The 72,089-nt window shown below is 36.1% G+C and overlaps 1 protein-coding gene across 2 annotated transcripts; it reads right to left on the reverse strand.

Moving 5' to 3' along the window:
- Positions 1–12,564: 12,564 nt before the first annotated feature.
- On the reverse strand, positions 12,565–55,491 carry RBM46 (RNA binding motif protein 46; the record flags this gene model as incomplete). Of its 2 annotated transcripts, none has more annotated exons than XM_080697939.1 (4): positions 12,565–12,764; positions 52,487–53,269; positions 53,974–54,441; positions 55,341–55,491. In XM_080697939.1, 4 exons carry the CDS (start codon positions 55,489–55,491, stop codon positions 12,565–12,567), a joined length of 1,602 nt encoding a protein of 533 aa, XP_080554065.1. The 2 variants fall into 2 exon arrangements, with proteins under 2 accessions (XP_080554065.1, XP_080554066.1); XM_080697940.1 differs by lacking the exon at positions 12,565–12,764 and adding an exon at positions 23,158–23,213.
- Between the last annotated feature and the right edge of the window lie 16,598 nt (positions 55,492–72,089).

The raw sequence follows: 72,089 nt of genomic DNA on the forward strand, positions 1-72,089 counted from the left end.
CTACACATTCTGCCCATGTCTCCAGGAGTGTTTCAAGTCTAGCTCTTCTTTCACCTGTGCAGCCTCTGCATCCCTGTGCCTGTAAGTATTTGTGTGTTGTTAGAAATTCAGGCATATGCTTAGCCTTGCCACCGGCCAGCTTGAGGCCACAAGCTACCCCAACACAGATCATAGAAACCTGCTTTGCCACCTACTTTTTGTAGTAGGGACGGAAATCAGAGCTGTTCTATGTCTGAGTTACATCCCAACCATTTTTATTTTTTACTCTGAAACAAGGTCTTGCCAGGTTGCTTAGAGTCTTGCTAAGTTATCGAGGGCCTCGAATCTGTGATCCTCTTATCTCAGCTTCCCAACTACTGGGATTACAGGCATGTGCCATCTCATCCAGCTCCTGGTCTACTATCTTGATATCCCATTTTCGATGCTTTAACACATGCTTATTGTTTATTTATTTATTTATTTTTGGTACTGAGGATGGACATATTCTATATTTAAAAGGTACTTAATAAATATTTATTTGTACTTATAAAACCATAAGTTGTTATATAATGAATTGAACATAAATACATATATTTATACTTTTTTTTTTTTTGGTGGTACTGGGGTTCCTGGAAACCCTCCTACCTCTGGGCTACACTCCCAGACCTGTTTTTATATTTTCATTTGGAAACAGGGTCTCTTAACCCAGCGCGACTGGCTTTGAACAAGCACGATCCTCCTGTCTCTGCCTCCCAAGCGTGGGGATTACAAGTGTGTGCCACCACGCCCGGCATATATTTATACTTTTAAAAATATTTATTTTTATAAATATCTGTTTACTTCAATTGATATGGTGAAGTTACTAAATAAACTCTTCCTTTTCAAATCATTTTCCAGACCACAATAGGTGTCATTGGATGATGTTGCAATCCCGGGAGAAACTTTCCTTTTGCTCCCCAATGTCCTGAGGTTCTGGCCCAAACTTATTAACCTTGTTCATATACCCCCTAGTAGTTTCCCCAGCTTAACTCCCCTGCTTTATTATCACATAGAGTGTGATGATATTCCTATCACACTCTATGCTTCAGCTAGAGTTCCTCAAACCATATCGTTTATTTTAGGCTCTTTCTTATACTCTCAGAGATTGTTCACATTGTCTGAAATCTAGCACCAAACCTTCTCCCATTCTCTCAGTACATACATACATACATAGAGAGAATACGGGGGCCAGTTTTTGAATCCTCATATCCTCATTTTCATATGAGTTGATTAAGGAAAAGGAGGCGAGAGAATGTGATTTTCATGACAACTTTGGATGCTCAGATCTGGATTCCTACTAGGATATCTTCTGTTTGAACAGGCCCACAGGGAAGTTACTCTTGAAGAAACACCCGATAAGCAAGCTCCAAGTACATTTAAATTGCTTCTACCACATTCAGATAAAGGAAGGATGAGATTTCCCAAAGCTAGCTCTTCCAAACTTAATGTCTTGGGTGAAGGAGCTGGATGACCAGCATCTCTGGGGGCATGGAGAAGTCTGTAGCGATGGCTGAGAACAGTAACAACAATGCAGCCACCAGGCTGGAAAACCCAAGGGCCTCACTAAGTAGCTGAGGCTTTCCTTGAACTGCGATTCTCCTGCCTCAGCCTCCAAAATGCTGGGATTCCAAGTGCGCGCCACCATGCCTGGTGAATTTCAAATGTTTTAGTGCATTGTGCTTATACATCATAATGGGGTTCAGAGTTTTAGGAACATGTGCTCACACACCTGGTGTGTATTTGTCTCCACATCCTACCCTGCTCCCTCCATCTTCCTACATACAACATTGAAATTGGTGTCAATATCTTCATATATGAAGAATTATCTGAATCCCTTCAGCCTCACTGTTCTCTCCTAGGGGCCATTCTCATGGTGAATCCTGTCTCTGGGATCCTTAACAGGTGTTAAATCTTGTATCATTGAAGAGTACTCACAAATTAATCTACTCAATCCTAGTCAGTTATGATAGTCTCCTCAATCAAGCACCTTTAAAACTGCTCTGTCCACAGCCCAGTTGTGCTAGGACAGTGGGATAGGTTGCCATGAGAACAAACACAACCCCAGAGATGGGATGTGAGACATAAAGCCTATTGAAAAGTACTTCTGGGGGAGGATCCAGTGGCAGCAGGCTGGACAGGTGCTTTGCCAGGAAGTCCAGAGGGGACAGGCACTACAGGTGTACCTCCATTTCGCAGGTACTTCACCAGAACATAGCACCTCTGCTCCTCATGACGCTGCCTGGTGATGGCCCACGGGGTGAGGCCTCTTTTCTCCATGGTTCTGCACCTGTTACTACAGGGAGGCGGTGGGTTATAAGTTGGGTTACTGGATAGTAACATCACTAGCTTAGCTTGCTTTGTGCCATTTCACGACTAGCAGCTCAAGGAACAAGGAACGTGGACTGCAAGCAAGAAAGCTCCTTCCTACAGATAGCACCAACTTTCCCTAATTCCCAGCATACATGAGAAAATGTCAGTGTCCTTTGAGACCATGTTTATCTGAATATTTTGCCCAGACTCATTCTCATTGCTCGTTAGCTTGGCTATGCTATCAGGACCAGAAGGGGGCACTTCAAGGACATGGCGTTTTACTGTCCTTCTTTGCTTCAAGGACAAAACAAGGATCCGGTGCACTCATCCTCTCTCAACTCCTACTAGGACATGCCAAGCCTTCCAGCCCTCCCCAGGCAGGTGACATGGAGACTTAATCCAGCTCTGGGCATCAAGACCAGGACAGGAGGTGGGGAAAGGTCTTTAGGGGAATGAGGGTCATGCTGTCTTTCGGGAGAGGGGTGTGTTTTGTTTCCAGCCAAGGGAAAGGCCTGGCTTTGTGTTTGGTTTGGTTTGGTGCTGGGAAATGAACCCAAGAGCTTCTACTTCTGATCTTCATTCCCAGTTCTTTTTATTCTCATTTAATTTATTGGTACTAGAGATTGAACCCAGGGGCCTTCTACCTTCAAGCTACACTCCCAGACCTTTTTTATTTTTTTATTTTGAAACAGGGTCTTGCTAAATTTCTGAGGATCTCCCTAAGTTGCTGAGACTTGCCTTGAACCTTGAGCTTCCTTTCTCAGCCTCCCAATTAATGGGGTAACAGGTGGGTGTGCCCCCCTGCCTGGAAAGGCTGGTTACTAATTCCTCTGAGATGCCATCAGTTTCTGTATCAGAGTCTCAATCTTTCTAAGCCTCCACTCTAAAACTTTGTACAGTCACCCTGGTGGATGGGAGTTTTTTTGTTTTGGTTCGTTTATGGTTCGAGGTATCAAACAAAGGTCCTCACTGGCCACACTACCAGCTCCTGGGTATAAGTGTACCTTTCTAAGCTGAGCTACTCTGATGACTAAGTGCTGAGAATGCCCACAGATTTATCTGATTTCCTGCTTCAGAAGATGAGGACCTTTTTGTAAGGTACCTATGCCATCCAGTTTTCACACTTGGTCTTTAATGCCTATCAAATGCTCTCAGCCTTTAATTATCATTTTTAGAGCATCCATCAACCTACCTACCATCATCAAGTATCATTTTTCTTAAAGTTACTATTTCCCTCTCCTTTTCCTTTTTTATGATTAGGGGATTGAAACCAAGAACCCTGCACATCTCTCTACATTTCAAACACCTGATACACTACACCAACCAAGCGCACTGCTTTCCATTTACATATCATCCAGACTCATAGCTTCTGTAAGTTTGAATGACTACAACCCTGCAGGTCCCAGGATCTATCTGCACTGCACATGAAGGAGCTGCAGGTCCCCGAAGCTCCTGCACTGCTCCCAGAGATGCGGACTTAGGGGCCAGTGGCACACAGTGATCCAGCTCTGAATTGCCACCTTTACATGTGCATTCTCTGCAGACTTTTGCCACCAACAGTCACAGCTAGGATTCTCTGGACAGCAGACTCACAATACCAGGTGGAGTTCAGTGTTGGAAACATTTACTAAGGAGTACCCCTGGACCCACACCTAGGGGAGGGAAGGGACCCACAGGAACCACGGGCACCAATGGCCCTTTGGCATCCTCTGTCCTTGTGCTGAAATGGCTGTGCCTTCTGGCCTTGTTTGTCTCGAGATCTCAGCCCTGCCTTATTCAATTAACTTTTGCAATGTTGCCCCCGCCATGCAGAGCATGGCCCTTCACTTACTTCTCTTTGTCCCTTTTTCTTTATTCTACTTACCTGAATGTGTATTTTTATGATTGTTAATTATATCTTAGTTCAAGCTCTAGGGAGTATTAGCAGCCGGTGGAGTAGAAATAAAGAGAATGGTAATAAAGAGGAAAAGAAAATGGAAATAAAGAGGGAAGTATTTGGAAGTAAAATGGGGGGCTTTACAAGTTGCTGTGTGACTGATGAGAGTAAGAAAATCAGGATATAGACCCATAATGGCCCGAAAAATGGAGGGCATGCTGATATAAAAGGCTGGGAATTGCTAGCTTAAAAGAAAACTCAGGTTAACTGGGCTATCGATATATTGAATTTCAGGCACTAATGAGACATCTAGAAGGTCCTACAATGAGAAAGATCTAAATAATAATAATAATAATAATAATAATAATAATAATGATAATGCCAGGCATGGTGATACACACCTGTAATCCCAGTATTTGGGAGGCTGAGCCAGGAGGATTGCCAGGATTGCTGGTTGGAGGCCAGCCTCAGCAACTTAGTGAGACCCTGTTTAAAAAAAAAATCTGAACTAAAAAGGGCTTGAGGTGTAGCTCAGAAGTAGAATGCCACTGGGTCCAATCCCCAGTAAAAATAATAATGAAAACATAAAACCTTTGGTAACACATTTAAGTGTGGAGAGAAAGACGAGAACCTTTATCATTTCACATGATTTCACTAAAGCTCAGCTTTACTAAACTGCTATTATTAGAGGGTATGAACATAGTAAATGTGAGATCACCTTGTAAAATTTTTTTTGAGGTACTGGGGGTGGAGCCCAGGGGCTTTTCTACCTCTAGGCTATACTCCCAGACCTATTTTATACTTTATTTGGAGACAGGGTCTCACCAAGTTGCTGAGAGCTTCACTCAGTAGCTGAGGCTGGCTTCAAACTTGTTATATGATCCTCCTGTCTCAGCCTCCCAAGCGATGGGATTACAAGTGTGCGCCACCACGCCTGGCCCACCTTGTGGACATATGCAAAGCCCTGTGCTTCATGACATTTAACAGAAATCCAGAGGCAAAGGCCTCTAGATGTGGCCACCAGGCAGTTGAGGCAGTTGAGAGCAAATGTCAGGAAGAGAGTAAAAGTGCCCTCTCTAGTCTCAAAGGTAACATGAGAAGACAAAACTGTCTTCCACTTATCTTTCTGAAAAATAAATGCTTTAAATTTCGATTGAAACTTTTTAAATGTTTTATGGTGGAACATTAATTTTTTTTCACTTGGAGTTCAAAGTCAAAAACTTCATGCACTCTCTTCTTCTATCCCCAGCACCCAGCATGGAAAGGTGCCTCACTGCCGGGCGTGGTGGCGCACTCTTGTAATCCCCGCGCTTGGGAGGCAGATACAGGAGGATCGCGCAGGTTCGAAGCCAGCCGCGCTGGTGTAAGAGACCCTGTTTCAAAAATATAAAATAGGTCTGGGAGTGTAGCCTGGAGGTAGAAGGGCTTCCAGGAACCCCAGTACCACCACCAAAAAAAAAAAAAAAAAAAAAAAAGTGCCTCACTTGTGGAATGCAGTTTGCAAATTTGGACTGATGGAATTCCTGAAGGAACAGGCAACCCCCATTCTATTCTTTTCTGAATAGCTCACCTATTTCTGTAGCCATTACCTGTTATTCTAGTAGTTCTTTCTGGCTCTACAGATACACCAACAAATCATACTGAGAGCTAACAAAAACTGTTAGCCAGGCATGGTGGAGCATGCCTGTAATCCCAGTACTTGAGTACTTGGGAAGCTGAGTCAGGAGGGTAGTAGATCCAAGACACACCTTAGCAACTTATAGAGCCTCTGTTTCAATTTTTTTAAAAGTGAGTGTGGGGAGAGACTAGCTCGGAGGTAAAAAGTCCCTAGGCTCCATCCTAAGTCACACACACACACACACACACACACACACACACACACACACACACGTTGTGTGTACAATTAATAGGCCAACTAGGGGTTGCCAAAGATGACAAATATTCTTTCAGAGTCCATTTTATTAAAAAAAAATCTTCCCTCAGAAGAGGAATTAAACACATCCATATTGTAACTTTTGTTTTTAAAGAGCTCAGTTCTTATTAAGGCAAATTGCTGATATGCATGGTGTAATATACCAAAGAATGCTTCCGCTATAGTAGAGGAAGTCTCCCCCTACAGGAATACTTAGGTAATTTCATAAGCTGTTATAGAAATACTTTAAAAAGTCATTTATTGTTGCTGGGGGAGGGAGACTGGTCTCATCTCCACCTAAAGTTTTGGAGAGAAAGCAGTTTCGGGGAAGTGGCCACCAGAGTGCATTGTTTTGATACATTTTGGCAAATCTAGGTGAGAAGGATATATTCATTGTTTTTTTCCTCCTCATGTACTTTAAACCAAAAGAGATTTCCTCTTTGTCGTCAGCCCTCGGAACAGACATGAATTCGCTCACTGTATACACTTAGGAGTTTCAGGGTGGGACCAAGTAAGGAGATGTTTCGGATGGCAGGCTAGTTTATGGCTGTTTCCCGTAGTCCTTTGCCAATTCAAGGTTCATTTTTTTTTTCTTTTTTGGTGGTACTGGGGTTCCTGGAAGCCCTTCTACCTCCGGGCTACACTCCCAGACCTATTTTTACATTTTTATTTGGAAACAGGGTCTCCTAAGCCAGCGCACGCGGCTGGCTTCGAACCTGCGCGATCCTCCTGTCTCTGCCTCCCAAGTGTGGGGATTACAAGCGTGCGCCACCACGCCCGGCTACAAGGTTCATTTTTTGTCCAAGATTATTCTCCGACTCAGAGCACTCATGTTTATGTACTCAGTCTTTAACATTTTATGTATTAATCCACCTAGGTTTTTTGTTTGAATCATGCAAAATAAGGATCTAATGATGTTTATTTTGTTTGGGTGAATCATGCAAGGTAAGGATCTAATGGTATTTATTTTCTAAACTTTTAAGGATTTTTCCCAATATGCCTGACATTTCACTTACATAGACCCACGCAGGTTTCAGTCTTTCAGATTACTACTCCAAAAATATTAAAAGATTAACATTTCAGATACACAGCAAGGGGTGAGCACGACCAACTAAAAAAGGCTGCCCTACCGCAGAGGCTGGTATCAGAGCCTGCCTTGAAGCTAGGCCGGTGCTGAGGCCAGCGAGGCTGGGATCCGAGCCAGCTGAGGGGTTAGGCTGGTGTCTGGGCTAGCGAGACCAGAATCGGGGCCTCCCGTGAGGCAAAGCCGATGCTTGAGCCAGCGAGGTCTGGATCAGTCCACCGGGTAGCCAGCCCACTACTGGGGCCGTCAAGAGTGGGATCGGTACTTGCAACGCAGCATGCACAAATATCGCAGAAAATAAAAACCAGATGCTTCCCCTAATCAGCAATAACTAGGAGGAAAGGGGCAACAGGAAGAGGTCGAGCTATAGAAAGGGCCCTATAGTGAAGCAATTAAGATGACCAATCAGAGGGTATGGAATAGAGGAGGATGGAGCCTCTTTAAAACGCAGGAGGTACATAAACAAATGTATCCAAGTTAATCACCAAACAAGCATGGGATGGAGGGAGGGGGAGGGAATGGGATGGGGGCTGGATGAGGGCTAACTGGATGATGTGTGCTTGTATATCCTCTCAAGTCTTGTATTCCAATGTGATATATGATTACAATGCACCAATAAAAAAGAAAAAAAGAAAAAAAAAAGGCTGCCCTATATCCAAGAGAGTAAGGGATGAGCTTCCCAACACTGTCAGTCATGTCTCACACCCAAAGCTGGTGGCAAGCCACTAGAAAATGGCCTCTAGCTCTGAAGTAACACACATCTACCTAACTGGTCTCGCCAGCAAGTCCAGCACAGGAATATGGTCCCTACTCCAACTCCAAACTTCAAAGCGCATGTGAGCACATCTCATTTGCAGAACCTAAATCAAATCTATAACAGATTTAAAGGGATCTGGAAAACACTGCTTTTAGTTTTCCAATCTTTACAATATGGGAGCAAATAAAGAAGAAACAAAGCTAATTGTGAGAAGTGACTGCTCCTGTCCTTTCAGAAAATTACTCCTATTGCTTAGTCTGGAATTTTCAGCATTGTGATATGAAAATCATGACTAGTTTCAATATGGAGAGAGGCTTAGTTTATATAAGCATTTTTTAAAATCTTATTTATCATCTACCCATTGGACATACTGGGTAATATAAGCACCATAAAGTTTTCTGTGAAGCTGGACAAAACATATCTGTTTTCAAAAGTCTTGTCTTAGCCTGTCATTGTAGCACTTGCCTATAATCCCAGTATTCAGGAGGCTCAGAAAGGAGGATTGGAGGTTCATGGGCAGCCTCATCAACTAAGCAAGACCCTGTTTCAAAAAAAAATTAAAATAAAAAGGCCTGGGGACACAACTCAAAAACAGAATGAGTTTAATCCCCAGCAACCTCCCTACTCCCCATTCTCCCCCCACCCAAAAGTCGTATCTTTAAAGTCCTGCTTTCTTCTTGGTGGTCAAGTTTGATAGTATTGTTACACGTTCGGCTTTATGAATTTGGTAAAGGCTATTGACACCTTTACTGAATTTTTCAATTGAGATAATTTTTGTTCCAAAATTTGTTTTGTTCCTCCTCATAATTTGATTTTTCATTCTGTTCAGTTTTCTGATTTAATTTTGCTATTCTCACTTTTAATTCATTGAGTATCCTTATAGTGGTAATTTTAAATTGCCCAATAATTCATATTTCCCTGTCTTTGAAGGTTCATTTCCGAGCATTTTATTTTGTCCCTTTAAATGTGTTCTGTTTCTGTTTCTTTGAATTTGGAAACAAAGGCGTACTACTAACAATCAGCTACCTCTTCCACACTTGTTATCTGACTTCATACAGAAAGAACTTGTCATTCACCCCAGCTATTCTGGAGACCTCCCAAGCTTTCCTGAGGAAGATACTTCTCGTGTGTGTGTGTGTGTGTGTGTGTGTGTGTGTGTGTGTGTGTGTGTGTATGAGGACTGCATCCAGTGGCTCTCTACTACTAAGCTATTTCCCCAGCTCTTTGTATTTTTTGAGACAGGACCCAAGATGCCATCTTAGCCTCCCATGTTCTAGGATTACAGGTCAGCCACATGGTGCCTTGAGAGCTTTCTTATTTTTTACATTTTAATACTTTGATTGATGCATTGTAGTCTCAGGTCATAATGCAGTCCACAGGGATGGTGACACAACCACAGGGCACTTGGTGAGCTTTCCCTGGCTCCCTTCCCACTCCTCCCCTTCCAGATACATGATTTTGGTATTGGCATTCTCACATATGTACAAAACATCAATGGAAGTGTTTCCTTCTAAAACTACTTTTTATTGGTGCAGAGAAATCATGCATCTTGATGCAGTTCAGGGTGACAAAGGCATAGAGGCACACAACACTCCTAGAGTCTTCCCCCAGTTCTCACCCCCTCCCTCTCCCTTACCTGCCGTGCTCAGCAGTGATTGGCTTTGCCAAGTTTGTGTGTATACATGATGTCCATTGATGGGTTTCCCTCTTCCTGCCTTCTTCCAACTCCCATCTCTGTAAAGTCCTCTCCTTCACTACACTGTTTTTCCTCTATCTAGAGTAGCTCTCATGTCCCAATTTCTCCCAAGCTTTTGCATATGAGGAAGAACATACGACTGTTCACCTTCTGCGGCTGTATTTGTCTTGTGTGTGAAGTATCTAAGTAGGGCACTGCCTTCTCTCCGGGGCCTTGGCAGGGAAGTCCAGGAGCGCCACCTAGTGTCTCTAGGTGGTACCTTAGATTTTGAGGCTGATTGATACACAGTTGAGAGACCCACAAACCAGAGCCTGTCAGTGTTTGGATTCAAGCAAAGATAAAAAGTGGCTCCCTTGGCAAACTTCTCTAAAAGTCTGAATGTTGGTCCTTACATTTACAGCCAAACCATGCCAGGAGCAGTAGCTTTGGAGTGTCACAAATTTCACTACTGGACTTTAATTTGGTCATGTATTATTAAAACCATAAACCTTTACTGCTTAACCTCAGTGTTTTACAGAGATGTACTGATTTCTGTATTTCTATATTTCTCATTAATGGGAGCAATAAAACTGCAACAAAATGAGAACTACATTCTTCATCTAAATATACCCAATATCAGCTACCATTCTACTATCTACCTAGATCTACCATCTATCTACTTTCCAAGTGTTTAAACAGAATAAGGAATTAATCACCATGTTACAAAGGTGAAATTATGACTCAGAGATTTAGAACCCTCCAATTCAGGGGCTGTGGTTGCTGCTCAGTAGCAGAGCATGTCCCTGGCATGCACAAGGCCCAAGGCCCAAGGCTTTGATCCATTTCCCTGTATTACCATGGAGCTTTAATCATATACGTGGTTGGCAAGTTTTCTCAACTGTTTGGGATTTTTTTCCAAAGTGAAAAAGTCATGTGAAAACTTCTAATTATTATAAGTTGGGTATTTCAAACATTTCTACAAAAAACAAAGCATATTTTTGTTCTTCTGGTTTAGAGTCTGAGTCACCTGTATATCCTAGAGATATCAAGAAACTAGCTAACAAAATTCACTGTATGTTTGCTGAATAATATGCACCATATACATGGTCATGCTATGCAATTTGCACATAGTTCTGTCAGGGGAAAAACTGCGGTTAAGTATTCATTCTCATTCAAATTAAAAATTAAAGTAGCCTTGAAAGGTAAGTACTCATGATTTATATGGAATGAAACTCCTTTAGAGAATTAAAAACAAGCTGGGTATAGTGATCCATGCCTGTAATACCAATACTTGGGAAGCTGAGACAGGAGTATCATAGGTTTGATGCCAGCTTCAGAACTTAGCAAGGCTCTGTTTCACACACACACACACACACACACACACACACAAAAAAAAAAAAAAAAAAAAAAAAAAGAAAAAAAAGAAAAGAAAAAGAAAATCAGGCTGGAGGGTATAGCTCAGGGGTAGAATGCCCTTGAGTTTAATCTCCAAAAACACAAAAATTAAGAAGCAAACAAAAAGCACCATTAGTTTTTCTTCTTATAACTTCTGCTAGAAACTCAATTAGTAGAAAAATTATTTACAACCATTTCAATTTCTATGTATGCATGTCTTGTCTGTATAGTGATTGCACAGTGAATTCATCAACAAAGGTTAATGTTTGATATCTAACTTTTGTCTTTGATATCAATTATAAAAACTATCATTATAAATTATTACCAATGTCATACTATTAACCAATTAATAGTCAAATAACCTAAATTCATTAATCGTAAGTAAAAGGGGAAAACTTCAGTAGGTCTATCAACAAAATATTTCTATTGGCCTCTGAAAATGGTTTTATTGTTTTACAAAACTAACAATTTTCTCTTTGCAATATCCTGCACTTTCCCCAAACTCAACTATGTTCTTTAGCAAGTGATGTTGTTAACAAGGGATAACATGGATAAGAATGCGCTGGGTCCTGGTAGCATGCTGAGAACCCCAGAAGAGAGGGTTGCACTAACAGGGGAAAGACCATTTACTGAGCTGTGATGGAAATTATGGTCTGTAAATAAATACAAGAACTTCATGAGATACCAAAAATGAGATAGTCTAATAAAGACACTAACCAAATGACCCTATGACCATATACCTAATAAGAAAAACTGTTCTCAATGGTCAAAATGATCATGAAAGCTATATTTTGTGTGTGCATTCAAATAAAAATAACATACACATATTAAAAGTATCACAAATTTAATGTCAAAGTTTGAATTCAAGTACAAAAATTAAATAACACATGATTTCAACATTAAAAACCATAACACTTCTTAAACAGTACAATGAATATCAAAAACACAAATAAAGCATAACTATAAAAACTTTAAATATATTAACAGTAAAATTATAATTTTTATAACAAACAATTATTAACTAAAATATTTATAGTTGTTTTCAAGGACCACAATATAAGATTGCTTTTTCTTTAGTACTGCACAAAATCTGCATCTTAATCTTTTTGCCTCATCATTTATTTCTACATAATAGTTAGCTGCTTCTACTTATGTAACTATTTCAATCTCCAATACAGATTTTGATCCTTGGTAATTAAATCTAGTATAACCATTGTCTTCAAGTAGTTTGTGTGAAATGCTATACTGCAGTTATACAAAAAAAGTAACAGTAATATTCTAAGGTCTATTACCTTCTCAGAAATTAAAATTTTAAAAGTTTAAAAAGAATAATAGCATTTGTTAAAACACTGAATAACTTTTTAAACTGCATTTTTATGAATCATATGTTACTGTGAATTAAAGCTGATATTTAGTATGTTGGAATAAATATATTATTTTAAAGCCAAATGTGCAAACCCGATTCTAAAATAAAACAATATTTTAATTTGCATGCTTTACACAAAGAATTCTTCATACTAATGTTTACAGATTTTCTTCAGAAGAATGAGGCCTGATTGGAGATATATAGTCGTTGTCCAATATGGCTGCCATTAGCAAGTGATATTGTTGGTGACAAGGGATAACTTGGATAAGAATAAGGCCTCGAAGTATAAGGAAGCACGCTGGGAGTCCCAGAAGAGAGGGTAGCACTAACAGGGGAAAGACTATTTACTGAGCTGCGACGTAAATTGTAGTCTGTAAATAAATACATGAACAATTATGCTGCACATCTTTATGGACACGAATTTAATTCAAAGAGAGAACACATTAACACTATAATCACACTTTAACATAATGTTCTAGCATTCAAAATCCTGATGATACTATATTGGTGGTAAAGATTATTTCACATTCTCTTTAATGCAAGTACTAATAAATTTATCAAGTCAGTATGAATGTTGGCATCACTGACCACTGCTTCAGAGATCTTACTAGGCAGTACTCCTAAAGAGCTTTTCTTTTTCTTTTTTATTTCCAAAACAAAAAAAGAGAACCTCTGATTTCTCTACAAAGAAGATTCTTTTAAATTTGGTTCTGATACTAAGGGGCAGTTCATAAAGAAAAGATAAAAAACAATGAATTCATAGATGCTTTTTTTTCCCTTTTTTTGGTGGGGAATGTATTAGTCATAAAACCAACAGAAACATTTACCCCTGGATTTCAGAAACATTTAATAGAAACTAATTGCCTAATATTTCATTATTTAAATGCTAATATAAACAATTATGTAACATAACACACCAATTTAACATTAGAGTCCTACTGGTACCACAGAACCATCTTTATAAAATAAACTTTGAGAAATCATTATCAACTTAATATAGAAAAATATCCAAAATGTAAACCAAATTGTTGAAACAATTATATCTGGAACAGTAATATTTGAGATATCACTGTTCCACAATAAATATTCATGTTAAACACCAATAATTTCCTGCTTAATTCTAATAATTATTTGTGTGTATATTAATGACCAAATTTATAAATTATGTACTTTCCAAAAACTCAACTATGTTCTTTAGAGTAAGCCAAAGGTGTGACAATGAATATAAAATGTTTATAAAAAAGTATGGTATTTCTAAAAATGGAAGAAAAGGCATCATGTAATCTAAAATGTAAAGTCTTTGTTCCTATAGTATTTTCCTAGTACTACAAACGAGGCCTATAGCATTGACTTAATGTTCTCATGGGACTTAATGTTTAGCCAACAGGAAGAGATCAACAGCAGGAGAATAAGCTCAAGCAACATCAGAAAGGACCTAATAATAGAGAAAATAAAAATCAGTTAAATATAGGATTAATTTCCAGTACTGTAAAACTCAAATCACAATAATTTCATAACTTTACTTTTTGTGGCATTGGGGACGGAAACAAGGGACCTTCTAACTCTGAGCTATACTCCCAGTCCAATTTTATTTCTTATTTGGAAACAGGGTCTCACTAAGTTGAGGAGGGTCTTACTAAATTGTCAAGGCTGGCTTCAAACCTGCAATCCTCCTGTCTCAGCCTCCCAAGTGCTGGGATTACAAATGTGTGCCACCATACCTAGCTCATTCATATTTATGAATGGTACCTAAGCTCAATAAAGCAGTTTGAGGAAAATATTTATACATTTAAAATATCCATTCAAAATATTTTCAGTATTTTGAAAATGGATGAGAAATTATTTTGATAATATTTTGCTTTTTTTTTTTGGTGGTGGTACTGGGGTTCCCGGAAGCTCTTCTACCTCCGGGCTACACTCCCAGACCTATTTTATATTTTGAAACAGGGTCTCTTAAGCCAGCGCGGCTAGCTTCGAACCTGAGCAATCCTCCTGTCTCCACCTCCCAAGCATGGGGATTACAAGCATGCGCCACCATGCCTGGCACAATATTTTGCTTTTTTAATATTCTAAGTAGAACGACTCCAGATTTAACATTTTCTTCCTTTTTAAATAATTCATTTCCCTATAAAGTATTAAGTATAAACTGAAACATTAATGCTCTTATATCTACTCAAATTATTTTGTAGTACTGGGGATTGAACCAGGGGCATTCTACCTCCATGCTATACCACCACGCCCAGCTCTGTTACTCAATCTTTAAAAAGTTCTGATTCTTGCCTCCTGGAGATTATTAATGCAAATACAGCCAAGGCCTTACTAACCACATACCTCTAATATACTTAGCTCTTAAATTTTACCAATGTGCTCATCTACAATATGATTTAGAAGGGCAGACTTCCACAGATAGAGAAATGTAATTTTTAAAGAGAAAATTTTTACTTTGAGTTTACATTCATTCAAGAAGTAATACAACCTGTTCATGAAATTGTGGATACAGAAGACACTTTCAGGGGAAGACTTCAAAAGAAGCTGTATAAATGGTTGGCTACTAGCATAATGCTTATTAGCATATCTGTATTTCTGACAATTTCCTACTACAAACCTTTATTAAACTTTGAACTTAAATAAACCCTAATCATATGTTATATTACTATATTTTAAAAGAAAATAAACTAAATTTGAGAAATTAGAAAATAAAATACATATTGGTCAAGATAATAAATAAAATCCACCTTGAAAATAGTGAGATCAGTCTAGAAATAGAATCATGTTTTCATTATATCTAATAAATAGTTTATATACTACTGGAAATTGAAAGCAGAGATTCTCATTAACATTTAATAATGAGTTTAAATTCCTGGCATATACTCCTTGCATATACTTACTTGCCTACACCTTAATTTTCCTTCTAATGAACATCCCACTGTTGCTCTCTAAAACTGGGATCCTTTTTTTTTTTTCCAAGATGAAGCCAATTTTATTTTATTTTATTTATTTATTTATTTTTGGTGGTACTGGGGTTCCTGGAAGCCCTTCTACCTCCGGGCTACACTCCCAGACCTATTTTATTTTTTTGGAAACAGGGTCTCTTAAGCTAGCGCGGCTAGCTTCGAACCTGCGTGATCCTCCTGTCTCCGCCTCCCAAGCACTGGGATTGCAAGCGTGCGCCACCACGCCTGGCTGAAGCCAATTTTATAATCACAAAAGTAGAAAGAAGGGACAGAACTATAAAGCACTGCATCAGAGAGAGGGGACACAGTGAAGTGCGCCTTGAAAGTGAGACACTGAAGTTTTTTAAAACAGAACAGTTTTAATAAGGATTCATTATCTCCCATCTTGCTTAACCAATAAGTCTTTTTACCTCACCCTGACCGAATACAGGCGCAGGCCCACCCATTATCTCCAGGTACAAGCCTTTGTTATGACCAAGATGTGTTATTTGGCTAACAAAGTCCGGGGTTACATGGTATAGGTCCTCTTTGAGGAAAGCCTGTACCATGCCCCCACTCCTGCATCCTTGGGTTGTTTTAGCTTTTTTTTTTTTTTTTAATCTCTCTCTATCTGATAGAAGGTATCTATTATGTAAACTTGTCTTTAGAGTATGGAGGCCCTAGACTACATATCTTGTGTGTACTGGGTAATCAATAATGGGTTCTCTTATCACCTTTAACATTCCATGTTTAGCTGGACTAACAGCTAACTTTTAGCTGACCAAGGTCAATATTGGCTGCAGCTCTTGGCTGAGAGCTTAGAGGCCTTCCCCTTTATTTGTTTGTTTCTTTCTTTCAGTACTGGGGATTAAACCCAAGTGACATTCTACCTCTGAGCTATACCCTCAACCCTTTATTTTTATTTTGAAACAGGGTCTTCCTCAGTTGCTAAGGCTGGTCTTGAACCTGTGCTCATCCTCTCTAAGCCTCTCAAGATTACAGATGTGCCAATGCACTCAGCTCCTTCTTCCCTTCTTAATGATAAAACAGCCAACTTCAGAATTTAAGGTTTATACTTTTGTGTTATTCAACCGTATTAACATTTAAAATGGAGGGTCAATTTTTACATGATAATATACACCATACATGTTCATTTCAATGAGTTGTGATAAGCATATAAATCTATGTAATCCACACTCAAAACAATAAATAAAACATATCCACCAATTCATAAGTTACTTAATGTCCCTTTTCAGTCAACTGCCCTTCTGTTAGGAATAACCACTTTCTGATTTCTATCACCATAGTCTGATTTTACCTGTTTTGGGACTTCATTTGTTATTTTAAAATATTTTTTATATCTAGTTTCTTTCAATATTAATTTGAGATTCATGTCATGTCATGTATTTCAGCAGTTTGCTCCCTTTTTATAGTTGGATGTTATTTCACTGTATAAACATACCACAATTTATTTATTTTTATTTCTTTGGGGAAAAGGGAATGGAACTACTCTGTCGTAGTTTAGATAATGATTTCAAAATTCTCCACTATGATCATTTTATATTCAAAATAGTAAAATGTAAGAAACGTCTTCACCCATATTTAAGATTGACAACATTTTGACCACACCTATTCCAACATGTAAAAATGCAACTTATTGTACTTTTAATTTTAATTTCTTATAACTAATAATGTGGTCACCACTATATAACATCTTTAACAAAGTATCTGTTTAAGTACTCTGCTCCTTTTTATTGGCTTTATCGTTTTATTTTTGATATAGCATTTTTGATTAATCAAATTCTCTAATGCAAAAGCACAAACTAAGAAAGATTGAGCCCTTAAAAGTATATAATTCAAATGACCTCTTTCATATCAATGAAAGGTACAAAAAAAGTGACTAACCCATACTCCTACAGCTAAATGGAGAACAAACAAGTTAAAAATAAGACTTCCTATTTCTAGGGAAGTATTATATCCATTGGATCAAGCTTTTCTACTTTAGCAATCTTAACAAGGATTTTGAAGTAAAGTGTGTCAAGAGGTTATTATGGGCAGGAAGATAGAAGTAAAGTTGGTACCGCTCAAAGTTGCCAGAATTTGACTTGCACCTACCAACTTCCAACAGTTCCCATTTTAACCCACGAAGCTCTGAATTTCTTTCTCACTAATGTTTTTGTAATATTTTACTTGAAGGAAAGGAATGAAAGTAACTGCTAATATAATGAGCTACTATAAATTTATTTTTTATCAAATTATACATAATTTCATATTGATGTTCTGAATAAAATATTTTCAAAGAAGAACTTTATCTAAAGAATAGTATATAGGCTCAACCATAAGTTCCAATTCTATTCAAAACTTTTCAGATGAAGTATGAGTAGGAAAAGAGCCACATGTGAAATAAGAGCAAGTATAAAAATGGGCAGTGCATAGGCCATGTATCTGTTTACGTGGCTATTATCATTTTAGGTTTAATATATTTCTTTGTTCAAAACAGAGACTGTCTAGTAATGAGTAGAACCAACAAGTTTCTCGTGAAGATAATGGATATAATAATTTATTGAATTTCTGATTTTATATCCATTTCTATCTTACAGTTTTATTTTTCATTTTGAAACAGGGTATCATATGATGCTAAGGGCCTAAGTTGCTGAGGCTGGCTTGGAACTGCGATCCTCCTGTCTCAGCCTCCAACTACTAGAATTTCAGGCAAGCACCACTATGCCCAACTCAAACTGCACTATTGCTGCTTTTCTGTCTTAAATAAAGATGGGGGAAAGGCTTAATAGAGATTTTCACATGAATTCAAAGTATCTTTTTGGCTGTTTTTTTTTTTTTGTATTTCTGACCACTCTACTTATTCACTATTAAAAAGTATATTCCTCATAATTGGTTTCTGTCTTCTCCCTTTTAGTTATGCAAATTATTTCACCACATCAGCACATCCACCTTTCTTTTTGTTGTACTGTAAGTGTTCGATTCAGTGGCTATTGGTACACTCACAAAGTTGTATAACTAATACCATTCTTACCGAATTACTTCAACATTCTAAACAGAAGCTCAGTTCCATTAACAGTCATTTCTCATCTTCTCCCTCCTCCACCTCAGCAAACAATAATTTATTAAACTTGCTTATTATGGATTATATTTTTTTTGTATTTAAAAGATATGTTAATACTTTTACGGTATATTATTGTCTCACAACATAATATATTTCGTAGTAAGAGTGACATACATGCACACAGCATTCCTAAGCTTTCTCCAGGCTTCCTCCTCACTACTCCTCCCTCCCTTCCCCATAAAGGATATTGAGATTGGTATTGGCATTCTCATTATATGTATATAATGGACTTTTCAAATAAATACATATGGGACTATAATTTCTGTCTTTGAAATTAGCTTCTTAGCAAAATGTTTTGAAGATTGATTCATAACGTATTTATCAATTCTCTTTTATGTCTTAATATTTCATTGTGCAGATAAAATTAATTTCTATTTATTCATCCTTCAGGTGACAGATATGTAAGCAGTTTTTACCTTTGGACTATTATAAATAATGATGCTAAAATGTGTACAAATTTCTGTGTAGATTATATATTTCTGATTCTCTTAAGTAAATATCTAGGCTTGAAATTGCTGAAATGCATTAGTAACTCTACATCCACCTTTTTGAAGAACTATCAAACTTTCTCCATATGACTAATCTATTTTACACTCCAACCAACATGCATGCAGAATAGACACCTGATCTTTCATCTATGAAACACAATTCCTAGGCCTATAATACCTATTTTAAGCATTTTTTACATCTATGTTGACTCTTTATTGAAATAATTTTAAATTTATTTCACCATTTTATCATCTCAATTTCTAATATTCAATAACAATAACTTTCATTGAAATATTTAGATTTTGCCTATAAAAAATTATATTTTTCATTTCCAGAATGTGACATATGGTTTTATTAAGTACAGAGATACACATCTTCAACAATGGAATCTTTACTGTTTAAATTTCCATCCTAGTGCAAAAACCAAGAGAGCTAGCTATAAAACAGAGAATGTATTTCTGAAATCTGATGACTATTTAGCATCTCATAATCTATGAAATATTTTTAAATTATTAATCAGAAAAATTTACATATACTTTTGACTAGAAAACATACATTTTAACTTTACCTTCCCTCTTATAATCAAAGTTTTTTAGAAAAGGTATTCTTAAGCCAGGTATGGTGGCACATGCCAGTACTTAGGAGGCTGAGATGGGAAGATCATAGGTTCAAGATCAGCTTCAGAAATTCAGTGAGACTTTGAGTAAACTAGCAAGACTCTGTTTCAAAACAAAAAATAGAGAAAGGGCTAGAGGTGAAAGTCCAGAGGTAGAATGGCCCTCTACTTAATTTCCCCAATCAGGCTTACAACAAAATGCAAGAAAGGACCAATGTGTTTTTCTAAGACTAGACCCAGAGAGAAGCTAATATACTTAAGATGATTTTAAAGAAGACTGACTCTACTAATCTTTGTATTAAAAGGCTGAATAAAAAAGTTACCTGTTTTTAACTCCTTTCCTTATAAAGTTCCAGTTATTGTTCTCCATCAACTTAGGGGAAAAATCATCTGCTTTTGTTTTAAAACCAAATATACAATATATTTTCCCAAATAATTTTGAAATAATGGTATGAGCTTTAGATTCTCACAGTAAAACTTTATCAATATATAATAATAATCATAAACAATGTTTATGATATTTGTACCCTTAAGATACTAGAGCTGTCTAAATCATCTAAAAATGATTTTAATCTTCGAAATATTTTAACTTTTTAAAGATTTTTTAGAGTTCAAAATTACATAAAATGTACACTAGGTGAATGCCTAGAAAAGAATATGGAAGAAAGAAGAGATTACTAAGGGTATGATAACTTTTAATGGAAATAGAAATGTTTGTATTCTTGATTGTGGTGTCACTGCAGATGTATATAAATAAATCAAAAGTATACTTTAATTGCACACAATTTATTGTATTTCAATTATGCCTCAATAAATGTATAAAAACATAAAAATAAAACAATGGTGCTTCTTTTGGTTACTTGCAGTATTTCCCAACCCTATCCCATCCAATTCAAGTACAAGCATCTCTAAACAAGAATCTCTGAGCAAACTAATCTTGGAAGAAGTTTGGAATAGAGAAGTTTGAAAGAAAAACAGACTACTATTATAATTATTTAATATGCTAAAAGGCATGGTCATTTTATAAGGGGAGTATACAGTACCATATTCTCTCATACTTGTTTAAACTTATTTATTTATTTATTTATTTATTTATTTATTTATTTATTTATTTAGGTGGTACTGGGGTTCCTGGAAGCCCTTCTACCTTCGGGCTACACTCCCAGACCTATTTTTACATTTTTATTTGGAAACAGGGTCTCCTAAGCCAGCGCGCGCGGCTGGCTTCGAACCTGCGCGATCCTCCTGTCTCTGCCTCCCAAGCGCGGGGATTACAAGCGTGCGCCACCACGCCCGGCTTGTTTAAAGTTTTAAAATCAGTTATTTTTCCAGGCATGGTGGCAGAGGCATGTCACTTAGCACAATCCTGGTTACTTGGTATAATCCTGGTACATGGGAGACTAAGACAGGAGGATGACAGCAGTTGAGAAACCCTTAGCAACTTAGCAAGACCCAGTTTCAAAATCAAAAGGTCTAGAGGTGTAGGCCAGAGGTAGAATAACCAAGAGTTCAACTCCTGGTACCAAAAATATTTTTTCCACTAAAAAACTTGGTAAACCATTTTGAGAAGAACATTAATGGGGATAATACATAATGGGAAAACATAAAAAATAAAACAGCTTTCAACTGTGCTAAAACACAATCACAAACTTAAATGCCTGTAGAGGCCAAGACACATAAACAAAAAATAGGAGTGCCAAACACAAAACAATAAACGCTTATTTCCACTGAAATTAAGTCCAATTGCTTTCCTGTCGATGAATTAAAGAAGCCAAGCAGACAATATCTAGATTTTCCAGTTTGCTACCTTTGTGCCAAGACAGAATTATGTCAAACTTCTTTTAATGCTATAGTTTCTAAACCACCTGGAAAGAGAATAACAGCAGCCCTAGAGATGAAAACTTACTAGCAAGCTAGGCTTCAGAATAGGCTGAAAAGTGAAGAGATATAAAAGCCTTAGAAAACAGAGTAAATCTTTTTGAGTTTCATTTCTGTCAGTTAAAATCAGTTCTCATAATTCAAAGTTTAAACGATAAGAAATTCTAAAGAATATAATTCTAAGACCAATATAATATATTTGAACTTTAGGCTAAGATTTAAGATTGATTTAAAAAAAGCTTTATGTCCCAAGTATAATAAATATGTTTCTCTTTGTATCTGAAGTATAGGTTGCATTAATAAAAGTGGCTAATATTTACTGAGCACTAAATACCTAAACAACTATATGAAAGGGCAGTACAATTCAATCCTTATAACTGCTTTAAAAGTATTCTTATCCCCTTTGACAATGAGAAAATTGAAATATAAAAAGGGAAAATAACTTGACTCAAGGACAATAAACAAATACATGCATTGCTTCCCAGAAACCTGAACACTATCTTTGTCTCTACATGTAAAAAGAAGTTTGGTGGTCCAGAAGTCATTGCAGCCTGACAGATACACACTGCCATGACCCAACTTGTGGCACAGGCACCAGTCAAACTAGGTTACTTATTAGGAAGGGTGTGGGGAGCAAGTACATTCATGGACTTGAATGGAACAAAAGAAAGGACTACTGCATGATAAAGAAGACAGTTTAGCTTCTAGCAGTAAATGGGGAAAAGAAAATCTTGGAGAAAGCTAGTAGGGAGTCAAAATGGGAAGAGGCTGGGATGGATGGTAAAGGTCTTGGAGTACTAAGTTAGAGAATAAATATTGTGTTAAAAATGTTTGGATAGTAATAATCTTCACTCAACATAAACTACCTTTAACATCTGACTGAAGCTTATCTTTCTCAGTACCTAGGGGAAAAATTAAAACAGTGAATCTTAGAAAATGTTATTATTTTAATCTGTTCCAAAAGAAATTTACTTTAGTAAGATAAAAAATTTACTCTAATTTTTAGGTAAGTTTGACAAATATTGGATAATCTAAATATAAACTCATCCCAGTTATATATTTATAATACTTTTTATCATCTTGGTGGTTCAGTACATATTAGCATGTTCAAAGTTTTAAAAAGACAAAATAAGCCGAACTTTTTAAAAAACTGCTTAGTCAGAGATGATAGTGCACACCTGTAATCCTAGAACTTAGGAGGCTGAGACGGGAGGATCACATGTTAGAGGAGAGCCGAAGCAACCTAATGAGACTTGTTTCAAAACAAAAAATAAAATATTGCTGGGAGTGTAGCATGGAGGTAGAACTTTGCTGGGTTCAATCTCTGGTACCATTAAAAAATAAGAATAAACGCCGGGTGTGGTGGCACACTCTTGTAATCCCCGCGCTGGGGAGGCGGAGACAGGCAGAGACAGGAGGATCGCGCAGGTTCGAAGCCAGCCGCGCTGGCATAAGAGACCCTGTTTCCAAATAAAAAGTATAAAATAGGTCTGGGAGTGTAGCCCGGAGGTAGAAGGGATTCCAGGAAACTCAGTACCACCAAAAACAAAAAAAAAAAGAATAAAAATTTTGCTTAATGAGACTAACCAATACAGCCATTATAAACAAAATATTTCACAAGGTCTTAAGGTCTTATAATTCTAAAATCCTAAGAATAACTTAAAACTGGCTTTTGTTAAAACTGAATATATCACAATATTCCTAAGATACTTTTTCTTACCTGCTTATTTTCTCCAAATTCTTCTGCATAGGTCCAGGCTGAAGAGATTGTGTTCCCTGTCTGTAAGCAGTGAAGACAGAAAATAATTGAGTCTTTAGATTGATGTTACCCCTATCTTGGAAGTGCATGGAATCCTTGATAACTTTAGTTAAAAACCTTTTGATCGGTAAATAGAAAAATAAATTTAGAGACAAAGAAACAAGTGGCAAATATTTCTGAATTCTATAAAGATGTATAGAGAACACTATTTTCATTACTAAGTAAAAATTATAGTTAATACATGATTATAAAAAATACATTTATCTTTCTGAGCCAAATAAATTCTTAGTAATTGGTCTTTCCATTAAAAACTACCATAACTAAGAAAGGACTTTAAAAAAAATGAGACTGCCAAATTTCTACAAAATAGAGGGCCAAAGAATATAAGGCAATTTGAAAAATAAATGTTGTATTAGGTTTAGTTATTTTATATAACAAGTATTATACTCTTCCTGCTTCAAGAGAAAAAAATACTAAAAAAGTATTTTTAATACTAAAAATTATTTTTCTTGCCAACAGCTAATGTTACTTGAGACTTAATTTAACCATATATATTACCAATGTAACCTTCCATCTATTTTAGTGGTTATCTCATTATATATCTTGAAGCTTTCTTTTAAGGATTCATATCTAATTCTATGCTAATAAGCTTTGCATAAAAGTATTAACAAGTGAATTTTTTTGCAAAAAAAACTAATGTGGGTTTTTAAATAACCATTTAAATAACTCAGCAAAGATTTTTAGATGATGAACTAGTAACATTAACCAACTTGTTTTTAAATATTAAAACAAAAAAATGTCTATCTGAAAGCACTGAGAATAGCCAATATTGTGGCAAATTAGTTATAATCTGGACATGAAGAAACCTCAACAAAAAGCACATCTTTGGGAGGCACATCTCCACAAGGGTTGGTCAATTCCCATGGTGAAGATGAGAAGAAAAGGCAAGAAGAGATGGACAAACTTCGAGGTTGGCAAGACAAAAGAGAGGAAGGGCTACTAATGAGGGATGACTAGAAGCCAGAGTAAAACTGAGCCAGAAATAGACCAAATTCAACTTTATATTTATTACATTGAAATACAGGATTGCCAGTTCTTTGGCACCAAAATAAATCCTTTCTGGCACCAAAATAAATCCTTTCTGAATAAAGTTAATATCATGCTATCCTTCAATACAATTTTTCATAGGAGTATCTGGCATTCAACACAAAATAATCAAGGGTAGCCAGGTATGGTGGGGTATGCCTATAATTCTAGCACTTGGGAGAATATGACAGGAGGATTGCAGGTTGGAGGCCAACACATGTACCTTAATGAGATCCTGTTTTGAAATAAAAATTAAAAAGGTCTGTGAATGTAGCTCAGAGGTAGAGCATTTCTGAGTTCAATCTCAGTAATAACAACAACAACAACAACAACATCAACAATAACAACACTGAGAGGAGCAGGAGGAGGAAAAATCATACCAAGAGATGAAACAGTATCACCAAAAACCCAACAGAAACAATAGTAACCAGTAACAGACCTCCAGGGTATGTAGAAAGCTCAAGAAAATATGAGATAAACAATTCTGGAAGAGAATGGACATCATTAAAAAAAAAAGTCAAAATGAAATTCTACAATTGAGAAATAAATCCAAACAAATGATTTTATTAGCATGTAAGACAAAGATAATAAATCCATAAGCCAAAAGACAGGTAAGAAGAAAATCTTCAGATGAATTTGCAAAAGGATATAAAATACAGAATATGCATAGAAAATACAGAAGAAATATAATCCATATGTGAGACAGAGTTAAAAAAAAACCCAACACAGCTTTAACTGGAATAAAGAGGGAGAAAATGAGACAAAAAGTAGCATCTAAAAACAGAATAACTAGACCTTTCTAAAGTAAGTAAATAATAAATTAAAAGACTGCTAACCTAGAAAAAAAAGCCCAATTAAATGGCAGGTACATAAAAATACAATCAAGAGAAAGCCAGGATAACTTGTCATCAGCATATGCATAAAAGAAATATGAGTAAGGGTTCTTTAAGCAGAATAAACAATCCTGGTAGAAGCTTGAAGATGTAGGAGGAAAGAAATGCAAAGAAAAATATAAATGACTATAAATATATATTAACTCGAAAAGTTATTATAATTATTATGGGATTTAAATGTTTATGGTTTAAAACACATAGATATACCAATGACAGTATTTAGAGTAAAGGAAATGCCGGGTTTGGTGGTGCACACTTATCATCCCATTATGGGAGGCTGAGACAGGAGGATAGCAGGTTTGCAGCCAGTCTCAGCTACTTAGTACCTCAACAACTCAGTGAGAGCCTGTTACAAAATAAAGAATAAAAATAGGACTGTGGCTGTGGATTGGAGGTAAAATGCCCCTGGGTTCAATCCCTAGTTCTGCTAAATGAATAAATAAAAAACTAGTAGAAGAAATAAAAGTTAAAGTATAATAAATTTATTATATTATCTGGAGTATGATAAAAGTATTAATACTAAACTTAAGAATGCATGTTAAAGTTTATAGGGTAATCACTAGAAGAACAATAAAAGTGGTAGGACTAATAGAGCTAAAGAAATAAAACACATAACTCATAGTGGGGGGCATTTTATAGCCTTCAAATGCATATAAAAGGTTAAAAATGTTAAACATAGATGGCTTCCTAAGTGTTATTCCATAGAAATTAAAAATGACAAAACACCAATCATATATAAACTTCCAGAGAACAATAAAAGAGGAAAAAAATTCATTTGTTTTTATGAGGGAAAATAATGTGCCAATCTCACTAATGGAGACTGATAGAAAAATCCTAAAGAAAATACCAAATCAAAGTTAGTAAATATAAGTCATGGACATACTGGGTTTATTTCAAAAGTACTTAGTTGTTCTAATATTCAGAGAACAATCAATCAATTTACTGGATTAAAAGAATACAATAATGACAAAATTATCTAAACAGACACAGAATAGTAGATAAAATCCTTCACCCACGATTTTTTAAAAGTTAGAAACAGAATGTAATATAATTAAGTGATAAGATTTCTATAAAGTTCTAGTGAACATTCTACCTTAATGGAGAAATATTTAAAAATTTGATAAAGACGCATTCTAATAATCATTTGTATTCAATGTTGGACAAGCAGTTCTAGCCAATTCAATAAGGCAAGTGGGAAAAAATAGTATAAGGATAGAAAAAAAAACTCATTATATGCAGCTGACATGACTATGTAAATAACCTGAAAGTACTAGAATCAAGCCATTAGAATCAAATAAGTTGTATCCAATTGATTAAAAATAAATTGTCTTTTCAATACCATAATTTGGAGGGGGAAAAAAGGGTACCAGAGGAAGCCATAGGAGCTCCCTAAGAGTGAATTAATTGGAAGTTTTAGAGTGGCAAATTGAAGTAGAAGATGGTGGGAAAATGCTGGCAGGCAGTTGGGTGAGATAGTAAGTAGATTCAAGCCAAATATATGGTTTCTAGAATAGAAAATTAATAAAAGCAACAGTGGCTCAGTGAGGGAGGGGAAGCTCCCCTCCAAGAATCCAAAACAGACTCTCTCATGGAGTTTTGGAAAAACAGATGACCAAAATATTAGTAACCTGAGCAGAAACTAAACCCTGAAACTCCAACGGTGCCTATATAGGATGCTCTCTACCAGGAGACTTGGCACTTCCCAAGAAAAGAGCAGGGAAGTAGCAACAGCTTGAAGGGACTCTCTCTGGGCTCCTTGAAGCAGCAGCCTAGGAATCTCATTTTTGTTTTTCAGATTCTGCTCTTTTGTTTTTTTGGGGGGGTTGTATTTGTATTTGCTTCTCACCTAAGAGCCACTTACGCTCTACTTTTTACTGGATTAATGGGTTCACCGAATAATAAGAATGTGACTCAGAAATAGAAATGAGACTGTGAATCAGATTAGGAAAAAATTTACAAATGACCAGTAGATCAACAGATCAGTCTACAGAACATAAGGTGTTGTCATTTGAAATTAGCTGTCTGATCTCTGAGATAAGGAATATGGCTGACTGGGTTGGTGAACTGGGACAGATTAGGGTCAGTTGAGAGGTAGAGACACTATTACCACCACATCCTCCAAACCCAGAAAGGGTTGGAAGATAAACTGACAGCCCCCACACACCTCTCCCTCCCCAGCACAAACTAGAGCTCTCACACAGAGGGATGTGATGCAACCCATGTCAGTCTACAGACAGAACAGGTAAAGAAGCTGGCAAGACCAGCTGCCTGACTTACACACCCACCTCCAGATACAATAAAAAAAAGTCATCTTGAGACAACACCCACACCACTTTCCCCTCTAGTAGAGGTGGCTAGGAAAGAAGGAGGTGATGCTCACCATACAGATTCACTAATGAGTTTGGTCAGTTCGGGTAGGAGCCAAAACCAACCATATAATAACTGAATGACAGAAACTCCCTCATAGTTAGAGAATTCTATAATCCAAGAAAGGAAGGTCTCTATTTCAAAAACTTCAGGGGAAAAAACTTCTATATGAAAGTTAATGCATTAACTGTTTGAGATTGATTCCTACTGTCTCCTCATAATTTATATTTCATCAGCATTCTAATTTTACATGCTTTGTCAATCAACTGGACCTTCTCTAGTTTCCTTCACTACCATCTCCATTATTCCTGTCCTCTTTCCTTTATCCATTTTACTCTCCTACATTTTAACTTTGTCTTCCTTCCCTTTTTTCCTATTTACTGTTTTATCCTATCTTCTAATTTAATTTAGTATACTATCATTAATATTTAATCTTTTCAGTTTATGTCTCACCCATGTTACTCCATAGTTAACAGAGTTGTAGAAATCATTAATAGTAACATTTATGGCATATGATGATATATTGATTTGCTCTTAAATTACCTCTGTAACTTGCAGTTACTTTCTCCTTTCAAAGAGGTACTGGAGATTAAAATGAAAATTTTGATTATGCAGATCAGATGTGTCATGAAGAGAATAATAAATAAAAAATGTCAGGACTTATAAAGAGATAGTCACTCACCAAAGGATACCTATATAAAAAAAATGAAAGAAGAATCCATCTCAACTAGATACACAAATATAAGATCAGAATAAAATATGAGAACACAGTTCAAAAGAGACCCCAAAGATTAACAATCCCTCAGCAAGTAAATTCATATACAAGTGATGTGGATATTATTTAAGAGAAATAACACAAAAGTTGATAATTTAAATGATTAGGAAACTAAAAGTAAATTTAAGGAATAAACACAGAAAATAATATGTAAAAGAACATTTCAATAAAGAGATTCTTAAAAAGAAGTGAACAAGAAGACATAGTAAATAAAATTAAAATTCAGCTGAAAGCCTTACCCAGAGATCAGATCATGTAGAAGACAATATTTCAGACCTTAAAGACAAAGTACATGAACTAAAACACTGAGTGACCAATAAAGAATATAAGAAAATAACGATCAGTATTTGTTGTTATTTGACTTCTTGATTATTGGCATTCTGGTTGGGGTTAGAATCTCAGAGTAGTTTTGATTTGCATCTCCCTAATTGCTAAAAATTTGTTCATATATTTATTGGTCACTTGTATCTCTTTTTTGAAGTGTCTACTTAGTGTAATTTCCATTTCTTGAATGTTTTATTGGTGGGTTTTTAGGTGTTGAGTATTTTAAGGACTTTGAATATTCTAGATATTAGTCCTCTATCAGAAGAATATCTGGCAAAGAGCACCCATTCTGTAGGCTTTCTTTTTAGACACTTGTTTCCTTGATGATCAGAGCTTTTAGTTTAATGCCAATCCATTTATTAATTTCTATTTTAATTTCCTGAGCTTTGAAGGGGTCTTACTTCTGAGGAAGTTTGTGCCTGTGCCTATATGCTGGAGTGTTGGAGTGTTGCTACCAAGTCTCCGGTCTAATTTCCAGGTCTTTTATCCATCTCAGATTGATTCTTGTAAAAAGTAAGAGGTAAAGGTTATTTTTTTTTTTTTTGAAAGGAGAAAGTAACTGCAAGTTACTTTTATCCATTTTTCTACAAATATATAACCAGTTTTCCCAACACCATTTGTTGAAAAGGCTGTCTTTTCTCCAATGTATATGTTTGGCATCTTTGTAAAAACCAATTGGCTATAATTATGCTGACTGTTTCTGTATTTTCTATTATGTTCCATTGGTCTCTATGTCTGTTTTTCTGCCAATACTATGCTGTTTTTATTATTATAGCTCTGTAGTATAATTTGAAGTCAGGAGTTGTGATGTCTCCTGCATGGTTCTTATTTCTGAGAATTGCTTTGGCTATTCTGGGTCTTTAGTTTCTCCATATAAAATTTATGAATGATTTTTCTAGGTGTGTGAAAAATGACATTGGTATTTTGATAGGGACTGCAATGACTGTACATCGCATTTGGTAGAATGGTCATTTTGATAATATTTATTCTGCCTATTCAAAAGCAAGGGAGAATTTTCCATCTTCTAAGATATTCTTTAATTTCTTTAAAGTTTTATAATTTTCATTATAGAGGTCTTTTATCTCCTTGGTTAAATTTATTCCTGTTGGTGGAATTGCAAATTAGTGCAACCACTATGGAGATCAGTGTGAAAATGTGATCCAGCTACACCACTCCTGGGTATCTTTTCAAAGGGACTGAAATTAGAATATCATTGTAAAATATAGATACCCATGTTTACAGAAATACAATTCACAATAGCCACATTATAGAACCAATCTAGTTGTCTATCAACAGATAAATGGATTACAAAATTCTGGGATATATAGGCAATGAAATTCTACTAAGCAGTCAGGAAAAACAATATGTTAAGTGAGATTAGCCAGTCACAGAAAGTAAAGGGTCATATATTTGCTCTCATTTGTGGAAGTTCGGGAATAAATAGGATACCAGATATACTTCAGATAATTTAGGAGGGTGAAGTCAAGGAAGTGGTCTAGGAGGAGGAGGTGGGAAGGAAGGATCAATGAAAGGAACACTCTCACTGACATTATGTACCTATGTGAGAATGCCTATGTAAATATCAGTATCCTGTATAGGGAAGGGGAGTGTGAGGAGGGAGCCTGGGGGAAGCCGGCCAAGTGCTATGTGCATGTATGTCACCATCACTGTGAACTGTATTATGATATAAAACTATAGAGTACCAATTAAAGTATAAAATAAAAATAATAAAAAAATTATGATTTGACACTAAGAACTCTGAAACACCAGTAAAAGACCAAAGTAAAAAATTACGGACTCAAAGAGGAAACCAAGAGATAGGTTAATGGTATTAATAACATTTTCAGTGAAAATTACTAGCACAAAATTCTGCTCCTAGTATTGGGAAGCTGAGATAGTAAGATCATAGGTTTAAGAATTCTGGTTCTTTGAAAAGATTTAAAAAATACTGATAAACACCTAGCCAAAGTAACTGAAAAAAAGAAAAGGATAGAGCCAAATTAACAAAATTAGAGATGAAAAGATATCACTACACATATCTCTGAAATTCAGAGGTACTATCTTAAAAATTCATTCAAATAAATCAGAAAATCTTGGCAAAATGAATAAAATTTTAGTAATATATAACCTACCAAAATTGAATCAAGAGGATATAGAAAACCTAAACAAACCATTAATAAACAATGAAATTGAAGCAGCAATAAAAAGCCTTCCAACAAAGAAAAGGCTGAGACTAGAATCTCCACTCAATTCTACCAGATCTTAAAAGAAGAACTCAGTGCTCCTCAAATTATTCCATAAAACAGAAAGGGGGTGGAGGGCTCTCCCAAACCATCCTATGAAGCCAGTTTCACCCTGATACCAAAACCAAATTAAGGTCATAATCAGAAAACCAAACTACAATTATTCTTGATGAACATAGATACAAAAATCCTAAATATTTAAAATCCATATTCAAAAATACATAAAAGGATTATATATCATGACAAAGTCTACATTATTCTAGGATGCAAGATTAGCTCAATATATGCAAATTGATACACATAATTCATCACATAAATAAGACAATAAAATCAACTAATTTCAATACATACAATGAAAATATTAGACGAAAGTCAGGACCTATTCATATTAAAAACACCGAAGAAGCCAGGTGTGGTGGTGCATGCTTGTAATCCCAGCATTTGAGAGACTTTAAGACAGGAGGATCCAGGTTCACAACCAGCCCCAGCTACTTAGTGAGGCTCTTAGTGAAGGAAAAAAGAATAAAAAATAGGATTGGGGATGTATCTCAGAGACAGAATGCCCCTGGGTTCCATCCCCAGTACCTGAAAAAAAAAAAAAAAAAAAAAAAAAAGAGAGAGAGAAATAAGAGACAGGTGAAACTTATATTATTAAATATGACAAACTGAAAAACAACATCACATCAATAGACAAAAACAAAGTATTTCGTCTAAAATCAGCAACAATCAGTGGTCAAGGATGTCCACTCTCATCATTCCTATTTAATACAGTACGTAAAATTTGAGCCAAAGCAATTAGACAAGGGAATTAAAAGTGGGAGAAAACAAGCAGAAAAACAAGTCAAATTACCACTGTTTGCAGATAATATCCTATACTTAGAAGACTCAAAAACCTACCAGAAGACTTCAAGAGCTGATACACAAATTAAGTGAAGAAGCAGGATATAAAAAACTGACTTTGCTGAAAAAAATCAGGGAGAGTCCTATTGTTAAAACACTAAAAAGAGAAATCAAAGAAGAAATTAGATGATGGAAAGACCTCTCATACTCTTGGATAGGCAGAAAATATATGGTTAAAATGGCTATATTACCAAAAGTGATCTACATTTCAATATAATCTCCATCAACATAACTAAAAAAATCTTAAAATTCATTAAGAACAAAATAATAGCCAAATAAATCCTGAGCAAAAACCAAAACAACAACCAAAATAGTGCTAAAGGTATCACAATACCCAAATTCACAATCTACTACAGGGCCCTAGTAACAAAAAGAGCATTGTATTTGCCGAAAAACAAACATGTGGACTGTTTTGGGAAAAAAGTCACAAAACTAAACTCAACAGTGCTACAGGCACCTTACTCTGGACTAAGGTACCAAAAACATACACTGGAGAAAAGACAGCCTTCTACAACAAATGGTGCTGGAAAAATTGGCAAACTATTTGTAGAAGAATGGACTAGATCCCTATTTCTCTGTATAAAAGTCAATTAAAATGCATCAACGACCTAAATTTGAGAGCTGTAACTTTGAAATTACCAGAAGAAAACACAGGGAAAAACTTCAAAATACAGGCAGAGGCAACACCTTAGTGATCAAGACTAATAACTCATAAAATAATTCTAGAATCCATAAATAGAGGGCAAATCAAACTAAAAAGCTCTTTTGTAGCAAAAACAAAAACAAAAAACAAGAAGAGCATACAAAGAGAGCGTATAGAAAGTCTTTGACACCTACTCTTGTGACAGAGGATTAATATCCAGAATATATAAAGAGTACAGCAGGGCATGAGATGGCACACGTTTGTAATCTGAGTACTTGGGAAGCTTAAAGAGTAGGATCCCAGATTTGTAGTCAGTCTCAGCAATTTAGTGAGGGCCTCCCTGCAACTCAGTGAGACCTTCTTTCAAAAAAGAAAATAGCTGGGTGTGGGGGCGCATGCTTGTAATACCATGTAATACCAACATTCAGAAGGCTGAGACAGAGGGATCACAGTTTGCTACTTAGGCCTTTCACAAGTCAGTGAGACCCTCTTTCAAAAAATAAAAATACTAAAAAATAGGGCTGGGGTGTTGCTCAGAGAAACAATAGCCCTGCGTTCCATCCCCAGTACTGCTAATAATAATAATAATAATAATAATAATAATAATAGGACTTAAGGTATATCTAAGAATCAGAATATCCCTGGGTTTAATCTCCAGTATCACAAACAAAAAATCTCAAAAAACTTAAAGGCAAAACCCCCAAATAATCCCATCAAATAAATAGGCAATTGAATTAAAATATTACTCAAAAGAGATACATATGACCAACAAATACATGAAAAATGTTCAATAACTTTAGTAGTCAGGGAAATGCAAATCAAGAGTCTACTAAGAATTCACTCCAGTTAGAATGATAATCATTAAGAACACAAATAAATGCTGGCAACAGTGGATAAAAAGGAACCATTATGGACTGTTTGTGGGATTGTAAATAAGTAAAACCACTATGGAAGTCACTATGGAGGTTCTTCAAAAGATTAGGAATGGAACCACCATATGACCCTGTTATATCACTCCTTGATATTTAGGGAAAAAAGTTAAAATTTACTATAGCTTACTACAGTGATACACACATATAAATGTTTACAGCAGCACAATTCACAACTGCCAAGTTATAGAACCAGACTAGGTGTCCATCAACAAATTACTGGGCAAATAAAAGATGATATATAAACACATCGGGGTTTCATTCAGTGATAGAACATAATTACATCATTTGCAGACGATTGAATGAAACATCATACTAAGTGAACTAAACAAGACTAAGAAAGCCAAGGGTCATATGTTTTCTTTCTTACATGAAAGCTAGACAAAAAAATAAATAAATAAATAAAAAAGAAAGCTAATAAAAATAGGAAGACCAATTGATAAGAGGAAGGAGATGGTAAAGTGAATGGGAAAACAGAGGTACTGGGGAATTAAATAAACCAAAATATATTATATGCATGTAAAATTGTACCACAATAAATCCCACCAGTATTTATTTTTAGAAAAGAAGCCCTCACTTTGCTTGTCCTCACATTCACCACTTACTCTAAAATAATTAGAATTTTTTAGTTAAGTGTACTTACATAGGAACAATTAGTAACTGAGATTAAAAGACAGCTTCTTTTACAATGATATTGAAAAACACTAAACACCTAAGAATAAATCTAATGAAAGATGTAAAAGATATTTTATACAATAAATTATGGAATGTTTTAATGAAATTTAAGAAAGCTGAAATAAATGAGAAGATATATCATGTTCATAAACTATAAGGCTTGATACTACAAAAATATTAGTCCCCAAACTGATCTATAGATTTTAAATCAACTCCACTCAAAATCCCAGTAAGAGCCAAGTGTGGGTGGTGGTGCACGCTTGTAGTCCCAGCATTTGGGAGGCTGAGACAGGAGGATCCTGGTTCACAGCCAGCCTCAGCTACTTGGTGAAACCCTTTGCAACTCAGTGAGACCCTGTTTCAAAATAAAAAATAAAGAAAAAATAGGGCTGAGGATGTCGCTCAGAGTTACAATGCTGCTGGGTTCCATCCTCAGTATCTAAAAATAACAATCCCAGTAGGATTTGTCTATATAAATATATTTGTATATACAAGCTAATTCTAAGATTCCTATCAAAATGTAAGACTTGGAAAAACTAAGATAACTGTGAAGAAAATAAATAAATCCATTCTCCATCCAATAAAATTAAGCAATTAAAAGAATGGAATATTGTATTCAATACAACAGAAATACCCAAAATAAAGCATTTGTGTGTGTGTGTACACACACACACACACACACACACACACACACACGAGTGTATATGTTTACATATATACTTGCTTTATGTCTAAAGTAGCAGTGCAGAGCCACTGGGGAAATGGCAGTCTTCAAAAAGTTGTATAGGGTAAGTGAATATTCATATTGTAAAGGAAGAAACATTTTGACACTTCATATCTTCAATAAATTTAGAATATAAAAATGTTTCTTAATGATGATACAGAATATGTCATAACCTTGCAGTAAAGATTTCTTCTGCAAGACACAAATGGCACTAACTTTAAAAGACCGATGAGTCATATTAAAACTAAGAACTTGTTTTGTCAGAATATACCATGAAGAGAGTAAAAAGTCACACAAAGGAAAACAGTATGTGTAAAAATATATTTCACAAATATCTATATCTATCTATCTATCTATCTATCTCTTTTTTTTTTTTTTTTTGGTGGTACTGGGGTTCCTGGAAACCCTTCTACCTCTGGGCTACACTCCCACACCTATTTTTATACTTTTTATTTGAAAACAGGGTCTCTTAAACCACTGCAGCTGGCTTCAAACCTGCGCAATCCTCCTGTCTGTCTCTGCCTCCCAAGAGTGGGGATTACAAGCTTGCGCCACCACACCCGGGATCATGTATATTAATAAAGAAAAAACAACCATTAGATAAAAAGCATTAAATACAACTCAAGAGAACAGTTTATTGCCCATAAATGATGCTTGATATCATTAAACAGTGATATAAAAATTAAAATCTCAATGAGATTAAAATATGCCAGCCAGATTTCCAAACTTAAAAATACTGCTAAGTATCAGCAAGAATATATAAATTAGCATTCCCATATACTATTAGCTGTAATTCACTTTGAAAAACTGGCCTTATGTACTAAAGTTGTAATAATATGACCCCATCAATTGTACTCCACAGAGATGCATGCAAATGAGCACAAAAAGCCTGTTGTAAAAAATCTGCACAACATCATTATTCAAATTGCCGGAAACTGAAAGCATCTCATGTTCCCATCAGTAACAGAAACAGAAAATGTATCATTTCAAAATACTTATATCAATGACAGCAAATGAACAGAATTGCTACAAAAACCAATATTGGTCATCCTTAAAATATAAGATTGAAAAAACCAGACAAGTATATATTATATATCACACAAATTTCAACAGCACATAGAACTAATAAGAGGAAAGGTTTTGTTTGGAAGAGGAAGGAGAGAGATACCAGAGAACCTTTTGGAGTGTTGCTTTTTTTTTTCCTTCTCCATCTACATGGTTGGTTACATAGACATTGTCCCCCATGATAATTAAATGAGCTAACACTCATAATTTATGCACATTCTGTTTGCATACAATGTTAGATATTAAGAAAACAAATAAGGGGTGGGGAATACAACACCTTCCGGTGATATACTCAAAGGGAAAAATAAGAATGTGTACTTATGATAAAATAAAAAATCACTGATAATAACACAGTTACTACCAAAATAGAACACATAAGACAAAAATAATTCAAACTAATTTTAAAACATTATATAAAGATTATTTTTAATTGGATGCTAAATTAAAATACTATTACACATAAAGCAACATTTTATGTCTTCATTAACCTACCACTTGGGAGTTTTAAAATTTTTTTTCATTAATCTTTAATTTGAATGAAAGTTTAACAGGAAATAATGCTGGGATATAAATAATCAACCCATGCTAATTAAAATTCTGTTAACAGTATTAGCATTTCTTTGAGTACAGTTGGTGAGGCCATATTTCTAAAACTTTATTAGTACCAAATAGCTTCCCAAGGTGATTATAGCAATTTACAATTTGCTAGCATTATATAGCAAGCCAGTTGTTCTATATACTTCCTAAAACTTAGGTGTCAATAGTTTTACTTTGACAATAGAATAGTTTTACTATTCTCATTGATATTATTAACTTTACATCACTATTTAATAATACTTAGCATAGAAGAGATGGTGGTAACTCTCAGAGCAAAAGCAAAGACTATAAAGTCTCAATTAGTGTCAAACACATGGCACTTACTTGAGCTTTGGTCCAACTTAACTTGCCATTTTAGTGCTTCCACTTCTTTTTCTTTTTGTGGAACTGGGGATTGAACCCAGGGGCATTCTACCTCCAAGCTACACTCCCAGCCCTATTTTTTTTTTTTTTTTAATTCATTTTGAAGCAGGGTCTCACTAAGTTGCATTGGACCAGCCTAATTTGCTGAGGCTGGCCGTGAAGCTGCAATCCTCCTTTCTCAGTCTCTCAAGTACTAGGATTACAAGTGTGCACCAACACACCAAGCTTTCATTTCTTTTTTAAAAAGTACCAGCTGTTGCTGGGTGTGGTGAAGCACACTTGTAATCCCAATACTTGGAAGGCTGAGACAGAAGGATCACAGGTTCTAAGTCAACTACTTAGTGAGACCCAAGGCAACTTAGTGAGAATTGTTCCAAAATAAAGAAGGGCTGGGAGTGTAGCTCAGAAGTAGAATGCCCCCTGAGATCCATACCCAGTACTGCAACAAACAAACAAACAAACAAACAAACAAACAAACGTACCAATTGTTAAAATATATTCTGAGGTATTGTTTCAAAAGGGTTTATTCAAACAGTAAGAAACTAGAGAAAAACAAGTTCAAACAATCAAATATAGTAACAGAATAAATTATATGTCAATGGTCAGAAACAGAATCTTTATCTTATCTGCTTACTATAAAAATGGGCATGATGGTGCACAATTGTAATCCCAGTACTTGGGAGGCTACTTAGTTAGGCTCTCTGCAACTTAGTGAGACCATGTTTCAAAATAAAGAATAAAAAATAGGACTGGGGTAGAATGCCCTTAGATTCCATCCCTAGTACTGCAAAAAAAAAAAAAATTACTAATAAACAATAACAAAAAACTAGTAAATTGTTGGATAACACTAGAAAGAGTAAGTCGTTTTGGGTCATTAGGTCCAAGAAAAGCTTAATATGTGATAAGTAGATAAGGAAAGCAGAATATTCCAAACATAGTGAGCAGCTCTAGGATAGGTTTAGAACTATTAATAAGCACATTAAGTTCAGATGACCAAAGCAGAAAATATACACCTAAGGTTAGGTAAGATAATGCCACACAATAGTGCATTAGAAGCAGGGGAATGTGGAGTTTGAGATACCTGATCATACCACAAGAGCAAGTCATTGTAGGTTCCAGAGTAAGAAAATAACAATGAAAAACACAGTTACATAGGGTTGGACTAATAAATTATATGGTTGAACTATGTACTGAGATGTTCTGAATATAATTAAGAGATTAATCTGAGAGGACCCAGCAAAAAGGGAGGAGGGAATGAATATAAACAAACTTTGTCTGCTTGAAATTCCCTCTAGCCTCTGGACAGGAAAAGAAACATTATCAACTGCTACCCTGACACATATGTGCCACTGGTTGATAAATGCTAATTCCACTAAAAAGAACTTTAAAAATCCCAAAGTTATCTTGCAAATAAGGCATGTTCATAGTATCTTTCCAATTTAGGATGATTCGCATAGGATTCAGCTAGGTATCACAGGGCTATACTACACTGGTCTTGGGTGTATGGGCTGATAAAGCCAAAATTGTCTCTGAAAAGGAGGCAAAGCATGAACAAAAATCCAATCTCATTGTAGTTTAATTTTTAGAATTACACTTATATTTTATGAATTATATTTTAATTTTTACTACTATTCCACAAACCCAGTTTATTATCAAATGTTTAGCATTAAAGTAATTAAGAGCAGAGCCTCTTAGCTAAGGGGAAACTTCAGCAAATTATTTAAACTACAGAAGCTTGTTCCTTCATTTCCTAAAAAGAATAAGTGTTAACATTAAAAAAGCTCCACAACTAATAGTGAGGCTAATATATTATATAAAAGCATTTAGCAGAATACCTAGTATAAAATAAGTGCTCAAAGAATATCTTTATTATTAGCACTTACTATTATACATGATTGGGAACTCTGGTACTTGGGTTGGTTTTCTGAATAATTATGAACATAAATGTATATTTATGAAATTATAAACGAATATTTATAAACAGAAATGCAATTATTATAAATATAAATTATAAATATTTAACTCCTCTAATACTCTTAAGTATCTTATGAGATAAATATTGTTTTTCCCATTTATTGGATGAGAAAGTTGAAGTACAGAGAAATAAATTTTCCAAATAAGTAAGGAAGCTGAAATGTGAACCTAGGAAATCTGGTCCCAAATACCATACTCTTTTATTCTCTGTTACCTATATACTATACTAAATTTTAAACACTAAATTTCCTTTTGCTAAAATTCTTCCTAAAATGCAATGTACCATTTCTTGCCCTTTCATACCATATTAGGTCTAGTTATTCACCATGCACTTCACAGCAGCCAGTACTACCTCAGAGCATCTATCAGAACCGAAACTGAATAGCAGTTTCCCTCAACAGAATGAAAGCTCTATAAAGGAAGCAACCATATCTGATTCACTACAGTAATCTTTTACTTATTGAATGAAGTTACTTTAACAAAGATGAACACATCATCAGCCAGTTAAATATACAGAAAATGAGAATGAATAGAAAGCCTAAAGGAGTGAATAATAAAGAGGTATCCATATGAAAAGAACCAGTGTGCCCAAAGCCAAACTATATTGAATCAGTTTGCAAAGCGCGATTTTTTTCAGTGGCATTTAAAATGGCAAGGGAAGTGGTAGTAGGAAATGATCATTCTTAGACACAACTGTCTAGAAAAATTCTTCTTACCACAAACACTTATTTAGCAAATATGGATATAGAATGTATGTGAAAAATGAAAGTTGCTTTTAACTGAAGGACAGTTTTTAGTAGAGACTTAAATGATTCTGGGTTATTATTATCTATCCCCTGAAACTTTTCTTTATTAGACATACTTCCCTTTCTTGGAGCTTCAAAGATAAATATTCATGGTGTTCTTCCATATCGCAGCTCTTCAGACATCTGAAGAGAGCAATCATATCCCTTTGTATAAATTTTGTGAGTATCAGCATTTGTATCCCTTAGTATTTCAGTTGTTCACTGCTTTACTGCATATTAGAGTTAACAGGTGTTCCCTTGGTTTTCAGAGCTCAAATAAACCAAAAGCAAACATTTAAGAGAATAGTCTGAGCTGAGCATGGTGGTGCACACCTGTAATCCCAGTACTTGGGAAGCTGAGACAATTACAGGTTCAAGAACAGCCTTACTCAGTGAGATTTTAAGCAACCTAGCCAGACCCTGCTTCAAAAAGAAAATATTAAAAAAAAAAAAAAGAAAGCTGGGCATGGTGGCGCACTTGTAATCCCAGTTCTTGGGAGGCTGAGATGAGAGGTTTGAAGCCAGCCTCAGCTACTTAGTGTAGCTCTCAGCAGCTTAGTGAGACCCTGTTTCCAAATAAAGTATAAAATAGGTATGGGAGTATAGCCTGGAGGTAGAAAAGCCCCTGGGTTCCACCCCTAGTAACAAAAAAAAAAAAAAAAAAAAGCGGGGAGGATAGAATCAGCAGAATAGATTTGATCTGTATACTATGTAATTTCTCTATGTGCCCTGTGGACAATGATTCTGTTTTTTGTGGTGCTGCAGATGGAACCCAGGGGCTTTCTACCTCTGGGCTATACTCCCAGACCTATATTTTCTATTTTATTTGGAAACAGGGTCTCATTAAGTTGCTGAGAGCCTCACTAAGTAGCTGAGGCTGGCTTCTAACCTGCGTGATCCTCCTGTCTCAGCCTCCCAAGCGCTGGGATTACAAGCGTGCACCATCATGCCCAACTATGATTCTGGTTTTGATAAATACAAGTTCTTACTCTTGGGTGGGTGACTTTAATTCTATGCAGGCCTCTTTATTTATTTACTTACTCTTTTTTTTTGGGGGGGGGTACTGAGGATTGAATCCAGGAGCATTCTACCTCTGAGCTATAAACACCCACAACTCTACTTTATTTTTTTGTTTTGAAATAGCCTTCTTGAGTTGCTAACAATCTCCCTAAGTTACTGAGGCTGGTCTCAAACTTATGATCCCAACTACTAGATTGCAGGCATGCATCACTGTATCTGTCAGTTTATAATTTAATAAAAATATAGTCAGGAATGCATATAACATATAATTAAAATGACAAATATATACTTACCACCTATTTTTAGAAACAGGAAATTATCAATGCCTTAAAAGTACATTTTGCATTCTTTCCTCTTCTTTTCCTTTTTCTTTTTTTTTTTTTGCAATACTGGGGATTGAACCCAGGGACATTCTATTTCCAAGATACACCCTCAGACCTATTTTTTATTCTTTATTTTGAAACAGGGTCTCACTAAGTTACAGAAGGCCTCACTAAGTAGCTGAGGCTGGCCACAAACTTATCATCTTCTTGTCTCAGCCTCACAAGCACTGGGATTACAAGTGTGAGCCACCATCCCTGGCTTGCATCCTTTCTAAATTCTTCCTGTAGCTCTTAATCATGAATCTAATTTTCAAGTGTTATTCATTCCCTTGATTTTTTTAAGTGTTTTACACTGTAACATCTAAACGTAATTTCCCATTACCTGAATTCCTTCTATTTAAACTGTGCCCTTTTGACATTTACCTATTTTTAATAAACTACCTCAAATCTTTTATGGAGTGAGGTGAGAATGAAGGCAAGAATCCATCCACTGTCGGTAAAAAAGACAGAAAAAACAGAAGAGTAATATTCGACATAGGTCACTGTACTGTATCAGTGTGGGAGAATGTCATCTCTCTTCAAGAAACTGAGGTGAGGAAAAATTGAACATATTTCTGTCCTCTTCAAAAAGTTGGGTTTTACAACAGGACTTTAAAATTTAGGTAAATCTCCTGAATTATCATTTGATTTGAGAGCATTCCAGGATAACCATATAAACAAGCCAATTATATTTGGGTCGTTTAATTTAATGTATTCATGTTTCAGATCTGTATATACATACTTGAGTTAACTGCAGAAATTTTCTTCTTATAGAAAATTTCCAACATATAATTTCAAATCGAAAGATTTGAAAATAAGCCAAGCATTGTGGCACACACTTGTAATCTCAGCATTTGGGAGGCTGAGACAGGAGGATTCAGATTCATGGCCAGCCTCAGCTACTTAGTAAGGCCCTTTGCAACTCAGTGAGACCCTGTTTCCAAATAGAGTAAAAAACCAAACAGGACTGGGGTACATATAGCTCTGAGGTAGAATGCCCCTGGGTTCCATCCCCAGTACCAAAAACATATTTGAAAATAAAAATTATTATTACATAAAAATTCAGATAAAATCTCAAGGCATGAGAAAATTTCTCTGAATTAAAGAGTACTTGATATCACTAAAATATTTTGTGATGCCTCAAGATTGATGAAAAGCCTATAGTATCCCCTTCCCCAAGCCATGTTAGCCAACATAGCAACTCCTTTTCTTTTAGCATTAAACCACAAGGAAAAAAATTAATGAGAAAATAAAAATGTAAAGACCTTTAAAATAAAAAAGTGAAAATCTGTTAAATGCTGATAAATAAATAAGGAGTAAAATAAATCTATCTATCTATATCTATATATATATATTTAATATAATAACTTAAAACATTAAGTCCACTAAGAAAAAATTGAAATTAAAGGGAAAAAAATCTCATCCTACTGGTAAATCACCCTCAGAAGCAAAGTGAATATTTTACATAGAGCAAAGTAATCATATTTTTGCTTATAATCTCCTCTAATTCCTAAAAGGAAAAATAATTTTCTATTGTTTTGATATTTTACTCTTTCCATAGCTGACATATACTTCAATTTCATACCAAAGAACCACTCAAGGGGTTCTTTGTGAATATATTATATATGTGAATATATATAAAGGTGAGATTTCTTAAACTGATAAACATTTTTTTGCTAGAAATATTTGTGTGTGTGTGTGTGTGTGTGTGTGTGTGTGTGTGTGTGTGTGTGTGTGTGTAGGGGGTGGATTGAACCTGGAGCATTCTACCTCCAAGCTACTTTCCCCAGACTAATTTTCTTATTTGGAAACAGGGTTTCACAGAGTTGCTGAGGCTATTTTCAAACCTGGGATTCTTCTATCTCAGTCTCCTAAGTATTAAGATCACAGATGTGCATCATAACACCCAGCTCAAATTATTTATATTTTTACTTTTGGTAATAATTATAACCTTATAATAAAGAATATAATTTTAAACTTGTTTTCTAAAGATACATAATGGCTCATCTAGGACCCCATAAATTCTGTGCCCCAAATTAGCTGATTATTTTCATAAACCCCTAACTAGAGATTTGGTCACCCTTGAAACAACAGAAGAAAATAAAAAACTATCCATATATAGGGCACACATGCTATAAACTGTATGGACATTCATTTACCCCATAGTCTATTAAATAAATAAGGAGACTGGAAGATGAATTGCTGAAACAAAGTTAACAAGAAAAAATTAAGTTAATAGGCTATTAGTTTTATAACAATTCACGAACAAAACAGGAAGAAAAGTAGCTACAGAAATAAAATCTTTAAAAAACATAATGAAGGATAATCAACATGTATAAAAGAAAAAGAAAAAGTAGAGGTCAACAGAGATATTTACAAAATAACTAGAGTCTTCTGTTATGATTAATATTTCTTATTAATTCATGTTTATTAAAGTATCAACTCCTGGAATTAATTTGTGTACAAAAAGCAACCTATCATGTTTAAACACATAATAGTGTGGTTCCAGAGTACACTGACCAAATTATCAGTCAATATAATTACAACAGATTGATGTTTTCTAATGATAGCAGCTCTGTATACTTTTATGTATGAGTGTGGTAGTAGAGATTGAACCTAGAGCCTTGCACATGATAAATATGCACTCCACCACTGAGTGGTGGCTTTGTTCTTCATACTTTTTAATCTAAAGTTATAGAGAGAATTATAAGGCAGGCAATCCATTATACTATGTGTGTGGTATAAAGATTATAGTCACTAGATCAAAGTAAAGCAGCAAATAAACATTTTATTTATTAAACATTATTTTCTTAAAATATAAGCTACTATGTATAGGAAAATCCACATATAGAGTCATTTTTGTGCCTCAAATATCACTTGCTATGAGGCAAATAATGGCCCATATATAATTCATAATCTCTACCCAAATATTATCAATTTAAGGAGAAAAAAAACCCACAAGTACTTAATTCTAGTGGCTTAAAATTTCTAATTTTAATTTTGTTCTTAATTATGTTTTCTTTTGTTTTGAAAATCCACAGGGAATGTACCATTCTTGGAGTTAATGTACTACCAGGTCACAGACAGAGGATGTACTACTTGACAATAGGTAATTAGTTACTATAGGATTCATGATATATCAGATATTAACTGGTAAGAGTATATTTGATTTTAAACAAAAGATCTAGAAGCAACTGACATGGCATATTTCTTAACTGATTAAAATCACATATAAATTATAATAAACAATTCATGTAAAAACATGTCTCTATTCACTAGTCCATTCACTAAATTATACTGCTTACCATAAATTATTATTGTCTTCTAGATGCTAAATAGGAAACAAAACAGGGCATAACAAGTTGAAGAAGACTAAGTATAGCTTCTTACACAAATGTTTTTCTGATTCAAAAACAAACAAAAGTAAGCCATAAAGGAGCTAAAAATGCATTTTGGTGACATCATGTGGCAAAACTATGAACTGCTGCTGATACTTAAAAATAAAATTTATTGAAGTATTTGATATGAGGCAACATTTTTAAAAAGTTTTTAAATATGAAGTAAATGACAAAATTACAAATTAATTTTATTAATACAGCAATAATTATTAGCCAAATACACTAAGAAATTATAGGGTAAAGATAAAGTATAATAATTAACAAAATCATAATTATCCTCTGACCAGTTAATAAACATAATTACTGAACAAACACTGGACATGGATGTTTTAATCACCATTATTTTAATTCTGACTTATTTGATTAAATGTAATTAGGGCAAATAGAAGAAAATAACCAAAAAGCAAGTATGTGCCGTCATGCAAATAAAGCAATTAGCAGACCAAAATCATTATTTAACCAGTTATTCTGCTGTGAAAAAGACAGAAATAAGCTTTGAATTTTATAAAGAAAGATTATTTTTAGGGCTAATTGGTTTTAAATTATTTTAACTCAAATATGCATTGTGGCAGACAGAAAATATTTTAAAATATATATATATCTGGTCCTACTTAAGATTTTTTAACATGTATCTTAAAACCATAAATTTCTGAGATAAAAGAGTCCTTGGAGATCACCAAATAAAAGCCTAACCTCTTAGAGGTAAAGACACTGAAGTTCACAAACTGAATGAGTCTTCCCTCATTCTAAAGTCACAGTTTGTTGATGGCTGAAACTATAGGGTTCTTATACTTTTATCCTAGTACTCATTACTCCCTTAAGCTGCTTATATCATGGTGCTAACTCTGTAATATTTATGGTTCACTAATACAAATGTTTAGATGAGAATTACAAATAAAATTCTATGACTGTTCAAAGGGTCTTATAGGAAAAAAGTTCCAAAAGTAAAACATAAATACATTTTCATGAGGCTTGGTCCCTACTAGAGGGTCAAGGACACATAGTTGAGTCAATGGAAGTTTGGTCTCACCATTTGGTCATTTGTAATCATGTGATTACAAATAAGTGAAAAAAATTTGATGCTAAAACCTACTTCTTGTTTTAAAGCAAATTAAGTAAATTATCACAGATCTGTAACTAAAACTGAAAATACCTTTATGAAAGTATTTTATTCCATTTATACCTAAAAATAAACATTATCTTATTTAGTAGACATTTAGCTTAAATGTCTACTAAAATTATTTTTGAAATTTAGAAAACCCCTGAAGAAAGTCTTTATTTCAAAGCAATTTATTGCCAATTTTTAAATCTAAAACTATCTTTTTACTTTTGCATTTCTGCCCATCAATCTGGAAATAATAGTTTGTAAGAAAAAAAAGCATCAATTATTTTTCAGAATAAAACCTCCCAACATCATGACTTTCACCTACTTTATAACTTTTAACAAAATTACAAAAGATAACAGAAATCCAAACTTAAATTACATGAGATTAAGAGGATAGCAAACATGACAAATATATATACACACACACAAATATGTCACCATTTATTTGATGACAAAAAATTAAGTCTGATAATTATGTTGTTTCAAATCAAATATGAGAGGCAAGTTACAAGTCAGCCACAAACTGAATATTGGAAAAAAAAAAAAAAAAAAAAAAACCAGCCAGGCGTGGTGGTGAGCGCCTGTAATTCCAGTATTTGGGAGGCTGAAACAAGAGAATCGTGGTTTGCTGACAGCCTCAGCTACTTAGTGAGGCCCTCCACAACTTAGTGAGATGAGACCCTGTTTCAAAAAAAGAATAAAACATAGAGCTGGGGATGTAGTTCAGGGGTAGTAGTTCAGGGGTAGAATGTCTCTGGATTCCATCCCCAGTGCAGAAAAAAGGAAAAAAAAATAAAATACAAAAAACTTTAAAAAGATGAACATTCACACATAAATCAGGATAGACTAATTTAGAAAAGTTAGCTAAGAAGAAAAGTACAACCAACCAAGTTTTACTAAAAATGATACCTAGAAAGTTTTAAACTTAAGAACTAATGAAAGTTCAACTAATACGCGTATCTTTTCAATTTCTCAAATTCTTCTTAAAATCTGATTGAAATTACCAAAGCAAACACTACATAGAGCTACCACTAACCCACGACCATGGCATTTTTCTAACTGGACTCTGCTCATGCTGTGCCTCAATCTACTCACAATCTCGCCTCAAGATTTACAACTTGGACCAGGTAGAAAGGTTTTTCCCTTCCTCTGTACTACCCAAATAACGTATGTACAGAATTTAGTATCTGACCTCTTCATTAGACTTCTTAAAAGAGAAAAAAAAAAAAAAAAAAACAGTATCTTTAAGTCCCAAATGCTTAGGAAAAACACATGAGACACATTCAAAGAAAATCTTTTCTTTAGTTGAAACATCATTTATCATGGCCAGAACATTACACAGATGAGATATAATTAACTTAATGGTGCAAGCTAGTTTGTGAAACAAAGGTTCTCATCCCTATTACAAAGATACCTTGCCTACAACTACTTGTTAGTAAATGATTTAATAAGGTCACTTCACATCAACACACATGAAGACCACCTCTATCTTTTTACTAAGTATTTTCCAGGACAAACCTTTTAACTCCTCAGGACTTCCCTTTAACTCCTTGATCTTGCTTATTCTTCTTCCACATTAGGGAAGACTTCTCAGGAAAAAAGGAGTGGCAGTATTGAAGGGCCCAGATCCAAAAGAGGGTCAAATTTTAGGAAAAAGCAAAATTATTCACACCGATAATCTGACCCATTACTCAACGGATGCAAAATTATGAAAACACATTTAGAAAGACACTGAATTACCTAAGTTGTCTCAATATATCATAATTTAGTATAGATTCTCTAACCTTCCAAAGTCTGTATTAAAAATACTAAGCATTAAACTTACTGAATATCCTATTTACTAGAGGTCCCTAAAGTAACCAGGTAAATAGATAATTATTAATCCTGTGGGATGAGTGATCAGTTTCTAATAAGGTAAAAAAGGTTTTTCTCTGACATTAGGAAAATGAAGATAGTCTCTAATTTTGAATAAGAAGATTTCAATTTTGGTACTAACCCTAGTTTCATTCAGTTTTTCTTCTATTTAAGGGTACTTTGCTTAAAAAGAGCTTGCCTTAAAGGAAACAAATATATTTTTCCTAAAATTTTATTTTATATGCTCTCAATAAGATTCCTGCAAGAGTTAGCAAAAGTAAGCTTGCTCCCTGATTTGTGCGTTGGGGGGGTACTGGGTATTGAGATCAGAAGCATTCTGCCTCTGAGCTATAACCCCAGCCCTCTTTTGTATTTTTTGTTTATTTTTAAACGGATATTACTAGGTTACTAAGAGTCTAAGTTGCTGAGGCTGGTCACCTCAGCTGTGATCCTCTCAGCCCTCCCATGGACTGAGATTACAAGTGTGCACCACCATGCCTAGAGAGCTCCTTGATTTCTTTTACTTATTTAGATGCCTATTCTCACTAAAAAAGCCTATCTTCTTTTCAGAATACCAATGTTGGTCATGTAAATACAGATAGCATAATTTTATTTTCCTCTTTTAGTTTTGGATCTTGAAAAATGAGGATGGTAATTCTAAAATTATGTGAATATTAAACTGCACTTGTAAGATCTAAAATAAAAAGCAAGTAATTAATTATATTGCATACACCAGTTAAATATTACCAATATAAGATTGAATAGCAATGCCTGATTTAAAAAAAAGCACCAAACTAAAATGGGTCATATAAGAGGATCTAGGAAATTTTTCTTAATTACTACATCAAAACAAAGTATCTTGCCAGGCGTGGTGGTGCATGCTTGTAATCCTCGGCGCTTGGGAGGCTGAGACAGGAGGATCAAAGAGGTTCAAAGCCAGCCTTAGCTACTTAGTGAGGCTCTTAGCAACTTAGTGAGACCCCGTTTTCAAATAAAATATAAAAAAAATAGGTCTGGGAGTATAGCCCGGAGGTAGAAAGCCTCTGGGTTCTACCCCCAGTACCACCAAAAAAACAAACCAAAACACACACACACACACACACACACACACACACACACACACAAAAGTATCTTAAAAACAGTAAATGTACTAGATACAAAATTAGAATTCTCTAATTCTTTTAAGACAAAGCCAAAAAGATGATTTCATAATAAGAAACACTATTTGAGAGAACCCAAACACCATAAACAACCTAAAACCTCAGAAAATTTCAATCCTGGAAACATTTAGCATTGTATGAATAATATACCATCCCTGCAACTCTAAGAACAAACCACTCTATCATTTTGATCTCAACCCTGAACTACCCAATGAAACCTTCTACAACCTTTACCTAAAGGAAGCTGCTTAAAAATTATAACCACAGGTTCCAATATTATTATTAGAGGGAGAAAAAGCAAACTAAAATATTGCTACAGCAATCCTCAATCTATTCCTAACCTTAACCTCCTGGATATCTGTTGCTCCCGATTCTGTTTTAATGCCCTCTAAAGCCCTGGCATGCTTTCCATGCTCTCTGGAGCTTTTCTGCTTCCTTGAATTCCCTTTCACTCCTACTGCTCAGTTGCCCAAATATAGTATTTCCTGATTCTAACTCAACAACCTTCACTTACATTTTTTAAGACAATAAGGACTTTTGGGTTGCTCTTTCTAGGCAAGGCTTCAAGCACCCAAAAAAGACTTGGTTTTTTTTTTTTTTTTTTTTTGGTGGTACTTCTACCTCCGTGCTACACTCCCAGACCTATTTTATACTTTTTATTTGGAATCAGGGTCTCCTAAGCCAGCGCACGCGGCTGGCTTCGAAACTGCGCGATCCTCCTGTCTCTGCCTCCCAAGCACGGGGATTACAAGTGAGCGCCGCCACGCCCGGCCAAGACTTGGGGTTTAATCTAACTTTTTGACACATTTTTCTCTAAGAACATGCTTTATTGGATATCTTAATTTTATCTTTAAGTTAAATGGGCTTTTATTTAAAAAAAATGAGAAGCTTCTACTTTGCCTATATTTTGTACATACATATGTACGTACGTACGTACACACACACACACACACACACACACACACACACACACACACTTGGATCTTGCTTACATTTATTGACTCTTCTTCCTGATTTGTAAATAGAGATTAGAGACTGAGGAAATACACAAAATACAAATTGCTTAAGTTTTTATTAAAAGCTGCTTTGACTTTTGATAATTAAATCTGAAATAGGTAACTAAAACCAACTGCACGTGCCTTCTAAGGATTTAATTTATTAAAGCAAATTTTAGGCCTAGTTAACCAAAATCAAGTTGGTAACATTATATCTGCAGGAATTTTCTTAGAAGACTACAAAACAGTATAATAATTAACTAAGGCCCCAAGACTCAAGTTAAAAAATATCCTAATGTGAGTTACAAACTGATGAAAGAACTGGGCATGGTGCACACACTTGTAATCCCAGTGCTTGGGAGGCTGAGACAGGAGGATTACACAGGTTCAAAGCCAGCCTTAGCTACTTTGTGAGGCTCTCAGCAACGTAGTGAGACCCTGTTGCCAAATAAAATATAAAATAGGTCTGGGAATATACCCCGGAGGTAAAAAGGCCCTGGTTTTCCACCCTCAGTACCACCAAAACAAAACAAACAAAATAAAACACAACCTGATGAAAATCTGGCATAGTAGCTTGTGCCCATAATCCCAGTATTTGGGAGGCTGAGACAGGAAAATTGCAGGTTGTAGGATAGCCTCAGTAAAGTAGCAACACTCTTAGCAACTTGGTGAGACCCTGTTTCAAAATAGAAAACAGAAAGGTAGAATGCTCCTAGGTTCATTACCTAGTAAAACAAACACACACACACATCTCTGGTTATTAGAGACTCTGATGAGTGCATGTACATGTGTGTTAATGGAGATTAAACCAACGGGCATTCTAACTCTTAGCTATACTCCAGCCCAATCTTATTTTTTATGTTGAAACAGTCTCATAAATTGCCAAGGCGGGTCTTTAACCTTGTACTACCATGCCCATTTCAATATGGTCTTTTGTATGGAACAACCAGATGGACAAATACTATCTACATACAAAATCTGCCATAAAACAGACTCGGAAAACTATATTCTATGAATCTTAGTTAATTTGTAGGGAATGAGTAGGGATATGAATAAAAAATGTTTCAGCATCACCATGATCAGACACAAGTATTCTGAGAAAATCTTATTCTGCAAATAATTACCTATATACCACTCAAAAAAGAATATTTTAGCTCATTTTTCTCTAAGAATATGCTTCATCTGCTACCCACTTAATTTTATCTTTAACTTAGATGGTCTTTATGTTTTGAAAAAAATAAGAGGTTTCTATTTTTCTCATCAAAAGAAATAATACCCAACAATTTAAGTTATTGTGTTCCCAAATATCTCCAAACTATTAGAAAAGGAATTACTGAGAAATTTCATCAAAAGGAACTCTAAGCCCTAAAATCCAAATCAAAGTGCCCTGAACATCTTTAATATCACGGGAGTGGACATGATAAGATTCCTTTTACAATGGATAAAACGTACTCTTGCCCTTATGGTAGTGCACACCTGTAATCTCAGTACTTGAAAGGCTGAGACCCAAGGATCACCAGTTCAAAGCCAGCTTCAGCAACAGAGGTTCTCAGCAACTTAGTAAGACCGTTTTCAAATAAAAAATAAAATAGGGCTGTGCACGTAACTTAGAGGTAGTATACCCCTGGGTTCAATCCCTAGTACCACAATAAATAATAAGTAAATAAATAACTCGATCTTCATTTTGGTCTGTTTTTCCTTTTTGACTAAAAATCTGTTTCATGGCAGAGTTCTATTTTTATTTCTCTTTAACAAATTTGAGAATATCAATCGAAAGCGATAAAGTGCTTCAATGGTATGGTCTGAAACCACATATAAAAATAATTTTTTAGTTAAAAGTTTGACTACTGTAATCAAGAAATATAGTCCTCAGAGAACTTTCTCCTTTATTGTTGACTTAAGGAACCACTACTCATCTAGCAATTTTTTTTTTTTTTCTGCAGTACCTGGGATGGAACTCAAGGGCATTGTACCTCTGAGCTTACACCCCAGCCCTAGTTTTTAGTCTTTTATTTTTGAAACAGGGTTTCACTGAGTTGCGAAGGGCCTTGCTAAGTGGCTGAGGATGTCCACAAACCCCACACAATCCTTCGGTCTCCGCTTCCCAAACCCTGCATGTGTTCCAGTATTATTTTTGATACAGAGTAATCACCAACTAAAATACCCATGTGCTTTTAAAAAATGAGACAAACTGGTAGGGAGGGAGCCTAACATACAGGAAAAGAAAACATAGGAGAAGTGGAACATAGGCTGAGTGATAGGTATCTCTTTTTTGTTTTTGGCGGATCTGGGGATGGAACCCAGAGGCATTTGACCTCTGAGCTAAATCCCCTGCCCAATTTTTTATTCTTTATTTTGAAATAGGGTCTCACTGAGTTGTGGAGGGCCTCACTAAATAGTTGAGGCTGTTGAGAACCACGATCCTTCAGTCTCAGCCTCCCAAATGCTGGGATCACGCCCAGCTAGTTATATCTTTATATACCCAAGCCTTTCATTATTCCTCAAACATTCCAGAGAAAACTTATTTTAAGCATAAAATTAAAAAAGATAATGGTCACAAACACCACTTGATGCTTTTTGTCTTATTTAAGTAATGATGGCAAATTTCCAGGTTGGTAAGCATAAGGCTCTGTCTATTCATAACTCCTATAAAATACTTCTCATTTTATAACCTGCTTCCCCAAAAGATCATTACACAGACTTCACCAAAGATATAGGCGCATTCTTACAAACTGGTTTACATAACATACCTAACATATTCTGTAACATACAGGGAACTGTTATTAAATAAGAATATCATTAAAAAAAAAGAAAGTAATGATATAGGGTCTAAACTCTGTAGTAAATCTAAATGAAATTTTCTCCGAGGTTAAAAAGGTTACTGTAGAAAGACTATAAAAGAAATGTCTTAATAAAGTTAATCATGAATTCATAAAACTTGAGTAAAGTTTATATTAAATACTTACCACTAAATTTAAGAATTCAAAATAAACTAATTTATAATCTATAGTATTTCCTAATTCATATTCCACAATACTCAAGTATTTTTAAACTTACCCAAATGAAGTAATGTGAACTGGGCTGCCAGTTCCTTTGCATCTTCTAATGTAGTACAGAGCTTGTCTGGCATGAAATAACTCTGGGATCCATTTGCAATCGCAGGAATAACTATTTTATATACCAAGAGTACTTTTCCATCCTGACTGGTTGTTGAATAAAGATAATATTCTGGTGGCGCCCAATTATTCTTGTTGCAGTAATAATCCAAATGCATTACTGCAGAATTAAAATGACTGGATTTTAAAGAATACATACTAATTGGAGTAAGCTTCGTTCCAGGAAAAAAAGGATAAGTGCATCTTTCCACTTCAGGGGGGCTTGGGCTATGCTGACCATTGAGACGAGCAGGAAGAGGTGGTGGCTTGCCTAGAGTTTTGGGGTGGCTCTCTTCTTTATTAGCATACACAATAAGGTTTTCAGGATTGGGGCTAATCTGACCATTAAGATGCTGCCGCCAGGTATTTTCCTTATTTACTGGTTTTGCAAGTGTTACCTCAATACTTGCTCCATCGATGCATTTTCCATTCATAACAGACATAGCAGCCACTGCATCTTCTCGGTTGAAAAAGTGAACAAAAGCATAATCTCTAAGTTTCTTTACTCGTTCAACTGCACCGGGTTTGAATTTATTAAATTCTGCTTTAATTGTTTCCTCTGTAGTTGAGATCATTAAATTTCTTACATAGAGAACTTTGACTCTCTGCATGGTTTCCTCATCAACTTCTTTCTCTGGATCAGCCCAATCTACTTGTATAGTGTGACCCCAGAGTTGGAATGTTCCTGTAAAAAAAAAAGAATACATAAATTTGGAGATAATTAAAACAGAATAAAAATTTAAAATATTAAGTCAAACTATTTCTCTAAATAAGCAGAATCTCAAGCACTTATACATATAATTGGTTAAGTCTTCATTTCCTATTCACACACAAGCTTTGTTACTACATCAAGCCTACCCAGAGCTTACAGAAGAATTTATTTTCTTTTTACTGTTTTTTTCCTGGTCCTGGGGATTGAACCATGGGGTACTGTACCACTGAGCCACACCCTCAGATCTTTCATTTTTTGCGACAGGGTCTCACTAAGTTACAAAGGCTGGCTTCAAACATATGCTCCTCCTGCCTCCACCTCTCAAGTAGCCAGGATTATAGGTGTGTGTGCCACCATGCCTGGCAGTGAAATTTATTTTAAAAGTCAGTACAACAAATGCACTTTAAAGGTAGCCCTTTATCAGAAGAACTAAGTTAATTATCTTGAGATTTTATTAAACAGGTATACACATTCAGCAATTAGTAAGTTACCAAATAGGACTGATTTTATAGGAACAACTTCTTGTCTTTTAGAATTACTTCCATACTCAAACAATTCTTTAGTCCTCTTTAAGTAGCATTACATATTCTGTTAATAATGATTTATGCTGTATTGTCATTTTCCATATTTATAATAAGGTTAATACAGAAAAATAACCTTTAAAAGAACCAGTTTACCTGGAATTAGTTTTCTCCTAGCCATAGCAGCAGCCCTGTGAGATTCATATTCAACAAATGCAAAACCACGATTTTTGGTCTTATCAGTTGCACTTGGATAAACAATGACATCTACAACTCCTTCTGTAACTTTCTTCATTTCATCCAAAATTTCTTCTTTCTTCTTTTCCTTGGGAATAGCTCCAATAAATAATCTGCAGTTATCCAAGCTAACACACACACCAATAAACTTCCCTGGTCGAATTTCATAATTATTAAGAATTCTGATGGCTAACTGGGCTTCTTCTTTTGTAGTGTACATCACAAAAGCATAACCTCGATTTTCACCACTAAATTCCATCATAAGTCGAAACTCATATATCTTTCCAGCCCTTTCAAATACAGGAACTAACTCATCTTCATACATATCACGAGGTATTTTTCCTACAAAAACTTCACAGCCTCTAGGTGGAGGTGGACCTTCCCAACCTGAAAGTCAAAAATAAACAGATATAAAAAACGCAAATTCTACAAAGCTATAGTCAAAGATATATTAATGAATCATTTATTTACTCAACAAATTTATTGTGAGCCTCTGTATGCCACACACTATTCTTAGTGCTGAAGACATAAATGCTCCGGAAGCTGATACTCAACAGAGAAAGGACGTGGTAAGTGATAAGTGCTATGAAAAAGAAAATGAAAACAGATGAGAGGTGATATATTCAATAAAGGGCTAGGTAAATATCTAAGTATAGGAGGTTTAAGCTAGGTCCTGACCCGAATAAAATGAGGGAAAAATAATAAAAAATTATCTGGGAGAAGGGCATTCAGGAAAAAGAGCAATCAAAGAGTTGTGTATATCAGAGCAAGACAGAGTATAGAGGCCTACACTTAAAGTGTACTTGTGGGTAGAGACAAGTAGTGATATAACCACTGATGTAGCAAGAAGCCACACATTTAAAGTATAATAATAATGGAGAGTTCTGAGCAAAAGGATTGCACTGGCTCTTGGTAGAAAGGTAAAACACTGTATCTATAATGAATCTGATATTCTCATACAAATACTACTTCTCTGTTCATTGCGCTTTCAAATCCCTCACCAAATGACCTCTCTTTTAATACCCAAAATACATTTTCTCCATGCCCTAATCCTGACTTCTTTCTCAGCCCAACTCAACTTCTCAACTGCTTTTAAACTAAGTGGAAGGCTGAAAAAAATAATGTAAGAATTAGACAGGCATATTTAATCTCCTTCCCCTCAAGTGGGTGCTGAGGTCTTAAAGAAGTTAAAAGGAGAGAGATACTGTTTAGGATACTTGCAGAGATACTTATACTTAATATAAATGACTAGGTATTTAATTCCAAAAAATATAACAAACCCCCACCTGGAGGAGGACCACCAAATTTTCTTTGTCCATTTTCCTGAACCATGTTGTAACCAGTCTTTTCCATCAAAGCAAGTAATGCTGCTTCATTCTGAGTACCAGTTCGAACTTTATTGCATCCATTTGTTCCATCTATACTTTCTTCGTTCATGACTGCAGTTCCTAAAACAAAGTTAAACAACGGTATTTAAGATTATGGCATACCGCTAGGAATCTATGAAGCATTTCTGCAGACTGCAAGAAAACAAGGACAGTTGTGGCTGCAGTATATGTGATTACTCTTTCCTGTCTCCCCTTCAGGTTTTGTCCCCCTAAGTCCTTCCTTTCGGTAGAAACTAGAAGCTTCTTTTAGTACTACTGATCAATTAAGCAGTCACTTTAGAAGGTTCTAAGCTATAAGAAAGGAAGCAAAACTGAAAGGTAAAGGGCCAAAGACAAGAAAGGGAAAACAGAAGTAATGAAAGATAGAGAAGAAAAAGGAAAGGAAAAAAGTAACAAAATGCAATGCCATCAATGAATATGTGATCATAGCCAATATTTGTAGCCAAAGTTTAAATAGTTTTATCACATAATCAAAGTGAATCTTTCTGTGACTAATGTTTGTCAGATACATGTAGCCTAATATCAATACTGCTCATTTTGTCAGCAATCCTCAAGAACTTCACCAGAATCCAAAACTAAACAAATGCCTGTGATAAGTATAGAGCCTCAAATTAACCCCCTTTTGCTACGTACTAAAAGCTAAACGTTATAGAGATAAAGTAACACAAGCACTACACATCTCAGCAAAAACAAGAGCTACTGCAATTTCCAACTAGCAGTAGCTTAAGAAACCTCTATCAGTGGATGGGCAGCTGAAGCTAAAGAGCTGAGACTCTCCTGATCATTAAAAATGAATTTTAATGTGGGTGTGGTGGTACACCTCTGTAATTCCAGTATTTTGAAGGCTGAGACAAGAGGATTACAAGTTCTAGGACAGCTTCAGCAAGTAGTAAGACTCTCATTAACCTAGTGAGGCCCTATTTCAGAATAAAAGATGTGCTGGGGTATAGCTCAGAGGTAGAATGCCCTGGGTTCAATCCCTAGTACAACAACAACAACAACAACAACAACAACAACACACACACACACACACACACAGTATTTTAAAAGCCAGACATGATAGCCTATGTCTGTTATTGAAGTGCTTAGGAAGATGATACAGCAGGATCACAAGTCTGAAACACAACTCAGCAGCATAACCAAGCACTCAGCAACCTAGCAAGATCCTGTTTCAAAACAAGAAATAAAAAGGGGTGGGGATGTAATTCAAAGATAGAATGTTCCTAGATTTAATCCCCAGTACCACCTTTTTTAAAATTTTTTTAAATGAACTTAATTACCATAATCCTTTGGTTTTCTTTCTGATAAACAATGTTGTAATGTATTCTAATTAGCTTTGTATCTCTCATTTAGAACTACCATGGATAAATACAAAAATCAAGATTAAGCATATGGAGAACACACTGTGAATGCTATTTCTGCTTCCAAGAGAACCTTCCTAATTACAAGTAGAAACTTTTAATTGTGGAAGTATTTAAGTCTGAAATTCTGAGCCATAGCACCTCAATTTCCAGCTCCCTAGCTGTGCAATCTTAGACAACGTATTCAATTTCTGCATGTTAGTCTTTTCATTTAGAAATGGGAGTACCAAAACATGTTATCCCCTGGTTGTTTTTTAGGATAGAATGAGACAATGTACATAAAAAGGTAGCTGAAATTCCACAAGTATCAAATAAAAGCTAATTTTGCTAAATATGGGACCAGCAGCACATCTTAATTTTTTTTTCTTTTTTTTCTTGCAGTGCTGGGGATGGAACCCAGAGGCATTCTACCTCCGGGTAGCCCAGCCCTATTTTTTATTCTTTATTTTTGAAACAGGGTCTCACTAAGTAGCTGAGGCAGTCCTTAAACTGCAGTCCTCCTGTTTATCCTCTCAAATGCTGGGATTACAAGCATGCACCACCACACCAGGCTACATTTTAACTTTATGCACCCACAAGCAGCTTGCTCTTCAGAAATATCTTTCATTTTTAAAAAGGTGGGAAGTAAGTGTGATAAAATAACTACATACCTAGGCAAGAATATCAGCATCTGTACACATGGTTTCTATTGTGGGGGCAATGCAGTGTCTGTTCTAAAGCAAGGGAAACTAATACTGCAGCTATCCTCACTGATACTTATAGAACACAGTAGCTCTAGAACCAGAATGCCTAAATTCATAACCTTTCTTTTCACTTATTGTATTAGATTTTTTATCACTGTGACCAAAATACCTTACAAGAACAATTCAGAAGAGGAAAAGTTCATTTTGGCTCCAGGTTTTAGAAGTCCAGAAAGAAAATGGCAGCAGAGTAAGGCTGAAAAAAACCTGCTCAGGTCAACCACCAGCAGAGACGGAGGAAGTGGCCCAGGACAGATTCCTCAAGGTCACTCCCGCGGCCCCCAACTCCTCCAGCCACAGTCTATCTCTGAATCTTGCTGCACTGCCATGAGCTTTTCTGGGGGATACCACATATCCAAACCATAATATTAAGTTTGTAATTTTCAGTAAGTTACTTAGCCCCAATACACCTCTCAATTACATTTCTTATTTTCAAAAAGTTCTGTGTGTGGAGGGGGATACTGGGGATTGAACTGAGGGACATTCTACTGAGCTACACATCCAGCCCTATTTTATTTTTTTGTTTTGAAACAAGAGTTTCACTAGGTTGCTGAGAGTCTCACTACTTGCTGAGGATATCCTCGAACCTACAATCCTGCTGCCTTAGCCTCCCAAGTACTAGGATTATAGAAGCGTGTGCCACCATGTCTGGCTTCATGAAGATCTTATAAAGAGTAAATCAGTTCACAGATGTTAAAAAGAATATTCAGAATTCATTTTTTTCTTAAACAATAAAAATTTATTCAGAAATACAAATTTTTATGCATATAATGGAACTTTTCAAACCATTAGACACCTGCAAGAAACAGCTTTGAACCCAGCTGTTCAGTTTATGTGCAGAATAGGTGGCTTCAAAACAAAACTGTGAACTGGGCATGGTGACACCTGTAATCTCAGTACTTGTGGGGCTGAGACAGGAGGATCCATAAGCTGGAGGATAGCCTCAGCAACTTAGCGAGGCCTTCAGCAATTCAGACAGACCCTGTCTCAAAACAACAACAACAAAAAACTGTGATGCCAGACAGAAACAATAATGATCTGAGAATTATGATCATAAATGGTTCAGTTTTAGTAGGAATACTATTTATATATATTTATATCTGGAAATTTCAACACATTATTGAGAGTCTCTGTTAACTAATGAAATTATCAACCTTGATAAAAAAGAAAGCTATTGCCAGGCGTGGTGGTTCATGCTTGCAATTCCCGCACTTGGGAGGTGGAGACAGGAGGATCACGCAGGTTCAAAGCCAGCCCTGCTGGCTTAAGAGACCCTATTTCCAAATAAAAATATAAAATAGGTCTGGGAGTATATTTTGGATTTAGAAGGGTTCCATCCCCAGTACCACACACACACACACAAAAGAAAAAACAATTATTTCAACATAACAGATGAAAAAACAAAGAACTATACCACCTAAGATCATAAGAGTCAGAGATGGCATAGACAGAATTCAAAATTCAAAACCAGGTTTATATAATATAAAACTCCTATTTCCTACCAAGAAAATTATTCTACTTATCTTCAGGCATAGTAGTACATGCTTGTAACTTGAGTACTTGGGAGGCTGAGACAGAAGGATCACAAAGTTTGTAGCCATCCTCAGAAACTTAGGTTCATACAATTTAGTAAGGCCCTGTATCAAAACATAAGAATAAAATTGGGCTGGGGGTATAGCTCAAAGGTAGAATGCCCCTGGATTCTATCCCCAGTACTACAAAGAAACAAAACAAGCCAACAGTCTCCTAAAGAATAGGGAAGATCGCTAAATTGACCTGTATCCAAATGGAATATTCAGAAATTATAAATCAATAGAGATAAATAAAATAGGGCTGAGAATATAGCTCAGAGCTAGAATACTCCTAGGTTCAACCCCCAGCACTACAAAATAAATTAAAAAGTAAGTAAGTAAGTAAGTAAGTAAGTAAATAAATAAATAAATAAATGGCTGAGGCTGTGAGGATATAACTCAGAGGTAAAATGCCCCTGGGTTCAATCCCCAGTCAAAAGAAAAAGAAAAAGAAAAAAAGCCAGACATGATGGTACATGCCTGTAATCCCAGTACTTGAGAGTCTGAGACAGGAGGATCACAGGTTCCAGGCCAACCTCAACAATTTAGTAAAACTCTGTTTCAAAATAAAAATAAGGCTGGGGGTGTAACTTGGAAGTAAAATGTCTCTGGGTTCAATTTCCAGAACCAAAACAAAACAAAAATTGGTCATCATTGGTCAGAAGCAGTAAATGAGTTGTCCAAGTAACTTTATATCTCATTTTTCTACAAACATTAGGGACATGTGCTACTTCTATTAAAAATCAAAAGCCAGCCATACATGGTGGCACAAGCCTATAATCTCAGTACTAAGAGGATGAGAGAGAAGGGTAGGTTTACAACCAGCCTCCGCAATTTAGGAAGTCCCTCTGCAACTTAGTGAGACTCTTTCAAAATTTAAAAAATAAAATAAAACAAAATAGGGCTGAAAAAATATTTCAGAGGTAGAATGCCTGTGGGTACTACATTCCTGTACCACAAAAAATAAACAAGTAAATAAATAAAAATAAAAAGCCCTTTTAGGGTTTTCCACTGTTCCTTAATAAAATTTAAAATCTTTAGCAAGTCAGAGCTGGGCATGGTGGCACACACTTGTAATCCCAGTATTCAGGGGCTGAGAACTGAGGATGACGGTTCAGGAACAGCCTCAGCTATTTAGTGAGGCACTCCGTAACTTAGTGAGACCCTGTTTCAAAATAAAGAATAAAAAAATAAAAAATAAAAAAAAATAACAGGACAGGGGGTGTAGCTCAGAGGTTGAATGCCCCTGGGTTTCATCCCCAGACCCACAAAAAAAAAAAAAAAAAAAAAATCTTTAGCAAGCCACAAGAGTCTTTTCATAATCTTCTACCTCTCCAACTTCATTTTTAATTATCACCAACAATACATACTTGTTGTTTTCGTTATTATTATTGCCAATACATACCTATTTGCAAACCATAAAATATGCAGGTTTCATTTACCATTGAGTACACAGATTGTTCCCAGTCTTTCCCTACTTTCTTGGCATTTCTTACTCCTGTTCTCCAGGACACCCCCACCATCACCACCACTAAAATAGGTATTTCTTTACATTTAACACGTAGCCTATCTCAAGATCCCGTGAAGGTCAACACCCTCTCTCCACCACCACCCTGTACTACACTTCCTTCCCCCAACTCCCACCAGACACTGAGAAGGTTCTAGACTTTTATTTCTACCAACTTGAAGACTCCCTGACCTATGATAAATTTTTAATGGATGAAACAGGATTTCATGATTTAAGTGAAAATAAGGGACTTGGCTGAAAGAAGAAGAAATTTTTCAGTCTCAGGTCAAGAAACCTATGTTCTCACTTTATAACTGACCTTTACTTTCCTAATTTGTGAAATTATATTTTGTCTATGCAAATGACAAGCTCTTCATATGTAATATCTCTTTAGTCTTTTTAATAATTGTATTAGATAAGTAGTATTCTTTTCTACTTAAAAAAGAAAAAAAGAAAGCAAAAAAAAAAAAAGATGAATTAGGATAAAGTCAGAACTAGAAAAGCAGATATTCAAATCACAGGTCTGTCTGCTCCCAACCCCTACTTTACATTACTCTCACTTTAAGAATTTTAAAAACTAAGATCTATAAAATAGTGATTCACCTGAGGTCATGAAACAAAATATCACCAATACCTGAATCTAGATTTTTTTTCTTCAAAAGGTTGTGTGTGCGCGCATTGCTGAGGATTGAACATAGGAATGAGTATTCTACCTCCAAGTTACACTCCAGCACTATTTTATTACTTGGAAACAGGTCTTACTAAGTTGCTGAGGCTAGCCTCAAAACTGTCTTAATACTGGGATTACAGGTGTGGGCTACTATGCCTGGCTTTCTCAAAAGATTTTTAATAGTGTTGAAGGTGCACTTTACTGAGAACTGTGTGGGCTAATGTGCTCAGCTTTCTCAAAATATTTTTAACAATGTGTGTGTTGTGTTAACTGGGATTGAACCAAGGGGTTTTCTACCTGCAAGCTATGCTACACTCCTAGTCCTTTTTATTTTTTGTTTTAAAACAGGGTTTCACTAGATTGGAAAGAATCTCACTATACTGTAGAACATATCCTCGAACATGTGATCTTCCTGTCTTAACCTCCCAAGTACTGGAATTATAGGCATGTGCTACCATGCCTGGCTTCTAGTCAATTATTCATGCCTCCTTCAAAACACTATAACATGATTACATAACAAAAGAAAAACGATATTAACATAGGGGGAAGTTTTACAAAAGCCTTTTTGAAAGCCTCTAATAAAATTATTCAACCACCACGTAATATTTGCATCCTCTTTTATAATACTGCTGCAAAGCAGTATTACCAACTTATTCTTCTTACAAAGAACTATCCTCTAGAGCACCTTAACTTGTTGCCAAAGGATTAAGTAGCTGAGGCTAATCTGAGAACTGTGATCCTTTATCAGTCTTCCAAATACTGGGATTACAAGCCTGTGGCATCATACCTGGCAGGATCACAGTTTTGAAGCCAGCTTTGGTAATTTAGAGAGACCCTCAGAACTTAGTGAGACCCTACTTCAAAATAAAAAGTAAATCTGGTCATGGTGGGGCTTGCCTGTTATCCTAGTACTTAAAAGGCTGAGATAGAAGGATCAAGTCCAGCCTCAGCAATTTAGCAGGTTCCTGTTTGAAAATTAAAAACTAAAAAGGGCTAGGAGTATGGTTCAAAGGTAGAATGCCCCTGGGTCAAATCTCCCTACCAAAAACAGAAACAAAAGCAAAACCATTACTGAGCAAGATTAAGTATTCAAGTAACTTTTAGCCTCTTGTCTTTGGAAAAAATGCTACATTTCCCCTTAACATTTCTTTAAAACTAAAAGCATTTTAAATGATAGAAGTTTATTTTCTCTTGTTTGAAATGAATGGCACCAAAGTGTTTCAGATTTCAGGTATTTACCAATCTAGGAATATTTGCACAAAGTTACTGATTTATCTTGGGAAGAGAACCTATATCCAAAAAAACCTCACTTGTTATTCATTTACACCTTGAACATGTAGCCTAAAGGCAATGTATATAACACTGTTAGTGTTCCTGTATTTTGACAGCAACAAATCATGAAGGCAGGCTTATACTTTTCAACTCCTGTGACAGCAATGCTCAGAGTTTCAGATTTTAGAGCACTTTAGATTTCAGATTAGGGATGCTGGAGCTGCATAACTACCTCTCTCCACTTAAGATTGTTTTTACTCTACTGCTGCTATATCATTGAAGATTTTGTAGTAAGTGGACCTTAGACCTCCTCCAACATTATACATGAGAAAAACCAAAAGCAAATTAAAAGAAATTTTTTTTTTAGTACTGGAGATCTATCTGAGGAGTATTCTACCTCTGAACTAGACCCCCAAACCTACTTTTTATTTTGAAACAAGGTCTCCCGGAATTGCTGAGGGTCTTGTTAATTGCTGAGGCTCCTCCTGAACCTCCATCCTCCTCCTGTCTCAGCTTCTCAAGTACTGGGATTACACGTATGTGCCACCTTACCCAGCTTTAAAGAGATTTTCTTTCGATCATAAAGTTAGTTGAAAAGACCTGGGGCTTGAACTCTAGAGTCTCAAGTTGTGTTAGAAATTAATAAAGTCTGGCTCTACTCCATAATTTAGTCCTTAGGGACATTGATGCCCTTAGCATCCCATAAAGACATCAAACTGTCTTACTACACAAAAATTCATGTTGATATAACAAAGAATATGAAAGTATGAGATTTACACTTTTTTTCCCAGTACTGAGGATGGAACCCAGGGTCATTCTACCTCTGAGCTATACCCCCAGCCCTATATTTTATTCTTTATTTTGAAACAGGGTTTCACTGAGTTGCAAAAGGCCTCACTAAGTAGTAGCTGAGGCTGTCAGCGAACTGTGATCCTCCTGTCCCAGCCTCCCAAACACAGGGATTACAAGCATGCCCTACCATGCCTAGCTGAGATTTTCATTTTTTAAGAAACAAGGTGAGAGGCAGGCATGGTGGCACACGCTTATAATCCCAGCATTCCGGAGACTGAGACTGGAGAATCACGGTTCACGGACAGCCTCAGCTACTTAGTGAGGCCCTCTGCAACTCAGTGAGACCCTGTTTCAAAATAAAGAATTAAAAATAGAGCAGGGGGTGTAGCTCGGAGATCCAATGCCCCTGAGTTCCATCCCCAGACCCGGAGGGAGAAAAAAAAAGAAAAGAAAAATAAAGTGAGACAAAAATAAGTCTAGTTTAATATGCTACATTACATTATACTACTTACTGCTTATAAAAGCAATAGATAAATATGACTTCTGTACCTATTTTATCCAAAATGTAGAATTTATCTGCTAAATAAGATTTTTTCTATTTATTTTAATTCACAGCTAGTTTTAAATGGCTGATTTCTACAACCTAACCTAGGCCTATAATTACTTTAAAATATCTATTTTGGGCTAATGTATAAATTGAGTTTTTAAAAAGATTATCCAGACTCTTGCTGAAATGGGCCAGTCTGAACACTAAACAGTCCTTCTACTAGGGATGACTTAGAAACATAAGACTTTGTACATTTCTAGAAGTCTCAATCAAATTATTAGAATAATTTGAAATTACAGAAGTATTAGACAAGCTGAGCTAGGTACAGTGGCACATGTCTGTAATCCCAATACTTGGGAGGGTAAGACCAAAGATTCCAGGTTTGAAGCCAGCCACAGAAATTTCTAGACCTTCAGCAACTTATCAAGAACTTGTTTCAAACCCAAACAAACAACAACAAAAAACTACAATAAGGTTGGAAATATAGCTTGAAAGTTGAATACTCTTGCTTTCCATCAGTATTTAAAAAAAAAAAAAAAGGCAAGCACAATTTTAGCAAAAATAAAATTTATCTAAGTTATAAAATAATTATAAAATAATTTACCTAAAGGAATTTACCTGTATTCTAACCACTCAAACAAACTTTCTCTTCCAAATTTCTACAAACACTTGTAATAAATAGTAAACAACTGCCAAGCATGGTAGCACACGCTTGTAATCACTTTCAATTTAGGTCCTCTGCAACTCAGTGAGACCCTGTTTCAAAATAAATAAAAAATAGGGGTGGGGTGTCATTCAGAGGTAGAATGCCACTGGGTTCCATCCCTAGTACTTCCCCACAAAATGAACAATTATATAAACTTTACTATGGGTTTTTAAAAATTAAGCATAATTAAAAATATCAAGCCGGATGTTGGTGGCACACACTTGTAATCCCCACACTTGGGAGGTGGAAACAGGAGGATCACACATGTTCGAAGCCAGCCACGCTGGCTTAAGAGACCCTGTTTCCAAATAAAAAAGAATAAAAATGGGTCTGGGAGCATAGCCCAGAGGTAGAAGGGCTTCCAGGAACCCCAGCACCACCAAAAAAAAAAAAAAAAAAAAACAAGATATCAAAAACAGAAAGACCTCAGGTTCAGTTCCTCAGCAAATTAGACCCTTTTTCAAGATAAAAAATAAAACAAGACTGGCAGCTCAGAGATAGACTGTCCCTGGGTTCAATCCCTAGTATCACAACAACAAGATTTTGTAATCATAATAAACTGCATTAAACACAAAAGCATATATGCTCTTTGAATGTAGGATAAACATATCAATATACTTTTATCTAAATTATGTATACTATTTCTTAAAGTTTTCTATAATCTGTTATGTGAATCCGTTATCAGAGATCACATTTTCTATATTTCCTTACCTCAATAACCATCAAGTAGTAAAATAAAAATGGGAGACAATAGACAGCACTAAAATGCAATTTTTTTTTTTTTTTTGTGGCAATACTGGGGTTCCTGAAAGCCCTTCTATCTCCGGGCTACACTCTCAGACTTATTTTATATTTTTTATTTGTAAACAGGGTCTATTAAGCCAGGGAGGCTGGCTCAGAACCAGCAGGATCCTCCTGTCTCCACCTCCCAAGCCAGGGAATTACAAGCATGTGCCACCACGCCCGGCTAAAATGTAAATTTTTAAACCAATCATTTGATATCTATTCACAATTTTTCTTTTTTTATACTGGGACTGAACCCAGGGATATTCAACTCCAAGCTACATTCTCATCCCTTTTGTTTATTCTGAGACAGGGTCTCACTAAGTTGCTAAGGGCCTCTATATATTGCTGAGGTTGGTCTCAAACCTGTGATCCTCCTGTCTTAGCCTCCCAAATACTGGAATTACAGGCATGTGCCACGCCTTTCACAACACTAAGTTTACTAGCAACAAAAATGACACCATTAAGTATATAAAGCTCAATTTCAGCCCATAGCTAAGTTTATTTATTGATAATTCTTACTTCATGATATAATCCATACTACACATGTTCAAAATTTAGGTGTTCAAGTGTTATTATAATCCTTGGCATTAATAGTCAAATCCAATATTCTGCCCTCCTAAGTGAAAGTTAGCAATTAAAGCAGTGCCTTAGCCAGGCATGGTGTGTATGCCTGTAATGCCAATACTTGGGAGGCTGCATGAGGACCTCAGATTCAAGGGCAACCTCAGCAACTTTGTGAGGCTCTGTTTCAAAATAAAAAATAAAATAAGGCTACAGATATACCTCAGAGGTAGACCACCCTGGGGTCCATCCCCAGTATCACAAAAAAATAATATGAAATAAAAGTGGGGCTGTGGCCCCGAGCGTGTGGTGCACACTTGTTATATCCGTGCTTGGGAGGCAGAGACAGGAAGATTGCGCTTGTTGGAAGCTAGCAGCACTGGCTTAAGAAACCCTGTTTCCAAATAAAATATATAAGAAATAGGTGTCTAGGAGTATAACACAGAGGTAGAAGGGTTTCCAGGAACCCCAGTACCACCAAAGAAAAAAAGAGTGGAGCTGTGGCTGAGAAGTAGAGAAAGGCCCTGGGTTCAATGCCAGCTCCACACAAAAAAGTAAAATATCAAAAACTTAAAAAAAAAAAAAAGCCAGGCCTGGTGGCAGACATTTTAATCCCAATACTTGGGAGGCTGAGATAGGAGGATTACAGGTTCACCACCAGGCTCAGATGCTTAGTGAGACCCTTCCTGTTTCAAAATAAAATAGGGCCTAGGGTGTAGTTCAGTGGTAGTGTGTTCAATTCTCCATTATCACAAAAACAGGTGAGGTACTGTAAATATTTGGCACTAACAGTCATCTTTATACCTATGCTGGCACAGCGGCAAAGAATTATTAATACGTATGTCTTAAATGGAAATAAATCCACCATTACAGTTCATAAGAAAATTCGAAATGGAAAGGTTCCTGATAGAAGGGCCTTGCTCTGCTCATCAACATTACAACGATTTTACATGAGCAAATTTCTACCGACACCCGAGTAAAAAAAATTATAGGTGAGTATGTTTACTTGCAGGGTATCCTGCTTTCTGGCTAAGACCATTCACAAATAGGAAATGGGACAGATTTCTAAAAAGCTAAGATGCACCCTCTTTGACATCGACCTATACTAGGATTATCATTCAAAACGAAAGTTTCGGAGCATTTACCGCGAATATAGAGTTAAGCTTTAAGTCAACAGTAGCCGAACTAAATTTACAGAGGTGCCTAACAAACCAGGGGACTGCAGGAAGCCCTCTTCTCGAGGAGTGACCATGTCTAAGTCCTGGGCCTCGGGGCTCCAGGTTCCGAGGTCTTTCCAGCAGTACCCCAAGGCATATTTTTACGCAGCTATTAAGACAATCATAAGTTAGGAACCTAAGACTGCACTGGGGCATTGCTGCCCCCCCAGCCCTCCCGCCGGGCACCGGCGCGCCCTCCCCGCAGGGAGCGGCTGGAGGCCTCTGCCCGCAGCGCCGTCGGGGCGGCGGTGGAGAGGCGGAGGCCGGGCGGCGCGGCCCCGGCTCACCGGCAGCCGTCGGGGCCTCGGGAGGGGACGCGCGGGCGACAACGGCCGGGCACGTGGGCGGCAGCCGGTGGCCGCGCCGGAAGCCCGGGGCGCGGGGCAGGGCGGGCTCAGCCTGGCCGACCTCGGGCCGCTCGCCAGGCCGGGCTGCTCGACGGCGCGGGCAGGGCGGCCCCGCCATTGGCAGCGCTTTGCGCGGCGCCCGCCGCCCCCGTCCCCTTCTCACCCCTGAGGGTCTTCAGAGGTAGGTCCTAAATCCCCGCGACCAACGACCACAAACGGCCGCCGCCTCCGCCGTTTCGGGGGCCGGTCGGACGCAGCGCGGCGCCGCGGGGCGGGGGCTCCTCGAGGGCTCGCGCAGTCCTCGTGCCGCGCTCCGCTCCCGCCGCGCGGGATCCCGGCGTGCACAGGCGCGGCCCAGACGGCCCACGCGGAGGGCCGCCGCGACCAATCAGCGGCCAGCGCGGGGGCGGAGCCGGGGGAGGGCGGGGCCGAGGCAGAAACCCGAGGGAGGCTGTCCTCAGGGAGCAAGAGTGCTTGGAGTGACAGGGACTGCAGCCAATCGGGGCCAAAAGAGAGATTATCTTCAGGGTGTAAGGGAGGGAGGTGGGAGCTATAACAAAGTAAGTTTCTGCATACTTTAAGAGGGTTTAAAACAAGCTGTAGTTTGACCTTCTGTACTTTTCTTACTTAGAGAAACATATAGGAACTTCGCCAAGCTTCTTTGGCTTGTCTGATGGAATTTTCATGTCTTCCACTGCTAGCCAGATTTAAAAAAAAAAAAAAAGTCCTATTTCTTAGCAAGGGCTAGCGGGTATGGTTAATAAAGCCACTTAAACTCCGTGAGTCCCTGTTCAAAATGAAAAGTGTGAATCAAGTGATAAATAACCAATATTGATCACTTTTATGTGCGAGAAGCAACTCCAATAAATATGTATGTATTCACTTAATGTTCACAGAACTTTGGCAAAGGTATAAACCGCTCTTTACAAATTGAGTACCTGAGACACAGAAAGCTTGAGTAGTTTGACTAAGGTACTTTAGTGGCCACAGTTTGCCTCTGAAAACCACTATGATAAACTGTTTCAAAATATGTCAGCCAGGCAGTATTTGGGAGGCGGCGACTGGAGGATTGCGGTTCATAGGCAGCCTCAGCTACTTAAGCCCTTCGCAACTCAGCGAGACCCTGTTAATAAACAAACTAGCTCGGAGGTCCATGATGCCCTTGGGTCCATCCGCAGTACCGCAAAAAAGAAGTAAAAAAATAATAAAATAATTTGCAATGAATACCAATCACATTTTATAAAGGTCATGTATACACAAAGCAACTAGAGAGCCTAAGAGTGACAGACCTACTTAGCTTTCTATTTTTAATATATAAATCCTCGACCTTTAGAACAACAAAGGGTAGCAGCCGTTTTATCATATATTGGTTACTATTATTCCTCCAGGAAAGGATTCTTTACTTCATTTTCATGTTGATGCCATCGCAGTTCCCTGGAAATTTTAAATACAAGTGTGTTTAAACGTAAACTTCCTGAAGCCAGGCATGGTGGCACATACTTGTAATCCCCGCGCTTGGGAGGCTGAGACAGGAGGATCGCATGGGTTTGAAGCCAGCCTCAGCTACTTAATGAGGCTCTCAGCTACCTAGTGAGGTTCTCAGCAACTTAATGAGACCCTATTTCTAAATAAAGTATAAAATAATTCTGGGAGTATAGCCCAAAGGTAGAAAAACCCTGGATTCCATCCCCAGTACCACACAAAAAACAAAAAAGGTAAACTGCCTGAAATGGTAAAACAACTAACTATTGAAACTGCTGTAGTGTCCTTAAAGAATCACTATATAGCAGTACCTTGTGAGGCATAAAAGATAGTTCTTGAAAACAACCTGAGGAGTTGTTATTTAACAATATTTCAGGTTTTCTTGTTTTCTATGTATTTTTCCTCCCTTTCTCACTACCCCCATCTCTCCCAAGTATAAATAAAGCCTAATAAACAAAAGTTTCTTAATAAGTATTAGAATTATGCCATATAAGTCAGCTTTAGATGAAACCATGTTATTTTAAAAACCTTTCCCATACCTAAATTCTATGTCCTTTTGATAAAAATTCTAAGGGTTTTATTATCCAAAGTTTTTTTAAAATCATTTTTTCTGATGCTTTTTATAAACTCTATTTTCTGCATGAAAAGTTAAGGGAGTAGCTCTTCTTTTCTACAGCTTCCAGATCTGCTGTGACGTTGGCATTGGCTCACAGAAAATGCAGGAGGCCAGTGTCTTCACCAGTGAGAAGCAGTACATATGGCTGGGGCTGAAGTGCTCAAAGAAAAAAACATTTATTTGATATTTTTATCTTAAAGATTGTATTATCTTTCAAGCAGATGAGAATGAAGCAAATTCTCTTGAAACACATCCACAAGCTGAAGGCCTCCAAGAAGCTCCTGGTCAGCTAGGCTGCAGCCTTCAGGGCTACCAAAGGAAGCCCAGAACACCCTGAACAGCCACCCCTAGTAGAAAAAGATAAAACTGTCCAAGGTTGAAGAGGTCAAGAAATAAAGGTTTCCCTCTCTTATCTGTTCATAGTAGTTTTGGCAATTATATAAATCAATCACTCAAGAAAGCAATTATCTGCCATATAGGTAAAAAAAAGACAATTTTGTAATTAGATGAAGAAATATGTTTGTTATAGTTTTAATAAGAAATGTGTGATAAAGTGATTATGCACTATTTCTCTTGCTGGAATGCATTCTCTTAGTATATGTATGCACAACATTTTTTTTTTTTTTAAGATCAGGACTGCAGCCCAGAAATAGAATAACCATGGGAGGATCAGCTTTTTCCCTGGGGGTGGGTACTGTCAATGAAGTTAGACTAGAGGTCAGCCTGAGTAATATGGTATACTTAGCAAAGATTGATTAAGACTCTCTTTTATAGTGGAATCTTACCTTGCTAATTCCACTTAAAGGGAGAAAAATCTTAAGTATTTAATGGAAAGTTTTGCAATAAAATGCTGATTTAAAAAATAATTTTTTGTTCATTCTTTATTTTGAAACAGGGTCTCACTAAGTTACGGAGAGCCTCACTAAGTAGCTGAGGCTGTCCGAAAACCATGATCCTCTGGTCTCAGCCTCCAGAATGCTGGGATTACAAGTGTGTGCTACCACACCTGGCCCCTTATTCTTATATAATTGCCTAGATGTTCCTTTCTTAGAATATTTCTTCCATGCCAGGCATGGTGGCCCATGATTGTAATCCCAGCATTCAGGAGGCGGAGACTGGAGGATCCCGTATCACAGACAGCCTCAGCTACTTAGTGAGGCCCTTCACAACTCAGTGAGACCCTGTTTCAAAAAATAAAGAACAAAATATAGGGCTGGGGGCATAGCTCGGAGGTAGAATGCCCCTGGGTTCCATCCCCAGTACCACACACACAAAAAAGAATATTTCCTTTATCAGTCTTAGTTCTGAGTCTTCACTATATAATACCATCATTTTTTGCTGGGTCATATCTATATAATAGTTTTGCTGGGTATAAAATCCCATTTTTTCCACTTATTTTACTTCATCTGAAATAGTACTTCATTATCTTTTTTTAATTCAGTGATATTGTGGAGAAGCCTTATATCAACTTAATATTAGTTTTTTTCAGTGTTTTCTATTCATTCTTTCTGTTCTCTCTCATACACATGTTAGCGTGCTAGCACACAAACATGCACATCTGAAGTTTTATCATAACATGTCTAGGTATAGTTCTATTTTTCTTTAATCTTATTAGCCTAACTATGACCTTCTTCAGAGAAATTTTATCTTTATTTGATTCTGGGATATTTTCAATCTTTAAATGTGTTCTCTTAATTGGTTTTTTATTCAAGGAAGCCTATTAGTTGAATGATTTGTACTTCTATATCTCCTACAAATTATTCTTTTAGAATTCCTATCTCTTTACAATTATAATAGGTTAGGCTAGGTGTTTAGCTCATTGGTAGAGCATTTGCTTAGCATGTGCAAGTCCTTAGGTTCAATCCCTGGGACAAAAGTAATGCTGCCTAATATAATAATAACAATAATAATAATAATAATAACAATAACAATAACTACTACTTATATTTATATAGCATTGCCTATTTGTTAAAGACTGCAAGGTATATATTGCATGTATTAACTCATTTAATTTTTATAAAAATTTCATAGGGTAGGGAGAGTTATTATACTCATGTCTTTTTTTTTTTCTGGTACCAGGGATGGAACCCAGAAGCATTCTACCTCTGAGCTATACCTCCAGCCCTATCTTTTATTCTTTGTTTTGAAACAAGGCCTCACTGAGTTTCAAAGGGCCTCACTAAGTAGTAGCTGAGGCTGTCTGCAAACCGGGGTCCTCCTGTCTCAGCTTCCCAAATGCTGTTATTACAAGTGTGCACCACCATGCCCAGCTACTATACCCATTTCATAGATAAAGAAGTGATTTAAATAGTTAAATTACTTAACTAGAAAGCTCAACTATTAAGTGGTAGAGTTGAGATGTGAACCCAAGAATCTAGATGCAGAGAACATACTTTTAGGCATTCCACCATGTAGCTTTTGTTCATTTCTGATGCTACAAGTATAGTTTTGGGCCTATTTTTTCATTCCCTA

The sequence above is a fragment of the Muscardinus avellanarius genome (assembly GCF_963383645.1).
Source record: "Muscardinus avellanarius genome assembly, chromosome: 6".
Lineage (NCBI taxonomy): Eukaryota > Metazoa > Chordata > Mammalia > Rodentia > Gliridae > Muscardinus > Muscardinus avellanarius.